We start from the raw sequence: 72,089 nt of genomic DNA, 5'->3' as shown, positions 1-72,089 counted from the left end.
GCTCTGAAAAGAACAAAGAAATCAAGGGAGAAGAATTATGCAGACACCTTGGATTATGAATGTCAGTGTAAACGAACACCCCGAACAAATGAATGAAAGAACGAGCGACTGAAAGAACGATGGAGCGAATGAGCAAACGAACGAATGAACGAACTAGCGTTTTCCTTGCCATTGACCACCGTTCACCGACCGCCAACGATCGACCAGCGACAAACCACGAAAACAGGGGGAGTGGGTGACCTTGCTTTCAATGGATAATGCAATGAAGCACGGCGACGCAGTTGATGGTCTTCGAAATGCTGTCAGTTGATTTGAGGTTAGAAAATATTGAGCTAAGTTATCGTAGTTTCCTCAGTTGTATCTTTGGAACACTTGCCGATTGAGTGCAAGGCAGGCCGACTGAGACGCGAGCTGATTGTCATCTGCAAGGGAACACGAGAATAGTGGCGGCCGCTTCGTCAGCCTCGTCTTCGCTTGCTCGCGCAAGCGGCGATATACAGTAACAATAATGAATGTTAACGTTGCTCTCCCACTATACCACCCAGTATTCTTCGGTAACGCATGATTATAACTTATGCAGTACGTAAAAGCTACATGCGTCTCTTGCTTCGATGTTGTTGGACGCTATTGTAAACTCAATAATCCAGCTCCTGAACCGTTTCACGCTTAAACGTGCTGGTTAAAAATGTCGAACTCTGCTTTTTTACGTCTATTTACTGAATCAATAAAATTAAATATCATCCCTAAATAATGTCATCCAAATTTAAGTTGGCAGTGTATAGGGCGAGATTGAAGAACAACAAGCGAGGTTCCACATAACGGCTTCCTTGTGTTTCAAGGTCTGCTAAATGCAAGTCTTGACACACGTGCATTGTGGTTATTACATATTCATCTCGAGAACTCATGGTTAAACAAGGTTTAAAGCATTTCGACATAATAATTCTCTTTATTTTGGGGAAAAGGATGTTCTTTTACTACGTTCATATCAGAGGGCACTCTCACTCTTTGACGGTTCATCGTTTATTCTGCAGACGTATGCGTCGCGCTGGACCATCGCTTTCATACAATTGGTGCCAAATGCAAGGCCGATAATAGAACACAGAGCACCGATCGTCGCCTAAGAGAACTCAGGCAGTTCCGAGAAAGGCCGTGGGCCATTCTCCATTCCGAGCAGCTCGCCCACTGCATGTTGCACACTTAGAGTCGATCGCGCGTGGTGCCTTGCATGTTGGTGCATTTCAGGTGCCGTCATTCGCACGATTCGCTAAAGAGAACACGCAGCTCGCTAATACGCGCGCACATTTAACAGCCCATGAATGTAACAGTTCCGGGGTGGACACGTGATGTGATGGAGACAAAAAAAAAAGGACGCACGCCAGCAAATAATAAAGCAGAAATGCGTACAAGGGAAGCAGAGCAAGAACGGCCCATTTAGTAGGAGGAGGCGGTCATTATTATAACGGCGTGTCTGTCGCCCCTCAAAGGACAGACTTTATGCACTTCGGCGGGACTCAATGGCTTCTCATTCGACTTTCATGAGCGCTCACAATTTGCGCGTTCTCGTATCAGGTTTATCGCGACACCCACCCTCGCAGGACCACCCCGTTCGTTATCGACGTGAAGGTTGCAGACCTTGGTTCCGGCACGACCACTCGCTGCTGTGCCGACCGTGTTGGATTGCGCGCGTTCCTTATCCGTTCATCGCAGCGCACATTTTCCTTCCCCGCTCAATGTACTTAATGTATGCGAAGTGGCGCTCATGTCGACGTAGTATATGCTTTCACGTTCACTCTCTTTGTGTTGTGTAGAGCTAGACCTGTAGGTGAAATATCGGTATTCACAGCACAGACTTTTTCTTGCCAGCAGCAGTGTTAGAAAACCGCCAGTGGAGGACTCGAAGGGTTGCAAGAGAAAAGAGAGGCCGTGCCGAGGTTATTCACATGCTTGAAGGAAACGACCAAAAAAAGCGAGAGGGAGTGCAAGATGCATGCGACATGCCAGTTTAATTTACCATTACGTATATCCGTATATCCGCAATGTGGACAAATTAAATCAAAATTGCGCAAGAAGGCATTGTGCGTTGCTGAATGTTGCCATCTTGTGTTCGTGACGTACAAATTTCTAGTGTCCCATGTATTCAGGATGAAGAGGCAGTATTTTTAAAGCAGTGATAGAATAAATACCATTATCCGATTCTCATATTTCTTAGACATTAGGGTGCGAAAAGCATAACTCAAGCGGTGCCCGTCGCTAATATCCAACCTTATAGCGGCCATTCACAATTCATGACGCAGTTCAAATGGATTTTTTTTATCACATAGCAAAATGAAGTTGTGAATACGGTGACTAAGTGTTGGACATTGATCCTGCTGTTTCGGCGTTGGAAGCATAAGTGCACAAAAGCAAGCAGGGCTTTGATGCGAACGACTCTGCTGCTTCTGAAACACTTCACAGATATCCGACAACATGTGTTGAAACAACAGAGATTAATGTGCGGTTTCCTCCTATGTCATTTCTGAAATGCATGTAATAAATTGAAGCCGTAAATATACAAAAATTGCTTAGCTTAGAGGTCTCATCTACTCTTCTATACAACAACTCTAAAAAAGCACCAATCAAGGGGTCATTGTTTGTGCGCGTGGCTCATCATGTGCCACAAGCCATACTGAGAGGCTGAACGATATGCAGAGTGGAGTGATATCATGTAAAATAAAGTGTGATGGGACCAGTCTTTCTCTTCAACTTGGCGCTTATTGCGGTTTGACTATATAGAGAGCATGCGCAGAGAAAAAGGCATCCGTAGATGCGTGTGGTTTTACTGCTATAATCTCGTAATCTAGCATGAGTGTGAAAACAGTTTTTCAAGGGGAATTATACACGAACGCTTTTACTGAATTCGACAGCGCGCAATGTTTCTGCGATGGTCAGCGTATAGAAACGGTGTGTTGGTTTTGTTACTATACAGAGCTTCCCTCTACTGAAATGTTTTCATGTCCTGTATGGGGATCGAAGATGGTGCGTAGTGCATTGCGCTCCTTTTTCCCACGTACTTGAGAAACTTTTACACCAATGTCAGAATGGCAAAATGTTCGCACCTCATGACGTTGAATAGTTTAAACATTCCGGTACAAACCATGGATACCGACTGTCCAACACAGCGTTGGCTGTCTTGTAAAACCACGTAAATGACGACGAAAGAACAAGCGTGTCACACAGACTGTAAGAAAGAGGCACGATGCGCAGTGGCCCCCACCACGTGACCTACGCACCCTCAGATTACACTGTATCCCGTATAGGCTCATTTTTCTCCTTGCACAATTTTCGGGATCGGCCCTAGCTATTTGCTATGGTTCTGCCTCCAGGATCAGTTGACCTTACTCGTCGAAAAATCGACCGAGAGGAAGCCCCGGGGAGCAAACCAAGTCAAGCTTTAATGTGCAAGTAAAGAAATCAAATTGACGAAAACGACCCAAGACCCCTTGGAACACACAGGCGAAAGGAAAGGACGTCACTCGCAACTAACTTGATTCCTAGAACAAATCGCAATATATAGCCAAGCCACACATGCGCGACAAGATTCCGTGCATCTTACCCAAATATGCGCTAGTTTAAAAAGCTTTGATGAAGCTTTGATGATGCGTGGTACTTTGCCGCGCATGTACGGCTTGCCTATATATTGCAATGTTTTCTAGGAATAAAGTTAGTTGCGAGTGACGAGCTTTCCTTTCGCCTGTTTCCCAAGGTGTGTTGGGTCGTTTTCGTCGTATGAAACACGTACCAACTAGCCCAACAAGAAGTTTTATTACAATGAAATTGAATTGAAAGAAAGTTGTTTAGTAAATGAATTGCGCGTTTGAGGGCGCCTATCTCTTGGAGTGAAGGTATTAATGCCAAAGCATTATATGGATGATGAGGTCGAAAATCCGGCGTAGTTGTCGGCGTGACCACTGTTTCCGAAAAGGCTACGAACCCTCGATATTTGGTGGGTGTGAAACGCTCGACCTTTGGTGGGAGACGAACCCACGACCTTTGGTGTTAATTAAGGCGTAGTTAATTAAGGTAGAGTTAATTGAGGTAGAGTTATTTAAGACACTCGAAGCCACGACCTTTTTCACGCTTACATTGGTCACTGTATATAAATGCGGGACTGGGTAAGTACCGCTGGTGGAAAAAACTCTTTGATGCCAACTTGGGCACTGGGCATGTGCCAGTGGTGAGCGTCGCTTTTCAATGAACGTATTTGACGCCATCTCGGGTAACTATGCATGCGCCACTAAGAATGTGCCGTTCTACAATGACGATCATAGGCATCGAAAGAGCATGGCTCCTGAAAGAGCTGTGCTGAAACATCATAGGCATCGCGCGGTGGACGCAATGTTTTTGCATTAATCCACGTAGGGATAATTAAGTGCCCCTTGGATTTTAGAGCCAGGTTGTATATGCCTATGCGAAACGCTCCTGGTCCGACCACAGAAACCCTCCAACGGAAATAAACCTGTCGAAAACCTATAAAAAATTTGCGTCTCGTTGCCTTGGTATATACCAAAACTGGTGTGGAAGGGTACAAATGTATGACTAGCATGAATGATAGGTCGTGACATCAATAACATTACATGCTCGTCAGTTACGTCGCGATTAACTATAATAAAATCACGTGTGGCGCATACCCATGGCGCATTGGAAATGCGAGTATGAGCCAGGGAGGACAAAGAAAGAAAGAAGGAAAGAAAGAAATCGCGTGTAGCTCATACCTGTGTTTGATAAGTGGGTATGAGCCGGCGAGAGCAGGAGCGGAAGAGACGTCGGCGTCACGCCGACACCTCGGCAGAAGATCGGGCTCGCGATGCGGAGCGCGAGCGGCAATGTGGGGCCGATCCGGAGGCTCCTGTGGCCGAGCTAGACAAATACGTAGCCAATAATTGAGAAAGACATTAATGAACTGTCGGGATTAACCGAGTGATAAACACCGGGGGCGGAATTCACTAAGCTGTGCTCTTTGTACGCAATTTCTTAGCCAGAAAGTCCTTACGCTGAGATAAGGGTGCAACTGAAGTGGCAGCGCATTTAACATACGGCGTCGTATGAGAGCGAGGAGGAAGCAATGCTTGGATTAAGTGACAAGAAAGGAAAGATGTGTGAAAGAAATGAAATACAAGAAATGAAAACTGATAGCATGATCGCACATGATGCATATGTAGTCGAACGAATGAATGAAAAGCTTTATTTCATGAGCTTTTCAGCGCATGCGCCGGACGGAAGTGGTTCCCACTTCACGGGAATCCATATGCTGTTCTCGCCGCCTGGCCCCTAGTTACGAGCCAAAGATGGTCTTCCAGGGCGGGGCTGGACAGCAAGATCTTCCATCGCTCTCTAAGGGGTTGGATGGGTAGGGGGATCATGTTGGGGTTAGGATTGGGGAGGAGTGGTGGGTGTTGTTGGCTAAATTTACATTCTGCTATCATGTGTTGGAGTGTACCTGGCTGGTGACACACGGGGCATTCTTGCCCGTACTGGCTCGGGTACATGCGGTTTAGTAATCGGGGGTCGGGAAACGACTCTGTCTCGATCTGCCTATATGCTGTCTGCTGCTCCCTCGTTAACTTGAGGTGTGGCTCGGGGAAGCTGTGTCTCCCGTTTCTGTAATATTCCACTATGTCTTTGTACGTGACCAGTGGTTGGCTCTTTGCGCTCTCCTCTTTCCTCTCCGCGGCTGCGGCTCGGTGTGATAGCGCTCGGGCCTGCTGGTGGCAAACTCATTGCCTTCACTGCGGAGTGGGCCGGAACCCAGATTAATTCTATCTCCAACCCTTTCGGGGGTTTCTTGCTTTTGAGCACCCGAAGCACCAACCGGGACAACCAGCCTGAATGGAAGCTCCTATACGCTTGTTGCAAGTCTGTGACCACTCTGGTCCTGCCTTATGTAGTGAGGGCCAGGGCAATTGCCAGCTCTTCTGCTTCGTCGACATCGTTTGTTTTTACCGTAGCGCACGTTAGCAGCTTTTCTGTGGTTGCCACCGTTACGGTCGCCCAGCTTTTGTAGCGTTAGCTACACTGGCCTAGCCAAGCCCGTTTCGCGCGGCACATCAAGAGCCGTGCTGCGCATGCGCAAGGATCAGTGATGTCACACGGCTTGCGCACCGGAGCCACCGGAGCCGGCACCTCTCGTGCACTCCGCCGCCGCCGCGCGCGACTCACCGCCGCCGGTCTGCGCATTCCAGAGGAGTGACGTCGTAGCCGTGGTAGACGCACTGGCGCCGGCGCGCACTCGCTGTGCAGTCGCCGTCTGACACTGCGCTGGAGCCGCTGCGCTTCTGACTGGCGTTTGCCAGTGCGGTATAGCCATGGAGAAGGAGAGAGCAAATGCTGCTCAACAGCGCAGAAGAACGGAGAAGCTTGACTCATCGGATCCCGAAGTAGTTGCCTGGCAATTAGCGGTTGAGCGTAGGAGACAACGAGGAAAGCTAAGAATAATCAGCTGAACCTTTGCTCACGCTACGTATATCCTGGCATAGCCGACCTAAGCCACTGCAACTTTTTTCCTCTGTCTTTGGAGGCGTCTGTGAAGATTAGCCCCTTCTTCCCAGCCAGCAGCCTGTTGTAAGCTTTTGCTCTGGCCTCCCGTCTGCCGCTGTGGTGTGGTGGGCTCATGTTCTTGGGGAGTGGTTTTACCTTGATTGCTTCTAGCCAGACGTCTGGTAGTTGTCCTCGCTCCGTCTGTCTCGTCTCCTCCCAGCCGATCTTCTTCAGGATTCTTCTGCCAGCCTTCGTATGACTTAGGCGATGCTTCTGGCTGGAGAGGTGGCCCTCGATCAGTTCGTCCACCGTGTTATGAAGGCACAACCTGATAAGTTTGTCCATGGAGGCACTTATCGGGACTCCGATGGCTTGCTTGATTGGTTTTCGGATTATCACGTCGATCTGGTTCCTTTCGACTGTGCTCAGCAAGAGATACGGTGCCACGTACGTAATTCCGGAAATCACGAAGGTCCTGTACGAGCCTCAGGGTGTCGTTCTCTTTCATTCCTCTGCGTCTCATCACCACTCTGCGGAGCATGTGCAGTATTTGCTCCGTCGTGTGCTTTAGCTTTCTCACAGACGCTTCCGCCTAGTTTGCTTGTATCACCAGTCCCAGGATCTTGACACTGGGGCCCGGCAAAATGTCTTCTCCGGCTAGCACCACCCTAATATATTCCTTTAGTCTTTTCGGCGCCCGCTGTCGTACTACCACCAGTTCCGACTTTTGTGGCGAGCATCTTAGGCTGCATTCCTTGGCATATTTGTCCAGCACTTCCGCCGCCGTCTGCAGCGCCTCTTGCATCCATCCGGGGGTGCACCCCTGTTTCCTTCGTCGTCCAGAGCGAGACGTCGTCGTCGTAGAGCGGGTGCCCCAAGCCTTCAATCGCTTCGAGCGCCTTGGGCAGGTGTAGGAGTGCCATGTCGAACAACAGGGGCGAAAGGACCGAGCCTTGAGGGGTCCTCCTACTGCCCAACACGATAAGCGGGGATACTTCCTCGCCCACTCTTATTCTTGCTTTCCGATCTGTTAGGAAACCTCGAACGTAGTTATACGCCTGTTCTCCACATCCAGTGCTCTGGAGGTTGGTCAGGATGCTAACGTGGGAGACGTCAAACGCTCCTTTGAAGTCAAGCGCCAATATGGCGCGTGGCAAATGCCTCGTGGCCTGTTTCATGACCTCTTCTTTGATCTGTATGAGTACGTTCTGCGTGCTCAGGTGCTTTCGGAAACCAAACATGGTGTCCGGAATTTGGTTGGTTCTGTCGAAGTGTCTCTGTAGGCTATTTAACACCATCCTTTCCATCACCTTGCCCACGCAGGATGTGAGGGAGATGGGTCTCAAATTGTCGATGTGCGGGGGTTTTCCCGGTTTTGGAATGAACCTAACCTCTGCCTCCTTCCAGCTTCTTGGCAGTTTGTCGCTTTCCCGGATCTCATTCATGTGCCTGAGGAGCTCTGCTCTCGCTCTGTCGCTCAAGTTGTTCAGTAGTCGGTACGTGATGGCGTCCGGACCCGCAGCGCTCTGCTATGGCAATTCTTAGTAATCGAGGCTGTATTCGTACGGCAAATCACTGCACACCCCTAATCAACAGCTTCCTTTTCCAGGCGTCTGCTATACAGCGTCGACAAGCGCAACCGCGTCCGTCCGTTCACCGCACCGCCGTCAAAATAATTGCAGTGGAAGTGTCACGCATCCTTCTCACAGTTCTTTGAGAGACAGCACTGATGGTCACACAATCTGGCGCAGAAAGAGACGCTCATTCGCAACCATTGCCGGCCAGGTGTGCCAGGCTCACCCCTCCTGTATACATCACCGTGACCGCCACCACCACCCTTATTACAAAGTTACTAAATGGTTTTATTTCGATGCTAATTACGGAAATGAAAAAAAATTCTCCATAATATACAGGGTGTCCCAACTATCATGCACCATGATTAAGAAACATGTAAATGCCACGTAGCTGAATCGAACCAATGTATTGTTGTTTGCCGTCGCTTGCAGATACTCAGATTATTTTTTTTGCATTCCGCCTAAGTACATAATTAGTCTTTATTATTCAACTTATCAAATATTAAAATTAGTTGAAAAGTGCCAATGAGAAAATTGTAGAGCAACATGAAAAACTCCCGGTACAGCTTTCTGCGGCTCAATACGTGCTATATAAAAGTCTTTTTCAGAGCATCAAAGAAGCCAGCGAATACACGCGAGATTACCGCGCGACTGGCCGCTCGAGGCACTTTGCGTGCTGACCTGCGCTAGCTGATTTCAAGATATGCCCGCAAGTTTACTGATTTTATTACCTCACCTAATTTTCCGCCGTCCTCGGCAGCGCTTCCTTTCCCCTAGCACCCACTCTATTTCTCATGGATCACCTAATGATTATCTGCCCTATAAGTTACGCGGCCTGCCTAGATCCTCGTTTTCCTTTTAATCTCAACTACCACAACCCCCGTCTGCTTTTGATCCTCACCTCGCTCTTAGCGTTCGGCTTAAATACTTTCGTTCTGTCGCTTGTTTGAGCGGTTCCTTAACTTATTCTCCCTCTTCATTGTTAACCTCGAAGTTTATGCCCCATATGGTAGTACTTGAAGAATGGAATGATTGTACACTTTTCTTCTCAACGACAGTGGTGAGCTCTCGGTCAAGATTTTGTAATGCCGGCCGTGTGCACTGCGACCCAGATTAATTCTTCTGTAACTTTCCGCCTTATGATAACGGTTCCCCGTGAGTAATTGACGAAGATAATCTTACTCCGGTACATAATCTAGAGCCTGACTGTCGATCATGAATTCTTGTTCGCTCGACAGATTATTCAACATTACCTTTGTTAACCTACTCTCACTCACCATGGCGGCATCCGCCATGATTTGTGAGTGGTGGCTGGGAGTGTGAGCTGCCGCAGAAAGGATGTTCCACATCCGCCGCTTTGGTTTGTGAGTGGTGGCGCTAGCTAACACTCCCAGGGTTAGTTCTAGTTGTAAAAGCATAAATACCCAAGTAAGTGGATGGGTAAACGGCTCCGCAGTAGATCAATGGTGAGAGCACGGCACGCGTAAAGAGAAGACGTGGGTTCGTTCCCCACCTGCAGACAGTTGTCTTTCATCCGTTTTCATTTCCATTAATTTATCTTGTCTTTAATTCAATTAGTAAGTAAAAGTAATTTCCCCTATGTTGTTCTTGGTGTCATTGTTTGTTGGGTTCTTATGATATTGCTACACGCGTGTGGTATTTGGTTGTTTGAACGAGGCGCGCGGGCGCCATCACTCGAAAAAAGAAGAGGAAGAAGGAGCTGGGCTCGGGCTGTGAATCTAACCGATGAGCGCTGCAACCACTGTTGTAAATACAACCTGTAAATAGTTGGTAGTCTTACTGACTCGTCCTTCGCGTAACATTCTGGTGGAGGTGGAACGTTCCCGTCCTCGCCACGGAGCTCCGAAGTGGCCGCACCGTCGTCTTCTCAGCCATGGCTTCCGATGGAAACACCTCGTCGCCACCTACACCTGCGGCGCCAACCACAACGTACGTTACGGTTCCTAGTCTCCGTGATCCTGGGACATTCTCCGCCCAGAATGGCGTTGACGTCGACGACTGGCTCAGCATGTATGAGCGTGTTAGCCGAAGCCACCACTGGGACCCTACCATCATGCTTGCCAATATGCTCTTTTATCTGGACGGGACACCGCTTGTCTGGTTTCGCACCCATGAGGTTGAGATATCCAGCTGGAACAGTTTCAAAGAGCGGCTTCGCGACCTGTTTGGCAACCCGTCAGGTCGCCAACAGGCTGCGCGAAACGAGCTTGCTTCCCGTGTCCAGTCGTCGACAGAATCGTATGTCTCCTACATACAGGAAGTGCTCGCGCTTTGCCGGAAAGTCGACGAGCACATGACCGAGGTTGACAAGGTGGGCCATATCCTAAAAGGCATCGCGGACGACGCCTTCAATTTGCTCGTCTATAACGACTTTTCTACTGTCGAAGCCATCATCAAAGAATGCCGCCGCTTCGAGGTAGCCAAAAGCCGCCGCGTCGTCCCACAGTTTTCCCGGCTCCCAAACACCCCTGCTACGTCCTCTTTCTCCGCTCTTCTTGCCACACGACCATTTCAAGAGAACGTCACACATATCGTTGGCCGTGAGATTGAAGCGGCGAGTGCGGCCCCCCTTCATCCTCGACCCCTCGACGGTACCTTTGACCCAGCGGCCCCTACTATTTCCGTTATACAAGCGGTTGTGCGGCAAGAAATCGCAAACCTTGGCATCCCTACCGCCTGCTCTGTCTCCCGACCTGATTCGGCCCCGATTACTATGTCCACCACCTTTAATGACCAGTATTTCGCTCCCAGACCATGCAAGCCTGCTGAATGGCGAATACCTGACGACACCGAGTTGGTCACGTATCCCGCCACTGCCGCACCACCTGGATGCCGCCGTACTGGAGCTCATTCCCTGCTCCTCGCCCATACGCCGACGCTCGCCATTACTCCCCTTGCCGTCCGCACCCTACTTCTGATGTCCCTGACAGCCGCTCCTCCGGGCGATCGCCGTCGCCTCAACGCCGTCGCTCCCCGTCACCCCAACCTCGCCGCTTTTCCTCGCCACACCACCGGACGGAAACCTAGGCCATGCAGCTCTTGGAGGTAGTGCTGCATCACGTTCGTCCTGTGCAAATCCTCCGTTGACGCTCCTCACGAACGCGAACCTAATTGAAGTAGATGTAGATGGTGTCCCGTTGACGGCATTGATTGATACTGGAGCCCAAGTGTCCATAATGAGCGCTAACCTATGTCGTCGCCTCAAAAAAGTTCTGACGCCTGCCGTCACTCGAGCCGTACGCGTCGCCAATGGCGCCACTGTTGCCGTCTGTGGTATGTGCACTGCTCGCGTAGGAATTGCTGGCCGCCAAGTTCCAGTCCTGTTCTCCGTGCTGACCAGTTGCCCTCATGACCCAATCTTCGGGCTCGACTTTCTGACGACGCATTCTGCCCTCATCGACTGTTCCACCGGTACGCTGTGCCTCGAGCTTCTTCTTGTTTCCGACGTTCGCCCCGAACAACCGAACACCCTATGCACTACAGCGTTTGTTCGGTTACCTCCAAAAGCCCTAACCTTCATCGAGTTGGCCTCAACGGCAACCGTGCCTGATGGCGACTATGTCGTCGCCCCTATTCGTGATGTCCTCCTGGCGCGTGACATCTCTGTTCCACACTCCGTCGTTACCCTTGCCGCTAATCGGATCTGTCTCCCCGTTGTCAATTTTGGCTTGACGAAGCAAGTGTTATCTGAAGGCATAGCGGTGGCCACGCTCCGGTCAGTAACAGACGACCACTTCACTGCTTTTGCAGCCGACGCGTCTCCAGATCCTCCTGATTACCCGCAGGATGCCTTGAACCTCGATGGCCCATTACGTCCCATGGTCGCTCCGGACCTCGCCCCTGGCCAAGCAGCTGCCCTATATCGCCTTTTGCTTTCCTATCGCGACATATTTGACACTGACAATCGCCCACTTGGTCAGACGTCCATTGTTAAGCATCGGATAAACACTGGTGATGCTGCTCCCATTCATCGCCGAACGTATCGCGTGTCCACTGCAGAGCGGCAACTTATTCAGCAGGAAGTCAACAAGATGCTCGCCAAAGGAATTGTTGAGCCCTCGTCGAGCCCTTGGGCGTCGCCGGTCGTGCTTGTCAAAAAGAAAGAAGGCACGTGGCGTTTCTGTGTTGATTACCGCCACCTAAACCGAATCACTAAAAAGGACGTTTACCCGTTACCACGAATTGACGACGCTCTTGATTGTCTTCACGGTGCCAAATACTTTTCGTCCATTGACCTTCGATCTGGTTATTGGCAGATTTCCGTCGATGATCAAGACCAAGAAAAGACCGCTTTCGTCACTCCAGATGGCCTCTACCAATTTAAGGTTATGCCGTTTGGTTTATGCAATGCCCCCGCCACGTTCGAACGGATGATCGACTCTCTGCTTCAAGGTTTCAAATGGTCAACTTGCCTTTGTTACCTCGACGACGTCCTTGTGTTTTCTCCTACGTTTGAGACGCACCTTGAGCATCGCTAAATTGCGATTAATAAAAATCGGGCCCCTCGGTTCCCTTTCTTCTCGTTCATATGTATATATATATATATATATATCTTGAATAATGTCAATGGCGTTTCTAATTTGGGTCAAATACTCCTTTATTATTAACTTCATTGCTAGTGTTATTGGACCCTTTACCCTTCACGCCTTCAATACCTCCTGCTACAGCATTAACTTTTTCATCGTGCTATGGTAAAACGTGTAGCCTGAAATTGGCATCCACAGTTAAATTCTAGTTCTCATAAAATATATAAACCTCAACTGATAAACAGGAGGTTGTTTTGAGCGGCCTAAGCAAAAAATATCCAATATTTAGGCAAATGTCGAAGGCTAGAAATGTATTTTGATCAGGCTTATTTTACAGAGGAATAGTTAGCCTTTCAAAGGAGCACTTGAGGATAAAACATGCATTTATGATGTGATTTTAAAATATATGATGTTTAAAATATCATCCCCTCATCAGTCTTGTACTGATATAACGTGTCGTGTGACAGGGAATACCGAACGATATTGCAACATTCTACATGCTGTACCTAAGTGACAAGCAGGAGAATTGTGACTGAATACTGCCGCCTAGTAGGTGTTTTTACCTGTTTCCTTGGTAATGCGGATAATCCGGGTAATTGTTGCGTAAACATTTGCAGTTTTACAATATTATTACGTCCTTTTACAAGAAGTTACTGTAATTACCGGGTTTTAAGGTCAATAATAACAAAAACCATCTAATGTACAGGAGTAAATCTTCGGTCTTAAGGTTTTCTGAGGTCAATACCAAAAATGTCCCTCCCATTAGGCGCACATTCATGCCAATTGAAGGATATGTTCCATAGTCAGCTAGTTAGAGCTAGCTATTCAGCATGTGATAAAACATATAATACATTCATATATCACATGCTAATACAGACGCACCAACTAACTTGTTCGGGTAATTGTCATATGTAAGAAGCCGCCTGCGGCGCGAAAAAGAAGAATAGCACGTGAAGCACAATGTTCGGAACGGCACGAGCTCTCGAGGTGCGTGAGCCGAGGCGTAATCAGGGGATGAACGGCGCTGTCCGTTGATTATAGACGTGGCTCCGGGCCAGGAAAGTCGCATCACCCGCTACGCTCTGGCGACGGGAGACTTGGGGGTCTGGCTGAGTCCGTGACGTTGGCCGTCCAAGGTGTGGCCGTCGACCTCGGCAAGTTCGAGTGAGGCTCCTGGACTGGCTGCAGCCTCTCACGGCAGGACCGGGTACCCCAGAGAGGATCCCTCTTCTGCAGCAGACCGGCACGTTCGATTCTCCTCGGGACGCCACGTCGGCACTCGTGAAGAAGTTGCGACGCATCCCGACGCCAGGCCTATCCAGGTGGACCTAAGCAACGCCGAGCGCCGTCACTGAAGAATTACTGACGAGCTCATCACCGACGAAGTACCGACGAGCTCACCACCGATAAAGAGACGACGTGACGACTACAAGGCGACTACATCATCAACGAGTGCACCAACCGCTGGGGAAAAAGAGCCGACAAGCCGGAACACACGTGCAACGACGGGTGCAGCAAGGTGACTCTTTGTAGCGTTTCAGGCGTGCGTTTCAGCGAGATAGGACAGGGTTGCCTGACTTTGAAGGATTAGCCGCCACAGACAAGCGTAGGCGCAAAGTAGAATTTGTATAGTGCATGAAGCTTTAAGTTGTACTTGTATTTGTTCGCTATGTTTCAGTATGCTTGATCTTTAGTTTGAGTCTTGAGTTTGCGTGCGATTAAAAATCTGTTTGCTGTGTCGACATGTTGTCTCCCTCTCCATCTCTTTTACCACCCGCACGCCCCCGAGATCGGCGACAAAAACATCACAATTGGCGAGCTTGCCAGGATTTGGTTCCGGATTCTATCTTAGCCCAGTCACCGATACTCGGGAGTAGCAAAGATGGAGTGGGAACGTTTGGCGGCGATAGGAAAGGATTTAAACCTGTCAAAGGAGGAGACAATAACATTTTTCGAGTACACTCGACAAGAGAAAGAGAAGGGGCACGAACGAGAGCGCGAACAGCACAAAAGCGAAAAGGAAATTTTAGAGCTAAAGATAAGACTAGCGGAGATGGGCGCACGGTTCTCGCGACGGAACGAGTTCACCCGGATCGGCGTCATCTGACTCAGCTTCTTCCAGGCCAAAACGAATTTGCCCTAGAAAATTAATGGCTCCTTTTGACGAGCGAAGAGATGACTTGGATGCATATTTGCATCGGTTCGAGAGAATAGCGGTCGGGCAAGGCTGGGAGAAGAGCGAGTGGGCTAACGCCTTAAGCCTATGTTTAGTGGGTGAAGCGTTGAGGGTATATGGGCGAATGGCAGCTGAAGAATCACTAGACTACGACAAGGTTAAGAAGACTTTATTGCAGAGATTTAGGTTGACGGCAGAAGGGTTTCGGGAGAAGTTTCGGTCGTGTAAGCCTGAAGACTCTGAGACAGTCAAACAGTTCGCATGTCGACTAATTACTTTGAGAGGTGGATAGAGTTGTCGGAGACTGACAAAACATATGAAGCAGTTCGTGACAAAGTCGTAGGTGAACAATTTCTGGCCAGGTGTAGTAAGAGTTTAGCAATATTCCTCAAAGAAAGAAAGTTACAAACGGTAAAGCATATCGCTGAACAAGCAGAACAGTTCGTGGAGGCACAAGGACTGAAGAATTTGGGAAAGAGTGATAAAGATACGCACGCAGCAGCGGTACAAGAGATGAGGAATCAAGGACAAATGAACAGACCAAGGGGACCGCAGAGGTGTTTCCTATGTAATCGGTTGGGTCATGTAGCGATGAACCGTCGAGTGAGAGGTAATCGTCACGAAGCACCGGTAGTTTGTCAGTTGTGCCAAAAGAAAGGTCACAGAGCAGATGAATGCAGGACTAGTTCCATGGATAAGACTTATGCATTATGAGCTCAAGAGAAGATGAACAGAGAGAGCAGGACATGCCTGTTGTGGAAGGCGAGGTAGAAGGGCACAAGGTTACAGTGTTGAGAGACACAGGAGCAAATACAATTCTAGTGAGAAAAAGTTTATTGCCACATGAAAGAATGATCGGATACATTAAACCAGTAATCTTGGTAGACAAATCTGTCAAATATCTGCCATAGGCACAGATACAAATATCGACACCCTTCTATACAGGACTAGTCACAGCTAGATGTGTAGATGATCTCCTCTATGATTGGATTGTGGGAAATGTACCGGGAGTGAGGAAGGCAGATGACCCTTATCTAAGTTGGAAGAGGACCGAGAAAGACGTGGGAGAGAAGGAACGCTCAGAAGCGCCAAAGAAGGAGATGCAAGACACAGACGTAGCAGCTGCAGTACTAACACAAGCAAGTAGGAAGGGCACCAAACCTTTGCCAGCATTGCAGGTTACAGTCGTTAAGGGGTTAAACATAACTTTAGCAGAATTTGGAGAAATGCAGAACAAGGATGAGTCGATAAGAAAGTGTGAACAGAAGATAGGGGAACGGGTGCAAAGGCAAAAGAGTCGGACAGTAGCAGAGTTTATAAAGAAGAATAATTTATTATACTGGAAATGTATATTCAGTTTAGGTAGGGAAGTATTACAGTTGATGATCTCGAAGGAACTGAGGGATAAAATATTGAAGTTAGGGCATGATAGTGCAATGGCAGGTCACCAAGGAATAAAATACACGTTAGGAAAAATAACAGAGGAGTTCTTTTGGATGGGAGTGCAGAGCGACGTGAAACGATATGTAAAATCATGTGACGTATGCCAAAAGACGATGGCTAAGGGGAAAAACGAGAAGACTGGTGTTTGTTTGGTGATTGCCGATGACAAGGACATCGGCTTGACGATAGAGCCAACCAAGTGTGAGATATGCTACAAGACTAGGGAATTTGTGGGGCACAAATTGGGAATGGGACGAGTCTCGCCCAAGGAGGATACACGAGACAAGAAACATGCAGTGGGCAGGCCCCAGGCAGAGAAACAAGGTCGAGGAAGGATTTTCAGACCTACCCGAGCGAATAGAAGTTGAGCGGAGCGAGATTCAGTGCTTAACAGAGGAGCCCGCGTACATAAAGGTAAGCCGACGTATAACAGATATAATGAAAGGGAGCTTGCTTTCCACATAGAGTACATTAAGGGACGACAGAATGTTGGGGCATATTACATGAGTAGGGCGATGGACTGACCAAGCAGTGATAACATAACGCGGACAAAATAAGTGTACATATGTGAAGTGGTGCGAACAATGAACTCGTGACTGCTGTGAACAGGGCAAATGGTGAAATGTGCGCGACAGTGCAGTGAAGTGTGGTGATAAGTGGTATGCGGCGACGAAGCACAGAGAAGCACCCAAGTCACAAAAGTCAAGTTCACCACCAATAAAGAAGGCGGACAGTAGGCAGTTTTTGAGAAAAAGCTCTTAAAAGGGGACCCATGTCAAATGTAACAGGCCGCCTGCGGCGCGAAAAAGAAGAGCACGTGAAGCACAATGTTCGGAACGGCACGAGCTCTTGAGGCGCGTGAGCCGAGGCGTAATCGGGGGATGAACGGCGCTGTCCGTTGATTATCGACGTGGCTCCGGGCCAGGAAGGTCGCATCACCAGCTACGCTCTGGCGACGGGAGGGGTCTGGCTGAGTCCGTGACGTTGGCCATCCAAGGTGTGGCCGTCGACCTCGGCAAGTTCGAGTGAGGCTCCTGGACTGGCTGCAGCCTCTCACGGCAGGACCGGGCCCTCCAGAGAGGATCCCTCTTCTGCGGCAGACCGGCACGTTCGATTCTCCTCGGGACGCCACGTCGGCACTCATGAAGAAGTTGCGACGCATCCCGACGCCAGGCCTATCCAGGTGGGCCTAAGCAACGCCGAGCGCCGTCACTGAAGAATTACTGACGAGCTCATCATCGACGAAGTACCGACGAGCTCACCACCGATAAAGAGACGACGTGACGACTACAAGGCGACTACATCATCAATGAGTGCACCAACCGCTGGGGAAAAAGAGCCGACAAGCCGGAACATACGTGCAACGACGGGTGCAGCAAGGTGACTCTTTGTAGCATTTCAGGCGTGTGTTTCAGTGAGATAGGACAGGGTTGCCTGACTTTGAAGGATTAGCCGCCACAGACAAGCGTAGGCGCAAAGTAGAATTTGTATAGTGCATGAAGCTTTAAGTTGTACTTGTATTTGTTCGCTATGTTTTAGTATGCTTGATATTTAGTTTGAGTCTTGAGGTTGCGTGCGATTAAAAATCTGTTTGCTGTGTCGACATGCGGTCTCCCTCACCATATCTTTTACCACCCGCACGCCCCCGAGATCGGTGACAAAAACATCACAGTAATGTGAGTTAAAATTACAGTCAACTCGACCATAAAGCTGATGTCATGATGGTCAGAATACTGATTTAAAAAGAAGGTGCCATACGACGCCAGTTTCCAAACATCACTTTTCATAATGAACACTAAGCCTTTAGACACGAAAGCAGACAACGATGGAGTTCATTGCAGCTCACGTGTCACTCAGCTGCAAAGTACACAGTCGGTTTCCTATATCAGGATCCTCTCAGGTGGTGTCGAGATCCGAAAGAAAGAAAAATGTAAGGGACGTATTCGCGCATTTCGCTTCATTAGTGGAACTCGAAGTGTCTAAATTTATTCCGAAACCCTGCACTCTTCCGTTTACACACCACCCGTTAGTAACGATAATATAAGCATCAAATTGGTTAATCAATATTCTGACCATCATCCCCACCAGCGTGACTAATTTTAACCCACATAACCCCAACAATTTCTTTAAGCAAAAGTTATTGGAAACCTGGGCATTTAGAATCAAGTGTGAACTTCTACGCCTTCTAAAACACTTTTCTGTTTGCCATAGGAATATAAAATGTAATCTTGAATGTGAAATAGTATATTTCCTCCTTAGTGACGGCTCAGTTATTATTCTGTGCCATGAAGGAAATAAACAGAACAGGAGAGGCCCTGACGTCACGTTTATGAAGCCGGAAGTGCAGCCTTGTTGCTGTGCTATCTCCCTTTGCGCCTCCAATCAGGGGTTCTCCAGCTCGCCGGAGCAGATGGGCGCGAGCTTTGAACTTGCACTGTTATGAGCCGTCGGAAGTGTTCGCTGCTGACGCGCGTCAAAACAATTAAAGCCTACAAAACTTCTGTAGCAGTTTTAGTGAAGCAGACGCGCTCCTGTGGTTTTCCGTGGCACGTTGAAGAAGACGACGAAGGCCCGCGCCGTGATTGCTTGAGTGTTGTTGCGTCCTGAATCGGCCGGGTGCATTCTTTGATTATTTCCCATCGAGACAGGCCCTTTCATCGGCGTCGCCCAGACGGCGACAGTCCCCGACACCGACGAGACAAGAAACAAGCGCCCCAACTCGGCAGTGCGCATTCTTTGGGTGCTTCCCCCGATTCGACCCCGTTCATCAGAAGTCGCCTACCTGGCGACGCGGCTCGACACCGGCAGTGACGTTCGGACAAAGAAGCTCACTTAGAAGCGACCGACCACAACCGCCACCCTTCGTTAGAAGCGGGGATTAGCACGAAGGCCATTCTCCCGACCCTGGCAAGATGACCGTCGGAAGGCAAGAAACCAAGTCACTGACTTTCGTGGAAGGAGTGTGAACCCCCTGTTTCCGGATTGCCTCGTTCTTGCTTCGAAGGTGCAACAGTAGAGGCGGAGTTCGGTGAACAATACGACCCCTCTGATTGGCCGCATCAAGGCCTTCTGATTCCCTAGTCGGGTCAACTAGGGAAGACGAATGTTTTATAAGGAGACACCTTGAGTGCAGTGGTGTGTCCTGACATGTTCTGAAATGTGCTCAGACATTCAAAGTGCTCTCCCATGAAGTGTGCTTCCATATTTAGAGCCACTATAAATATGTAAAATAAACCCTTTTTTCTCTCGCTCTTACTCCCGGACGTATTCATCCCTTTGGCTGGAGGATCACCGGCCTAAACGCTACCCGTTCCCAACAGTGTCTGTTTTGAGACAACAGCAACAATCTCTTCCTGGCTGACACACTCACAGATACAAAACACAACTTTGAAGCTTACATACCACACTCCAAAGTGAGCTTTTCTCGCGAACAAAATGTGCTGCGAGAAAAACATCGGCAGAATAATCTTATCTCACTTTTCAGATACCGATAGCAGCAGCGAAAGCTTCAGGAACGCGGTTGCTATAGCAACGTTGACATTTGGGTTACCCGTCCCAGTGCTCCTTTGTGAAAAACCGCGTCACTTCCGCCACACTTTCTCCAGCACTGCCGTGCGGGCCGGGGCCTCTCCTGCGCTTTCCTTTCTGCATGTTCAGCGCATTAGTAGTAACATAGAAACACGAAGTGGCATACCTTGCTGACATTTTCGCAGCGCTCTCTCCGGTAGATTAACTTCTCTGTAAAGCTCTGGACTGTGAGGGCGGCATTACCAAGGATACGGAATGCGCGTTTTAAGCACGCTGTGCTCTCTCCACTTTGTCCTTTTTTTAGTCTTTTCATTTATTTACCTCGTACGTGATATATCTGCATTGCCACGGTACCGGCTACCTGGAAGTGCGAGTGGCGCGCAACAGGCGTTTTTTTTTCAGTAAAGCTAGGCCTAATTACAGGCTGCCCGCCCCTACGGCTGGGGGAGGTGGAAGGCGTGTGGGGGTAAGTGTGATGGCGACTTATCTCACGCCGTTCTCCCAACTACCGGGCTGCACAGTCCGCACTCAAAGACCCTCTTTGGGGGATATTGTAATTTCATGCACACTTTGTGTGGCACTGATTACGAGTGTGTTCATATACGTTTAGTTCCCATAGATACGTTGAAACCAGGGTGCGCACTGCTGCTGCTTTCTTGAATCGTGTGCTTTGCTATTTTTAGTTGGTTACGTGAGGCCAATACGCAGCCGTTTATCACTTCAAGAGCTTGCATAAACAGCATGGCTTACTATTAGCACCTTTTGTGATTACTTGATTTCCTTCTTCACAAACATGACGCGATGTTCTAGGTGAAGCTTCAATGTTTCATATGGACGCCACTCTGGCGGCTCAACGACGAAATTTGCACGGCGGATCGCAGCGACGCATTTTAACAGAACTGGTGACGTGACGATGACAGAAACCGCGGCGCAGATGCTGTGGAAGTCGTTAAATCTATGTTTCTTTACGAGAAATAGACCTGTTGGCAAAACAAGCTTGGCTTTAAAATGGTACGCTATTTCTATAGGACTTTAATACCGCGTTAGACCAGCGAATCGCTCCACGCGCAAGCATATACGCGTCTCTCATATAGGCACAGTACGTTGGAGTAGACACCTCGCAAGACACGACTGACCGTTTGCACCAAGACCAATACAGCTGTCACTTGCTGCGACAGGAGATCAAAGTGCAACTGTGGTGGTCTACGGATGTAGATGGCGAAGGAGATTCAAAACTGAGCGTTGCTATATCGAGAAGCTTTTACGCCGTCCTAAAAATATAAACTAGAACAGCGAAACCAATGCATTCTATTTCACCTGTTAAACAATTCCTGTAGTCTTATTAAGGAAGATTTCAGTGTCTTGAATCATGCGCAGAGTCAGTGTAGAAAGCGGTTTTGATACAACAGCCGTAATATCGGTAATACCATCTAGCCCTGTCTCACACCTTGCTTCAGTAATAACGGCGATTGGAAATGCATTTTTTCCCACCTTATTTTATTCCAAGACTGATAACACGGTAACGCTATGTGATGCAGAACACTATACATATAGTCATGATGTTTAATAAATGCTCTTTTAAACAGGTGTAAGCCCCTATCTTCGATATGTTACATTTATGGTGTTGCTGAATTTGTTCTTGTGTGTAGCATCTTCCATTAGTATAATGCTAAAATTTTCATACGAGCGCTTGTGATGAAACGACTTATAAAAGGAATGCACTTATACGTGTAATAAAGACCTCCATTCTAATAGGTTTTCTTTTTTTGCCAAACGTACCATTTACTAGGAAGGCAGAAAATGGCTAATATTTGTCTTACAATATCGCATTTATCACGGTGCCGGCCTACGATTTAAAATCTGTATTACATTGTTACCTGTTCGAAAGGTACAAGTCTCAGGACCTGCACGTGGTGCGAAATACTGAAGTTTCTGGTTAATAACGAAACACTCAAAGAAAGAACCACTTACAAAACGTTGCTGTGCTTATTCGACGCAGGATTCACTGTCCTTATACAGTTCGGTTTATGCTAAAGCGTGCGGCGAAACGTAATTGAGTGTTTCTTCTTTTTCTTTTTTTGTTTTCACGTCAAGGTTTAAAACGTAAGCCAATGTTCACGTCAATATAACAAAGCTAAATCACTTCACGTGACCTAGAGTGACTGATCCGTGCTTATCCGCACTTCTGCGAGCGGAAATGACTCGAATGAAAGCTAAGAAAAAATTAAATACAGGCAAATATTAGTAGAAGGAGCAGCAAGCGAGGGGCCAAGAGCGTGCCGGCCCCAGCTTATCTACATACGCTGCTAGTGCGGCCCTCAATGTCACGGACCGACCGGCGCGTGGCCTGATCGCCCATCGAATGGCCATCGGGGTTGCACCTGGTCATGTAGTTACGTACAGCGGCTCCTTTCTGTAACCTTATCTCTCTTTCTCTCTCTCTACATTCTAGAATATTGTGACTAGTTTCTTCTTTTTCCTTCCTTCTTCTCAAGCGCTTCTTTAGGAAAGGGTGTGGGAATTGCCACGCTGAGCTGGCTGAGGAGGCGCGCGTGGCAGTCGTGAGCACATCGCGTGCCCGACGCGTGTCGCTGCAGTTTGCAGCGGCTGCGCACTTCGGGTCGGCTTTGCCGGCACTGCGCTGCCTGTTCCTAGTACCGCAGAGGCGCACTGTTCCGTTGCGGCGAGACAAGGACGTGCACGGAAGGTCATGCAGATGCCGTATTTAGCAACGTTACACTTAATTTCTCGTTCTTTATTGTTTATTGCCCGCTGCGCCTAGACAGTCTAAAGGTAGTGTAAAGATTTTGAGGCGTATCCTGTCCCCAAATTATAATCGTCATCTGTCTTGCTTGCTTTTCGTTTCTTTAAAACTCTGCGCTCGCTGCCGTCCTGTGAAGAGCGCTGTGTCATGTAGATACGCACTTGTCATTCGTGATCTGAAAGTACCGGAACCGCCACGTAAAAGAAATGAAAAGCACGGAACATATAGGTGATGATCATTGTTAGAGGACAACTTATAAGCCCTGAAGGGCGCACGCTGTTTTTAGAGCGTTGTTGAAAACTATGATATTACTGACAACATCATCATCATGAGCCTATATTTGTGTCCACAGCAGGACGAAGGCCTCTCCCTGCGATCTCCAATTACCCTTGTCTTGCGCTAGCTGATTACAACTTGCGCCTGCAAATTTCCTAACTTCATCACCCCACCTAGTTTTCTGCCGTCCTCGTCCTTCTCTTGGTATGCATTCTGTAACTCTAATGGTCCACCGATTGCCCATTCTACGCATTACATGGCCTGCCCAGCTCCATTTTCCCGCTTGATGTCAACTAGAATATCGGCTATCCCCGTTTGCTCTCTGATACACACCGCTCTCTTCCTGTCTCTTAACGTTAGGCCTAACATTTTTCGTTGCATCGCTCTTTGTGCGGTTCTTAACTTGTTCTCGAGCTTCTTTGTTAACCTCCACGTGTCTGAGCCATATGTTAGCACCGGTACAATGCAATGATTGTACACGTTTCTTTTCACGGACAGTGGTAATCTCCCAGTCAGGATTTGGTAATGCGTGCCGCATGCACTCCAACCCAATTTTACTCTTCTATAAATTTATTTCTCATGATCAGGGTCTCCTATGAGTAATTGACCTACGTAAACGTACTCCTTTACAGGCTCTAGAGGCTGACTGGCAATCCTGAATTAATCTTCCCTTGCCAGGCTATTGAACATTATCTTTGTCTTCTGCATATTAATATTAAACCCGACTCGTATACTTTCTCGGTTAAGGTCCTCAATCATTTGCTGTAATTCGTCCCCATTGTTGCTGAATACGACAATGTCATCTGCAAGCAGAAGGTTGCTGAAATATTCGGCGTTTATTCTCACTCCCAAGCCTTCCGAGTCTAAGAGCTTGAATACTTCTTCTAAGCATGCAGTGAATAACATTAGAGAGATTGTGTCTGCTTAACTGACCCCTTTCTTGATAGGTATCTTTCTACTGTTTCTGCGGAGAACCAAGGTTGCTGTGCAGTCCTTGTAGATATTTGCCAATATATCCGTGTCTGCCTCTTGTACTCCCTATTTGATTACGCAAAGCCTCTATGACTGGTGGTATCTCTACTGAATAAAATGATTTTTCACAATCTATGAAAGCCATATAGACAGGCTGATTGTAGTCCGCAGATTTCTCTATTACCTAGTTGATGACATACCCGCCGCGGTGGCACAGTCAGATAAGGCGTTGCGCTGCTGAGCGCGAGATGGCGGGGTCGAATCCCGGCCGCGGCGGCCGTATTTCGGTGGAGGCAAAATGCAAAAACGCCCGTGTTCTTGCGTTGTAGTGCACGTTAAAGAACCCCAGGTAGTGAAAAATTATTTCGGAGCCCTCCACTACGGCGTGCCTCATATTCAGAACTGGTTTTTGCACGTAAGACCCCAGAATCAATCATCAATCAATACTTGATGACATGAATATGATCCATCGTAGAATATCCCTTCTTGAAGCCAGCTTGTTATTTGGTTGCGTGAAGTGTTGCCCTGATTCTATTTGAAATTACCTTCGTGGATTTTTTATACAATACTAAAAGCAAGCTAATCGGTCTATAATTCTTCAATTCTTTAACGTCTCCCTTCTTATGGATTAGTATAATGTTGGCGTTCTTCCGGCTTTCTGGTACAGTTGAAGTCGTGAGGCATTGGGAATAAAGGGTCGCAAGCTTTTTAAGCATGATATCTTCTCCATCTTTGATCAAATTGACTGGTATTCCATCTCTTCCAGCAGCTTTTCTCATCGCCATGTCTTTCAAGGCCTCTCTAACTTCATCGCTAATTATAGAAGCAGCGTCTGTATCCTGTGCATCACTACTTGAATGAAAGTAGCTTGGCTGCTCTAGGAACTGTACAGGTCAGTATAGAATTCTGCCGCTGCTTTTACAATGTAATCGAAATTGCTGATGATATTACCCTGCTTATATCTCAGTGCATACATTTTGCCTTGCCTATGCCTAGTTTTCTTCTCACTGATTTCATGCTGCGTCCATATTTTACACATTCCTCAATCTTTTCCACGTTATAATTTCGGATATCCCTTAGTTTATTCTTGTTGATCTGTTTCGACAGTTCTGCGAATTCTATCTGATCTCTCGATTTCGGCACTTTCATGTTTTGTCGTTTGTTTATTAGGTCCTTTGTTCCTTGGGAGAGCTTACCTACTGGTTGCCTTGGTGCCTTACCTCCCACTTCAATTGCTGCTTCTGAGATCAGCCTAGACGCGGTTTCATTCATTACCTCTATATTGTCTTCGTCTGCCTATTCTAAAGCTGTATATTTGTTTGCAAGCGCCAGCCTGAATTGGTCTGCTTTTACCCTTAGTGCGTCTAGGCTGGCCCGTTCCTTCTTGACAAATTTTACTCTTTTTCTCTTCAAATTGAGAGAAATTCTAGACCTCACAAACCTATGGTCACTGCGCTTTACCTTACCTAACACTTCTACATCCTGCTTGGATCCGCGGAGAGTACAAAATCTATTTCATGCCTTGTTTTTTCCATTAGGGTTTCTCCAGGTCCACTTCGTGTTGCTGCGCTTCCCGAATAAGGTATTCATTATTCGGAGCCTATTCCTTTCCGCGAATTCTACCATCTCTCGTCTAGTGTTCCTAGAATGGATGCTGCAGTTGTCAATTGCTTGCTCACCAGCCTGCTTTTCCCCCACTTTTGCATTGAAGTTGCCCATCAATACAGTATACTAAGATTGCACCCTTTCTTATTGCTAATTCAACATCTTCATAAAACTGTTCTATTTCTTCATCATCGTGACTAGAGGTTGGGGCGTAGGCTTGTACTACCTTCATTTTGTACCTCCTCTTCAGCTTTATTACGATGACTGCTACCGTCTCATTTTTTGCTGTAGAATTCATCAATATTGCCCGCTATGTTGTTATGTACTAGAAATCCTACCCCGGATTCTCTCTTATCTGGAAGACCTCTGTAGCAGAGGACGTGGCTGTTAGTCAGCACTGTATAAGCCTCACCATTCTTCTAACCTCACTAAGGCCAATAATATCTAAGGCAATACCTGATAATTCTTCAAATCGCCCTGCTAAGCTAGCTTCACTCGATAGGGTGCGCGTGTTGAACGTTGCCAGGTTCAGTTTCTAGTGGCGCCCTGTCCGGACTCAGAGATTCTTAGCACCCTCTGCCGCGTCGCAGGTCTCACCACCGCCTTCGTCAGGTGCTCCGCAGCCGCTGGGGACTGAGGGCCATGGGTTAATTGTAGGGGTCATGAGGGAGATAGTGGCCGAATACTGCACCAGGGAGGCCAATTCCTGTTCTGGTGATGGAGTGACTTTGTTGAAGCTTAGTGGGCCTTCCTAATTTGATTGAATCTGGATTATTATAGCCTCACTAGCTCACGGCGATATTTTCTTTTGCCGGTGTCAGGTGCCACTCCATGCCTGAAAATGTAGTGGACTGCAGGAGGATTAGAACTTATGACCTTCAGATTATAACTGACAACATGGTGAGCGCTTAATTTCTTGACACGAATGTTCATCAGCGCCAGCCAATAAACTTTATTTAATGCTGTTTTCATGTAGTTTCTTGCAGCTATCATTACTCCTACCTGCTACAAAATGCCGCAAGAAAGAAAACTTTATTTGCTTTATCAATGGTTCGGTGTTACCCTTAAAGGTGAAAGTGTTAGCGGTGGGGAACATCGTGCATCCTTTATACACCAATGAGGGTGCTAAAATGCTTAGGGTGTCATAGCCCCCCATCCCGCGGTGAGGCCCAGGCCAATGATTGAAGGCGTAACAAAATCGAAAATGAAATGAATTACCGATTCAGTGTCCCATTCCTAAACAACACAGATGCTTCGACAAACGCTGTAGTAGAAGGCTTGAAATGCATTCTGACCACCTTTGGTTATTGAATTCGAACCCTAAGCACAACACACGACAATTTTTTTTGGACTTCGGTCTCATTTAAATTCTAAAAGGGAGCTGGCGGAAGCTGGCGAGCGCACGTGGTGCCAAGGATAAAGAGTTCTGTTTCACGAAAATTTACTGAGTCAGTGTGTAATCTCGTCATCTGCACTTGTCTCATGTTGCCGAAGTGTGCACCAACCAAAGGCTCTCGAAGGTTTCGAGATGACCAAGCGGGTTACCTTGAAAATTTGTCCGTTCATTAACTTATCTTTGTTCCCAAATAAGCCCAGCAACATTTAATTACACCTAAATAATGCGCGCTGATGCGCCATTAGAGTTACAGGGTGCCAAGGGAAGTGAAGCGCAGTCGAGGACGGCAGAAAATTAGGTTGGGTGATGAAATTAGGAAATGTGCAGGCTCAACTTGGGGAATCAGATAGTGCAGACCGGGGTAATCGGAGATCTATGGGAGAGGCCTGCGTTCTGCAGTGGACATAAAAATAATGATGATGAATGCGCACTAAATGTATAAGCCAGTGTGTGCAACCCGTTTGTGAAAACAAAGTGAAATGCCTGTTCGAGCTCGGGATATTGTACCATGTTTCAACCACCGAATCATCCTTTGTGCTATCATACACGAGATTTAGACGGCAGCTCTGTAAATATTGTGGCCCACAACGGCAATACTGCGGTCCTCACAAAGTGTACAGAAGTGCAGCGTCATTCGAGAGAGGCGCAAACACTCGAGCTCTTCCTGATCTTGAGCACGGTGACACCGTGAGCTACTTTTAAAACCCATTAAATTCCCCCGTTTCCGAAATGTATGCTACCTCTTTATTTGACGCAGACTTGCAAAGCGAACTGTGGGAGCTCCTCGCTTCTTCACCTTCCGCTTTTTTAGAGCATGAACGACGAAGACGAAGTAAATAAATAGAGCTGCTTTGACTGCATGCGAGGCCACTCTCGGGTGACCTGTGGCACCATCCGCAGGTGAGCATAATTCTGTCGCTACTATATATCTCCTTTCAAAATACTGCTATGAAGTGAAAGGCACGATCCCAGGGAAACCTATGGGTTCTGGAGAAGAGCCAACACACAACCGAACTCCTGGCAGACCTGTTCTATCCCCCGTGCGACGGGAAAAATAGTTGAGCAAGGGGAGTCACTCTACTCCCCTTTACGGGCCAGCGACAACCTTCGCGCGACCTCCTCAGGCAACCTTCGAGCGACCCGCTCAGGGGGGGGGACGCTGTGACCGCGCGGCCGGATCAGATGTGCAGTGTTTCGGCTCCGTCGTTGTTCGCACGGAACCGCTAGCCACCTCTTCGGACCCCTAGGAAAACCTTACCGCCGTCTCCGGAATGTGATCCGGTTCATCTGGACACCATGTTCTGGCAAGTGGACTCATCTTACGACCTTCGGGGGCATTTTACATCTCGACGCCGGTGGCGGCCCAGCTAGGCCTACTAGCTATGGCGCCTCCCGGCAGAACGGGGAATCGTCCCCAAACTACTCCCGCACCTGAGGCGGACACTTACACCGGATACGACCCCCACGGCATGCTGTGGACGACCATCCAGACCTCGGAAAGCAGACTGGTGCTGCCCCAAACCTTTAAGAGCACCGCGTTTGCTACCGCGGTGGCAAGACGAGAGCAGGCGAGTGGCGCAGCAATCGCAGCTGCTGACGCGGCAGCTCAAACCTGTTCCACAACACTCCAGCCGCCTGCGATGCGCTCCGCAGGCCCGCAGCAGGGGAAGAAGAAACCCACGTGGCAACCTCTACCTCTGCCAAAGCCGAAAACGACGGATTTCGTCGTCGTCCTCAAACCGCGGACTCGATTGTCCCTCACCGCCGTTTTCCCCGAGAATGGAGCCGGCAGCGCGCTCATCGCCCACCTTGGAGCAAACGCCAACCGGCTGGTCACAGTAGTGATGGCGCGGGACCAAAACCTCATCCTGGCCTACACCGCAGACTCGCTTATTGCGGACAAACTGATTGGCGAACTCACAGTTCTCTCCTCAGTCGGACTGGTGCCCCTTTTCGGGTACCTACGCGCGGATACTCAGGACTCTTGCTACGGAGTGGTGACAGTGCGTAGTACCGACTCCGAAGCCGAACTTCAAAAACGCCTCTACTGGCCGGAGGGCGAGATCCTCCACATCCGGCGATTAGGCACCACCAACAAGGTGAGGCTCACCTCTTCCGGCAAGGTCAAGCTCAGGTACGTCACTTACGACGCCCTGCTAATCCTGGTACATCCGTACAAAAAGACCATACCAGCATGTAGCCAGTGCGGATCTGTTGGGCACCGCCCCGACGCCTGCCCTGGCTCTAAGCCGGACCTCTGCGGCACCTATGGTAAACGGTGCCACTTATGGATGGCGCTCGCGCACCTCACGAGTGCACACCAAAGTGGGCTATTTGCGCCGGACCCCACGTCACCGGGGACCGGAGCTGTAAGGAGCGCTACAGGGCGCCACCACCCAAATCGCCCACCCCTCCACTGGAGAGCCAACCCGGCCCCACGAAAGGCAAACACCAGCGACCACGGAAGCCGAGGCCGCCCGACACCCGGGCTTCACAGCAGGTGACTCCATCTCCTGCCACCAAATCTCCTCCACCCCCGCATCCTGGAGCGGGGACCCCCGGGCCTTCCAAGCGAGGCCTCACTCCGCCGGGACCTCCCACCGAGAGGTCTCCATCGAGGCAGGGCCCACCTGCCTCCTCCACATCGCACCCGCCGCCACCCGGACTCCAGCTTGCTGCCCAAGGGGAACTCACATGGGCTTCCCGCATCCGACAAGGACCTCAGGTGAGCGGCACGGGTACGGCATCCTCCCCTACCCGACCCCCCCCCCCCCGAACCCACCCAAACCACCCACACCTCCCACTCCCTCGCGGGAACAAATCGAAATTCAGCAGCTTAAGGCCAGAGTGGCCTCGCTAACACAGGCAATGGAGGCGCTCGTGAACCGCTCGCCCCCACTTCCTACCTCGACACCTTCCGGGCCAGCACCGGAAGCGATGGACAGTGCCCCCTCTGAACAAAGGGACTGCACGGCACTCCTCGCTCCGATTGAAGCGCGTCTCAGCAACCTGGAGGGCCAAATAGCCTCCATAGTAACCACTATCGAGGATAGACTCGCTGCTGCCATTCAAACTGTATTCGACCGCATACCGGCCATAATAGCGGCCCAGCTGCCCCAAATCGTTTCCAGCACCCGTCGACCCACCACCAAGCTTAAACGATTGAATAAATCACAGATGCAACGGCCACTACCTCATATGGCCGAGGCTGATCGGCAGCCTGTCAGTTTGACTGCAACCCCGGATAATAGCCCCAGAACGAGCAGCGGAGCGCCTATGGACCTCTCTGCTGTACTGGAAGCCACCCAAAATTCTAATCCCCAAGATGGCGGGCCACGGTCTTAAATCACGCCGTACCCGCGCTAATTCGGGCCCTCTTACAATCGTTCAGTGGAATTGCCGGGGATTTCGAGCCCATACTAAGCGGGCTACTCTCCGGCTCCACCTAGAAACCTATCCCGATTTACCCGCGGCAGTGGCTCTTCAGGAGCCAGGCGAGCACGCCGCCCTTACAAATTATACCGTGTATCAAAGGGACGCACAAACTGCAGTATGCGTGCACCGAAATTACACCGCCAACTTGGTGGATCTAGAATGTGACCCGCCTTACTCGTGTGCTATGGTGACCCTCCTCCCACTTAGGAAGCAGGACCCATCCATACACATTCTTAACGTTTACAGTTCACCCAAACTGCCCAACCTAACTTACACCGAAATCTTTAGCAAAGCGCGCGCGGCTGCAGGCAGGGAACCACTAGTCATAGTAGGTGACTTTAATGCCCCCAGCACCCATTGGGGTTACCATCGTGAGGAACGATGCGGTATAAAATTGGCGGAACTGATTTCTACCATGGGCTTCATCCTCCTGAGGGACCCCACACACCCAACACGCATTGGCAACTCTATGACTCGCGACACATTTCCCGACCTCACACTGATCAAAAACATCAGACACGCAGATTGGCTCAACACCGAGGAAACCCTCGGCAGCGACCACTGCATTATCCTCGCCGCAATCTAAACACACCCCCTTACCCGTCCTTACCAGCAGGCAAAACTTCCCGACTGGACTAAATTCCGATTGGAGTACACCAATTCGATCCCCATACCCCACCAGGGCTACGCCACCTGGTCTCAACACCTCGTGTCGTCACTTCGTCACACCGAGCAGACGGTTCAACTCTCAGAGGCCACACCTGCAGTGGACAACGACCTCCTGCACATCTGGGAGGCTCGGCACAGCCTAGTCCGCCGCTGGCGCCGACAGAAACAGAACCGAAAACTCAAACTACGAATCGCAGCCCTCACTCAAGAAGCGGACGAGTACGCGGCCCAGCTCGCCGATTCTAACTGGGTGGAACGCTGCAACACTGCCGCTACGCAGATGTCAAGTCGTAACACCTGGCGTCTTTTCAGGGCTCTCATAGACCCTAGCCAAACACGCACAGAAACACAAAAATACTTACAGCGTGCACTTCACGCATACGCGGGAGACGCGGAGAAATTGGCACAAGCTCTAAGAGATAAATATCTCAGCGGTCGCCAACAGGACCCCCTCGGACCGGCGTTCTCCTATGTAGGCACGGAGAACGCTGACCTGGATCGTTGCTTCCAACTCCACGATCTGAAGGCGGCCCTGTCCAAAACGAAACGAGGAACGGCGCCAGGCAGGGATCGAGTGACGGTAAGGCTTTTAGCCAACCTCCCTGACACGGCGTACCTTCACCTTCTCGACTATTTCAATCAGATCTGGGAGGGGCGTGAGCCCCTATCGATTGATTGTAAAACGGCCTTGGTTACTTTCGTACTCAAGTCAGGCAAATCCATTAACATTGACAATCTCAGACCAATTTCTTTAACCTCCTTTGTGGGGAAACTTGTGGCAAGCATGGCCCGAGATAGGCTCTCTGAATATCTGGAAGCCCAACACACCTTTGCGGACACCATGTACGGTTTTCGCCCACATCGCTCTGCACAGGACATTCTCCTGCAACCACACCGAGACGTTATCGAACCAGCGGAACACCCCAGTGACGACAAGGTAGTCCTTGCCTTAGACCTCAAGGGAGCTTTCGATAACGTCACCCACGACATCATTCTTACCCACCTCTCACAGACAAACTGTGGGTATAATGCTTTCAGGTATGTTCGCCAATTCCATATGGAACGGCAGACATACCTCCGTATTCAAGACAAGGAGCATGGCCCGTACCCCCTCGGCACGCGGGGAACACCACAAGGAGCGGTCCTCTCTCCTCTCCTGTTCAACCTTGCCATGGCTCACCTCCCCCCATTGCTCAATGATGTCCCAGGCGCGCAGCACGCTTTGTAGGCTGTCGACATCACGCTATGGGCAACCCAGGGATCTCTTGGCAGCATCGAGGCGTGCCTGCAACAAGCAGCGTCGGTAGTAGACGACTACGCCCGTCGCTGCGGTCTCGAATGCTCAGCTACCAAATCGGAATACGTGCATCTTCACCCCAAACCAAAGGACACCACACAAATCGAACTTTCCCTGCGTACCGGGCCTATCCCGGAACGTGATGAAATCAGAGTCCTTGGGCTCTTCATCCACACACACACCGCAAGATCGACACCACCCTGCGTAAACTTCGTACGGTAGGGGATCAGGTGGGCCGTATGATCCGCAGGGTTTCGAATAAGCGGGGAGGCCTCCGGAGCAGGGTTGCTCTGCGCCTCGCCAACGCATTCGTGACCAGCCGGATCCTGTATTCGACCCCCTACCTGCGTCTGCGTAAATGCGACGAGAATACACTCGACTGTATACTCCGCAAAATCTACAAACGTGCCCTTGACCTCCCCATCTCGACATCTAACCAACGTCTCGCAGACCTGGGCATGACAAACACATACGGGGAACTTAAAGAGGCTCATCTCAACAACCAGTACCTGCGACTTGGCACGTCGCAGGCTGGGAGAGACCTCCTCCACCGTTTACACATCTCCTACACCTACCCGGTAGAAGAGCGGACCACGATACCTGAGGACTGGCGTGGTTCCCTGATCATTCCGCCTCTGCCCCAAAACATTACTAAGGGTACCCACGATGGTAGGCATATAGCGCGGGCTAACGCCCTACAGCAACGCTATGGCTCACGCACGGGGGTCCTCTACACGGACGCATCCGGCCCGCATCACGGCGGGTAGTACACGGCCGCTGTTGTTCACCAAAACGTACCTATTCAAGGGCTCACCTTACGAGCACCCGACATCACACACGCGGAAGAAGTCGCCATAGCATTCGCCGCAGCGGACCCCGCATCTCGGATCATCCTTACCGACTCACGGAGTGCGTGCCAAAATCTCATCCGGGGTTGCACCACTGAACACGCAGCCCAAATTCTTAAACGATGCTACTATCTAGATCGCCCCAACCCGCGTACAATCATCTGGACCCCTGGTCATACAGGGCTAGGGGAAACGAGGCTGCCGATGCCTCAGCCCGCGCACTAAATTATCGGGATCCGCCTCACCCTCCATTGCCTGATGTTCCAGCACCAAATCCGGCTACATCCTTCAAAGAAATCACGACCCTGTACAAATCGCACAGGCTCAGATTCCCACCACCGGCATCGGGCCTAAACAAGGCGGACGAGCGCTGGCTCCTCCGTCTCTACACCAACACGGTATTGTGCCCGGCCATACTCAGACACTTTAACCCGGCATTCTCCGGGGTCTGCCCACACTGTGACCATCCGTTCGCGGACCCATTCCACATGGTGTGGGCCTGCCCATCTAACCCGGCGGTCCCGCCACAGCCCTTCCCATTCCCCCCTACCCGAGAGAGCTGGGAGGCTGCCCTGCTCGGCTGCTCGACCCTGGAGGATCAACGCGCCCTAGTGGCCCGAGCGCGTGCTGCAGCAGAAGCCACAGGGGTTCTGGACTAGGGACCCCTCCTAGATTTTGTGAGAGGCCGGCCCTTAAGGCCGTCGCCAACTCTCTCCTGTCATCACTCAATAAAGTTTTTCACCACCACCACCTCCTCAGTCTTCTTTTTTTTTCTCTATCTTGTTTTGAGATTTGTTCTCTCTTTACACACTATTTCCACGGCCCGTGCGGCGAACAATCGCGCGCAATCGACAATGACCCGCACGCGTCTATAAAAGAAAGACCCTCCTGCCCTCTACCTAGTGCCTTTTTGCCTGCCTTTGGGATCGTAGCCCTTCGTCCCACTAGCTGCTACCTTTGCACCCCTCCGCTGGGTGCCATTGCGGGCGCGTCTCCCACCCGACAAGAACTCATCGTTTTCCCCTAAAAAGTATACGCCCCCTACGATTTCCTTGCTGGCTACATTATGCACAAACAAAAAGCGTTAAAATTATAGCAGAATGCTCACCCATGCGGCAGTTACGAAAATGTAAAGGTTAAGCGAGACCGAACGAGACTAGGACGTAGGCAATTCCCATTGCCACACTCAAAACTAAAAGGGCTCAGGCAGTCTCGCTGCGCTTATTGCAAACGGGTACATACCCCACGCCGTACCACATTAACAAAATATATCCGGAGAGGGATATTAGGATGGAATGTAATGATTGCAATGGCATCATTGAAATCAAACATATGCTCGCGGGGTGCCCCGCAACTCTTCCCAGCCTCCAGGAAGAATAGACTCGATGGGAAAAAAGAATACAAAGCCCATTGCTTCAAGACCAACTAAGGGCTGTCCAGAGAGCCCATGATGTGTTTGAAGGGCTTGGCCTGACAGTGCCAACGTGGGAGCGGCCCGCCTCGGCTTAAGTCGAGCCTCCGGACCTCATCAAATAAAGTTTTCACACACACACACACCGAACAAGACGGGGCAAGAGGCGTCTGTTTCTTTCCATTTTGTTAATTTTGTTTTCATTCTTTACGGGTCTCCGTATCTCAGTAACTGCACTTCACCGCCTCCGAAGACGCGAGGAAGTGAGCTCAACTCGGCGGGGGGTCAGAGTCTGGAACGCGCTTCCGTTACGCAATATCTGGTTTTTCTTACGTCACTCATTCCCTTCACATACGCGTAGAGCCGTGAAGGAGGGCTGCTCGACTCGCCGTACTTCGTCCTTCGTCGACTCGCGCGTGGGATGGCTGTTAGGATGTAATTTATGCCGCTGTTTGTAGAAGCCCAGCCCAGAAGCCCAGCTGTTTGCCAGCATTTCTACCATAAAAACACCGGCTCACTCGGGTAGCCTACTTGCCAAAATCTTATCCAGATGGCGCTGCCATCCTGGGCAGGTCAAATTGGCAAAATGCGTTTTGGCGACACGCGCGCGTCGGGGCAGTAGCAAACAATTAATAAAGTTATGAAAAAATGTCCTAGGGCCTTCACATTTTAGTGTAAGACGACTTGTATGGCCCCTGGAAAAACGTCTTCCCAGCAATGCATTTCTGTTTAAGAGTGAATCCGACTTTAAGGGGATCGGTGTAAGCTTGGTCTTTGTATAAGCTGGTTTTCCCATCTTCTGTCTGGCAGTGAATGAAGCCTACTTGCCGGATGCGAACGATGCGATGCGAACGGGTCCCGATAACGCTGTCACATTCCACTCTTAAAGGTGAAGCTTAAGCGTCCTCCAAATTTTTCCACATGTCATGGGGGCCACTCGACCATCCGTTTACGGGCTCTCGAGTTAATATTCTAGAAGGCGGTGTCATCCGTCACCCCGTGCGGTGACTTCCAGGTCCCCGAGTTTGAACCACCTTTCTAGCTTCTTTATGTTCTAAGACCGCATCATGCAACAATTGAAACGGTCTTCAATTTCAATGTCTGCATTCAGTTTAAATGGCAGAAAGTACAGTGACTTGGCTTAGTATAACTTAAAATTAGAAATATTCAAGGCATGCAAACCTATACACCCAAAAAAAGCCTCTAACAATTCCCACGAACGACCGATTAGTTGCATTTCGAATGATGAGGGTGCTAAGGCGTCAGAAATGTGCAGACATGTTCAATATCTCGAGACAGCACTTCGAGAATGACCGTTCTTTTGTGCTGGTAATCGAAGGCTGCGTTACTCAAGTGCTCGCAAGAATCGCTGATATGCCCCGCCGCAACTGTTACATGCTTATTTTCATTTTTGTGCTTTATAAGAACCTCAATACATTCAATGTTGACAGCGTAATCGTACTTTCGAGAGTGCATTCACATTACGCACCAGATCTTATACCTGAAATGGGCAGGACCTTATTGGGATCAGGGACTAACAGCGCGTTTGATTGTTTATTTGTTCCTTGTTGAAACAACACTTTCGAAGTGCTGTTTTAACAAGATATATTTATTTACATCACGCAGTGTCGATGGTGTGCACGTATGCTAGTATGTCCATTATTTATGATTAAAATATTCCACAGTGAAGAAATAAGTTCTAAGGCATCCGCAACGTGCCTTCAAAAATACGTAGCGTTTGTGGTAGATTTAAACCTTGAATGTTGCTCTTGCGAAACACATTATACTTTTGAACGTTTTTCCTTACCTGTATCCTGTCTACATAACTGTGGCCCACAGGGGTGAACAAGCACCCAAGTTCGGGCCTGGAGTTCTGTGTAGCTCAACTGAAACCTTTACCCCCTAGAGATCATGCAAGAGCATGGCAGCATGCGTGCCTGTTATCTGCTTCCTTTAAAGCTTCAAAAATGAAGATTTGTTAATAATCGCAACAAATGGCTTTCGCGGTACCATCTGATGCATTTGTTTTGCGGATCACTTAGAAAAATATCATAAAAATATAGAAGTGCAATGCGAAATAAGTTGCTGCAAGGTATACGCTGAAAACTAATAAAGGGAAGATTTCGTGCCTACAATCACATGGTTTCGCCTACAGGTCAGTTGGTCGTTCACAAGTCGGGTTGTCACAGAGTAAAGTCCACCGCACTATTAAAGGGACACTAAAGAGAAACCGGAAGTTGAGCTTAAATGGTAGATTATCCTTTCACGATCACAGCCATACCATTCTTACTGCAAACAGATGTTTATAGGCGAGAAAATAGCGAAAAACTAAAGGATAGGTGCTGATGCCCCTTCGAATTTCCCGCACTACACGTTCTGACGTCGGAGATTACAAATGCAGGCCGGTCGCGATTGGTCGAGAGCGATTTATCGCTGTTAATAAAACGCAAAATGAAATACACCTTAAACGTACATAAACAGCATTTGCCAACTTTTTAAACCGTTTCAAGCGAGGAAGTACAAGTTTAGCACAAAATTAAATAAATAAGAAAAAATGGCATGGCGATACATCCGGTCGTGATAGTTTCGTAGTTTCGTTTTTGGTCAATGCATCGTCGCGCGCGCCTGTTCCGCTCTACGGTGTTTGGTTGCGTGTTGCGTGGCTCAAACAACGTTGATTTCGCGGGAAACAGCCAGAAAATGCCTCGTGTGTGTAGTGTTGAGGGCTGTGTAAATTGCCCAAGGCGCTTGCTCAGGGGCAGCGGCAGTGTTGACTCGATTGTGTTCTTTCATGTGGTGTCGCGCGGTGAGCCCCGGCTACCCGGCGTTCGCAATGGCTCAGTGCTCTGCCGATGATAAAACGGCAAAAGAGCCAGAGAAACCGATGGTGCGCTCTCTGCATTTCTCGCCCTCGGATTATGTGTATAATCCTGCCATCGGAAAGTATCTTGGCGTGCCCCAGAGGCCAGTCCTTTCTCGAGCAGCTGTTCCCTCAATGCGGCCTTCATCAAAGCCCCTTCCGGTGCCCCTGCAGCAGCAAACTGGCGGCTCGGTGAGTGCTGAATGTTAGTAAATAAAGCCACGAAATAACCACACCGAGTACGTGCGCAACTTTCTACGCTTGTTCTGTCGGGAACATCGTCGCCTGGCGGACCGGACGCTTCGCCTTCCGTCGACGAAAACGAAGCTCTCCGCCGGCGCGGCCGGCTGCTCACCGCCATCGCACGCGGAAACACCTACCGCTCGAGCACGGAGGATCATTTCGCGCTCCGTTTCACTGAATATCGCTGAAATGCAGTCCTGCTTCCCTGGCGAGCTCTTCGGTGCAAGGTTCAGCTGCAGCAACGGTATCCATCGCGGCGAACGCAAACGCAGCGACCATGCATGCTGCCATGATGCATCCAGTGCCTCGGCCGTTTACGCAAGCGGTGACGTATCATGGCTCATTCTGATTCGCCGAGAGCAATGAAATCTGTGACGACACTGCTTCAGCGCCAGATCTGGGGTGAGAGAAATTGAGGAAGAGATATTTGGTCTTTGTTTACGAATTTCTCCTCTAATAACTCATATTTTGCACCCAACAAAAACTGCATGCATTCCTGAAGGTCCCTCGTTTATTCCAGCTGAACTTCCTGTTTCTCTTTAGTGTCCCTTTAATAAAAAAGAAGCACGTTCATTAAGAAACACAAGGGTACGGTGTGCTTAGCACTTCATCAGATTTCGTGTTAGAGTAGAACTGCTTTATATCATTGTAAAGCAGTGCAAAGCACAACGTGTGACAACAAGATGCGTACCCTTGAATGAAAAGAATTACAGGTACAATTAACCGGTAAACCGCCGTGGTGGCGTATTGGTTAAGGCGTTGCGCAACTACGCCCGAGGGTGCGGGATCGAATCCCGGCCGCGGCGGCCGCATTTCGATGGGGTGAAATGCAAAAACGCCCGTGTACTTAGGTTTAGGTGCACATTAAAGAACCCCAGGTGGTCAAAATGAATCCGGAGTCCCTGACTACGGCGTGCCTCATAATTAAACCGTGGTTTTGGCACGTAAAACCCCAGACTTTAAGGGGGTATATTAGGGTAAATAGGTCATCTTCGTTTCAGCTTATTATCTCAACAGCTGTTCTTTATTTTATTGTGAAATTTCGCGTGAAGAGTAAGAATGCTGTTGGCTTTGACTTGGTTAATTTTTTCACTGCAGCCATTTATTTTCTTTTTTTGTATTTTTTGTATTTCAGAGCGAAGCTTCAGGCTGGGTGTAAAATTAAATGTATCTTTTTAGAAAACAAAAAATGGTATGCCGGTCAAATTTTGGACAATAATTTCACATGATTGTGGCTTTAATCCGAACCTTTCAAAAATTGGGTTCCTACATTCATCTCTCAAGAAAAAAAAATAATTCCGTCACTTGTCACGTGCCGTAAGGAAGACTTTCAAGCAAATTGTAGTTTTTTTTTTTTTTCAGAATTAGAACTCAAGCAGTTCGTCACAGTTCTATGTTCAGACTATATGCAAAAAATTGTTGTATAATGTGAGAAAATTCTAGCGTAATCGGTCGGATAGGTTTCTAGAAAAGGTACGTCAAGGTTGGAAAAAATTTAAAAAAGTGATTTTGTGAAAAACGCAATTTTATGATTATTTTAAATACCAGGAAGCGTGGTTTTTGGCGCCATTTTTAAATGGCTTTGAGCGCTCATGCGCCTTCACCACTGCACGATTTTGCTCCGCACAACGTGCATTATTCTTTAGTAATCAAATAAAAAAATCGGGGTTTTGGCCGATTTACCGGTATAATTTCCCGAGCTCGAGCTCGCGGGTTCGTTCCCGGCCGCATTTCGATGGAAGCAGAATAAAAGACCCCTCCGGTACCCTGTGTTCGGTAGACGTCAAATGCGATTGGTCCAGCCAAAGTAATTAATCTCAAACACGCTTAAACACGCATCTTAAACACGCTTTAATTATGATCATAATTAAAGCGTGTTTAAGATGCGTAAAGTCCCAGATTCTTGTTTTGTAATCATACGCATTCCAATGCAGCCGCATAGCTCATATATAAAGTTAATACTTCTCCGAGAATCGTATTCTGTGCTAAGGACAGAAGTCAAAAATAGCCTGCCAGACTGAATTGCCTATCAGAAGTTGTACTCCCATCCTGACGTCATGCAATCACTAGTTCGTACTCGTACGCTAAGCGTTTTTCCATAAACGATAATGATTTGCTTAGGTTGGCTCGATTACCCGACTCGTAGTGGAATATGAAGAAAGGCTCGTTCGCGGCACCCGACAGGCGGCCGACTCGCACGTTCTGCGCAGCCGCAGTAGGCAAATGTTCGCGTGCTACGCGCCGTTCCTAGCGGCGGAAGCTCGGGCGTCGAACAGGGGAAACAAACGCGAGGCTGCAAGTGCGGCACAAACGACGACCGTGAAAAGGCAAGGCCACTGCGAAGAGGCTCGCAAACGAGTCTCCGCGCAAGTTGAAACACCAAAACCTTACACATAAAAGGAGGAGCTCGGGCTACCGTATAAGCACGGAAAAGTATGGAAAAGCCACGGTCGTCACTGATAAAGCAGCGTCGTCTCGCAAAAGCCAAACGGCTAAAAGTAAAAGGTTCGAAGGAAACAGGACTGACCTCCGCCTCACCTGGCCCAGGTGAGCTAGAGTGGAAGGCCGAGAGGGTGGCGGAATGGACGGGGAGAGAAAAAAAATGAAAAAGAAAGAAAGGAATAACATCCACGACACCAATTGAAAGTAAGCTGAGTGTGCCCATTTTTTGAAAAAGACAAAACGAGAGGTGAAAAAAAAAGCAGGAAGAAAGCAAGACGCCACCTTATAAGTTCCGCCCTTATGCATCGTTCTTTTTTGTTTTTGTTTTTTTTTCACGCCCCTGGCGTCTCTCCTCTTTCCGCGTGTGCCCGGCAGTGGCGTAGGTAGGGAGTGCTGTTGGGTTGGCTTTGCCTTCTTCTTTTTTTTTTTCTTCTGTCCAAGAAGCTTTGCAACCGATTCGGTCCCTTCCTGGCATCGGGTTATCTCTGGTCGTGTGCTCTTCTCTTGCAGGACGTTTCCGAGAAGTGAGAACATTGCTCTTATTTATGTGCTCGCGAGAAACCCGTGCTAGGACGCGGGAAGGAAATTCCGCCGACCGAATTATGTGGTCGGCGGAAAACTAAGGAAAATGTACAGAAAGAAAAAAGCAACCTCGAACACTGGACTCAGTACTACTTTTGCAGTGGTCTCGCTAGCGTCGCTAAGTTGTTAATATTCTGACTTTTCGTATCACGATAGCACCCTTATATACAGGCTATAAACAAGGAGGAAACAGATTCACTCCGTATTTCCTTTCTTTATTATTTTCTTTTCTAGGATTTCAACAATGACGAAGGGCTTCCGTTCAAAGACTTAATAATCGGGCATCGAAGGACGCGGATGTTGAGCAAAAGTTTGGGCGGGCGATTCAAAAATCGATCAGCCCTTACTGTTTGCGTCTTCCTTCGTAATTTCTTTGCATTTATTTCCTTCTGTGCTTGTCTCTTTGTCTGTTTTTTTTTTTTGCTTATCGAAGCCCCACTAGTTTCCGCGCAATACGTAATTCGGCAGTGTTGCTTTTCGGTGTGCTGGTGAACCTCTTTTGCTTCTCGCTCCCGTGCTTAAGTCCTTCGCAAAGTGCACTTTTTGTGACATCAGCGCGCAATCTCTTTCGTCTCTGACGTTGATTCTAATCGTTGCGCTTGCACGGAGGACGGACGCTGGTAAACAGAAATAGCTGTGCGAGAGAGAATATACCGGTGCTGCAGAGATTAAGCAAAGCAGGGAGGCTGACCAGGCGCACGTTTCCAATTACCCAACCCGCACGGGACCTTAATTAGAAAGAACGGAGGAGGAGGAGAGAGGCATCAAGCTAAAATTAAGAAGTACCATCGGCATTCATTGAGGCCGGTGGATCACAAAAAGCGCAATATTGCTTTCGCAATATTTGAATGACGTCTCCAGTGAGCTCTATGGTCTAAGGCTATCTAAGGTATCGTCTATGCAGCAAATCATTATTTAATATATATCGTTGGAATCTATGATGAATAATTGCGCTGCGTTTAACCACGGCACATGACGAGCACTGTTGGTGTTTTACACTCGGGCCCCTTCACTCGGGGCACCTTACCAGGCTAATATGGTATGACCAAGACGGTATCACTACAATGCTCACAGACCCAGTCGCCCTAGCTGGAGGAAAACTGGGCTGCTGTGTTGGCGTAAGAAGATATATAGATAGATGGATAGATGGATAGATAGATAGATGGATAGATAGATAATATACAGAGAGATAGACAGACAGACTCAAAATGCCCGAACTAAGCAAAGTGTGCTAATCGCATTAACATATGCATTTTATGAACACAATTTGAAGTCAGTTTTCCGTGGCGCGAATACGTGCAGCGTATGGCCACCGTTATTGCTGGTCATCGTTCCTTCATCGTGGGCATAGCGACCACCCGTCTTAAACAGCCCATTTCGGCAGCGTTTCAATCGCTTTTGAATATTGCCTAAACGTTGGCTCTAGACTGAGACATCCCTTGTGCGACTATTGTTTAATAGTTCAACGGACTGCTGTATCATGTAGCAGTAAAAGCTTCGCACCGCAGTTAGATGTGAAGCGTCGCGTAAGACACCATCACAATTTGCTCATATACAGTATTTTTAACAGCGAAGCTGTTTAAGCCAGCAGTAACTTGTGGTTCGTATCAAGAAACTATCGTTAGCAATGAATGAAGAAATGAAAGGAAAAAAATTGCCGCGTATCTGCGTGCTTCGCTGCAAATGTCGTCGAAAGACGATAGTCTTCTGCCGGCCGTACTACATGAGTGCTGGTCTGATCCGCGGCCACCCGTGATGCTGTTCTCGTACCATTTCCGTCCTGGCATGATAAATGCAATGGAGGTTTGTTTGAACAGATTTCATTTTAGCGCATTATTTCATCAAGCGGCCATTTATGTTTTGCCCTGCCTCAGACAGCGCTTCCTTTATGTTGAATCGGCCGCATCTGGCTGGCATTGATAAAATTGAGGAGGCGCTGCGTGAGACATGGACGCCATCTGGCAATACATCGGGAAACATGAGCTTGTGCAGAGGGTTTCCTTCCTCTATGGCAGAGGGCGCTCGTCGGCGCGCAGTCGGGGAACGTCGTTCGTCGGCGCGCATATCATGGCATTTTCAGCGCAGCTTAAGAAACTAGGGTCTTTAGAGTTACGTATCTATGTATTTTCTATTAAAGGAACACACCTCCTAATACTTGCCTAGTGATGTTGCGCCTCAGATATGCGTAATATTTACTTTGTGATCGATAACGTTCACAAGTATGAACAGCCGTACCAGTTTAAGTAGTGTGGGCGGTAAGCAAGTGGTCCAACTTTGGCCGGGTGGCTGAATCGGGTGACAGACAGACAAACAGACAGACAGACAGACAGACAGACAGACAGACAGACCAAATTTTCAGCGTTTAAGTTCCCCAAGAAAGACTATCGTCTTTAATAAACTTTCTTGCCGAGGCGGCGATTCAAACCGCGTGCCCACGGTCCCAAGGCGAGCATCGTAACCGCTAGGCTATACAGCCACGCTTGCAGAACATGCATTTATGGGAACCATATGATTGCATTCGAGCGTCGTCGTCTTCTTCCACAGCTTGTGAGTTCGCACGCACTCGTGCCAATGCTCTGCGAGAAGAGGTGAAGAAGAGGTTTTCGCGCGCTATGCTCGGGAGAGAGATAAAGAAAATGAGAGCGAGAGAGAAAGAGGGGCGTATTCACGGAGCAGGTCTGCTGGAACGCGTTGTCGGCATTGCAACGCGGTGGAACGCGGTGTCGGTGTTGCAAGCTGCGCTATGCAGCGCGCAGTGACGGCCGTAAGTCCGAGATGCGCGAAAATATGGTAGACAGTTTTAGCAGAGCGTCCACGGTCCGCTCCACTCAGACCAGCGTATCCTAACGATATGTTTCACACTTAGGGGAAAACTCGGAGCGCCTTGCTAGGCGCTCCGAGTTTTCTCCTAAGTGTGTGCCCACAGCCGCTCAGCGGAACGCCAGCTAGAACGCTAATGCCCGCGCGCACAACGCTCATATCGGCAGCGGAATGATGAACGCTGCCCACGCTTCGCTACGAAGCCGTTTGGGCAAAACGTTAGGGGGCGTCTACTCGTTCCTTTGTCGTTTTAGAACCACGATGAGAGCGCGTCGCCGGCGTCTCTGGACGACGCGCTTGTCAAAAGACGAGGCAACCTAAAGTTTGCCCGCGCGGCACCAGCGCAGAATGATCCCATAGCGGATGGATGGAAGTGTCGAAGGTCGTCGCTGTGCCAGCGCCCGCACGTGTTCTGTACGGCGCGAGCGCTTGTGCGCGTTGTTTTCTCGATGATGAGCGCGACCTCGTCAACCAGGAAATGTGGCGCTCAACACTACTGTGTTGATGATTGCCACAACAGCCTGGAAAACAGGAAAAGTTGAAAGCCGCCCGTGAAGTTCTACAGATTTCCGGGGAGGCGGTACGAGAAGGACAGACGACAAGCATGGATAACTGCAGTGCGCCGAGTCAAGTAAGCCACAAACTTTCGCATTCGCATGTAATATCATGGCCGTTCTATAAAAACGTAATAGCAATATGCCTGTATGTAGCGCACGCCGTTTGTTTTAGTCGTGTCGCGTAGTTGAATCGTTCAGTGTCATCCACCGGGTTAGCTTAGCGGTAAATGCATACGTGTTGCGCCGCTACGCTCGACGACGCGCACCTAGATGGCGCCACCATACTGGCGGAGGCTCGGGTCGTCTGCGCCGGCGCGCCTGCCTAGGAAGCGTTTATAGAGAATTTTTCCGCTGCCTGATAGCAAGCGCTTGCGTTGCTCAGTGGTAGAGTATCTGGCTCCCATGCAGCGGGCGCGGGTTTGATCCCGGAGGAAACCGGGTACTTTTTTCACAAGGAGAAGGTAGGTGGACAAGAAAAGATCAGAACAGCATGTATTGCTTTCTTGGCCATGCTTTCGTATCGCACTGCAGTTACTACACAAATACATAACTCACTCATCGATAGTCCGTTTTGCTAAAATCTTCGCTTCGTTTTCGTGACACACGTACCATACTTTAGTTGCGTCTACTTGCGGTATACACATATGCATGTTGTCCAATAGACGAGCCAGAATGAAATAGCTTCACCGTATTCGTAAGAGAGCGGTCATAGAATTACATTCTTCCTTACTACACATTGTGTACCATGGGAAATATTGAAAACCCACGTGACCCGGGACGTACCCCGAGCGGAAAGCCTGCAATTACAGGGCGCCATTCGAGCCGATCTCCTCTCTCCCTTGGGTGGTCCCACACCCGAAGCATGAGTCCGTTGGCGCGGCGCCTATCCTTGAGGTCATGTATACCCAACTCGGGTCGACAAAAGCACAGCCAGATATGGAGCTTCGATATATATCTATCCCGGACGTAAAGACAACCGCTTAGTCGCAGTGGCAGTGGAGATACCCTCGTCGGTGTACATATCAGTTCCGCCGATGTATCACCAACCCTGGAAGCCGCATTGATATCTGAACTACGCGCTGTTCAGCAATGACAACCGTTTAGCGCGAATCGGCTAGGTTGTTCCTTACAGCTGAAGGGAGGAGATGCTTTGGGCGATAAGTTACGTATCGTTCTTCAATTGCGGAGTAGGCTTTGGGAGGAGGCTTGCTCGTGGGTTTGCGTAACGCCCAACGCTTGTTTATGTTTTCGCTTTCCTAACTAATATTAATCTCAGATTACTGCTGACCGAAAATTGATATCTTGTTTCTTTGAAGTCACCGGGGGTCTGGCTGGAACACGCTTATCGCGATCGAGATAGGTCATACGCATTCTGTAGCACATTCGAATGAAGGATTTTTGAAGGATACCATGAGGGCTGAATAATCTGTCGGGTATAGGAGGGTAAATACATTCTGAAAAGTCGGGTAGCTTATCATTGGATTCGAGGGTGAATACAGAAGAAAATGTGTCATTGAGTACATTAGTAACATCTGCTTCAGCAAGCGCGTTATTGTGATCGTCGCACAAAGACACACTTTTATGGTGTGCTGGTTTAATTGTTTTCCAGAATTACTTTGGATTATCCCGCAATGTTTAAGGTAATGTCGTAGAAAGGAATCGTTGGTTAGCTTCCGCTGCAAAAAATTGAAATGTTCTTCTGCCGCGTTGTATCTTGCCCAAGCACATTTTTGCCCAAGCACATCTTTCCCAAGCACACTTTTTGGCAGCTAGAAAATGTCTGTTCTTTTTGTTCTTCAGGCGTTTTAATCTTTTATTGAAACAAGTGGTGCCCTGGAGTCAGCTGCAGTCACACTGCGGTGGCTTGATTTCTTCCAACAAACGCTCTATAGGGCGACCACAATAATTTAAAATAAAAAATGCCATCTGAAATAGCTCCTCATAAAAAGCTTATAGCTCCTAATATCAACTATCTCATCTCCTCTGCGTTAATGCACGGTAAATATAGACTCACCGGCTTGTAGTAAAAGTGGCACTTTCCCCCGAAAGGAGAAGCATTGATTAGAACAGCAAGATATTCGACCGCTATAAGAAAAAAAGTTACACCATCTTCCCGTAGGGGAACCCTGAGTAGTATGCGAAGCAGCCATGGGGTCGACTCAAGTTCCCATTACGCGAGCCCTCGTTGCATCAGTAGCAGCTTCTCGGCGGCGTTGACGTTTCCTTTCGGCTTCGCGAGCCCGAAGTTCGGGATCGGCCTGTCACCGCTGCCGTTTCGTGGCAGCGGCTCGAACCCTCTCCTCAACACCGCATATCCACGAAGTGAATAATGATGAGTGGGCGAAGCACCGGGTGATCATTCGGGCAAAACGCCGAAAGCGTTATCCAGAAGCTGGCTTCCGGAACCGGAAGCAGAACCGGAAGTGGAACCGGAAGAGGAATCGGAAGTGGAAGCGGAAGCGGAAGTGGAAGCGGAACCCCAAGCTGAACCCGGCTTCCGGTTCCGGAAGCCGGAGCTTGGCGTACATGCGCAGTAGGGGTGTGGACGCCGCACGGCGGAGGGAGGGAGGAACATAGCCCCGACCATAAGCTGCTTCGCATCTAAAAAGGATAGTAGTTTTGTCGGCCATATAAACTGCTGTAAACATTCGCTCACTGACTAAACTAACAAGCACATTCTCACGCATGCACAAGCAAACATGAACACATATCCCTCGACGAACCACAGACACTCGCTGTCCGAACGCTGACCTGCCGAAGAGCGACTGCAGCGACAAGCGAATTGTCCTTCGTGGAGCCTCTCCCTTCAACGCGAACGAGACGCTCGAGCACACCGTGCACATAAAGCTTGAACTATCTCGGGTTGCCTGGGCTTACCCACCGTCAATTACATACGCGGCCGGAGTATACGAGGAGAAGCGCCGCAGTAACCTGCCCACTTCGTACTCCTACCTCCTAGCGTGAGCTTACCTCCCCGATCCTCACCGCCGCCCTTCCTCGCGCGTACGTGATCAAGCCGCCATCCTTGTCGGATCAGCCTCGCATACTTTTCCTAGCACCTAGAGCATTCGGCGCGCCGCCACCATCTTATCGTATAGCCTTTATACGGAATCTCACGGTGACGCCGACGGCGGAAATTCGCCTAGAGTGTCCACCTAATTGCTTTCACACTCAAATCATGGAACTCGCGTAGTTGGCGTCTGGCAACTGGCGCATCACATCTTTTGGACAACTGTGCGTGTTGCCGGTACAGACCGATCTGCCTATAGCACCCAGCTTTGAGGACCTTGGAGGCGCGAGTTCCGTGTCCGAGCAATAGGGCGAAACCACCATAAAGGAGCCTTACATCGTCTGGAGACAGTTTGTTTCGTATGTCAAACGACAAGGTGCGTGCTCGGCACGTAGTCACAACGATGAGTGTTACCGTGGCCTATAACTTGTGCATGCCTTGAACGACGACGGGCTTCTAATTCCGCAATTGCAATGTGTTCTCTAAACTGCAGAGTTAAATATGTTTAGAAGAGTCATACTTTTAGTTAGATTATCCTATTTACATGTGGTAACACACTGAAGCATGTTGGCTACAAATACGGGACCATATAATCACACTAGGCCATTTTAGAAAGAAGATGGCTTCCACCCATTTGAACCGCGTGGTGTATCACCGTACATCTATCTAGATGACCCTTGCCAAAGCGGGCGCCGTGAAATATTGCTGTATTGGCCTTGAAAACTTCACGCTTCGCCTTCACGCTTCTCCAAAATCAATGAAGGAGACTTACACCAAGCGTTATAATTAAGTGTCCGTGCCACACCGGCCTAGCGGAATCTTGGTGGGGCGTCACCTATCATCGGCGCCATTAGTCACGCTAAAGGTGCCGACACGCGGGCGACGCCTCGACGATTACAGGAGCAAAGCAAATACGGCGGTGCTTCATAGAAGGTGCCGCTTACGCGTAAGGTGCTTGTTAGGCGGTCTTCCCAAGTCCACGGCTTCGCAGCTTATAATTAAGAGTGGATGCCTTACTGCGCACAGGCACCCAAGTCTGCGCCGCCCAGTAGTTGCTCAGTGTGCGCCTAATGCCTGTTCAGCACCGAGCCTTTGTTTTCGATTCTCTGATGATAATTTTTTATTGAAACGAGAGAAAGGGGTGGTACCGCGTAGGACGCCACCTCTGTTCGCTTTTTTAGAGCAGTTTGGGTTTACAGAAGTCGCAGACGGTTGATGGAATTGCATAAACAAGAGCTTGATGAGCAGTAATAAAGCTACGTTTATTTCCCTGGTGTTAAATAGTGGGTTCTAGCGCACTGATAGTTCTATAATTGCTCTCAAAAGTTTAATCTTTTTGCTATCTTCTGTCATGTTCAGTGCCAATTAGAGTACTGTCTATGAGTGCAGTAAGTTTATCCCAGTATGTATAAGCAGCATGTTCATCAATGTTACATCACTAATGTCACGAGCTTATGATTTAGACGGTGGCACTTTTTTGCCTAAAAATGTGATCCTGATTGAACAACATCCGCATAGAAAAGACGTATTTGTTGACGGTGCAAATTCAGTTATTTGTAATCAAAATGAAGGCACTAATTATGCATGCGCTGAAAAAAATCTAAGATGCTTACGTCTCTAACTCATGACCCATGTGTGACCTTACATGGCAATTGTTTATAGGAACTATCACGCATTTCGTATCTGCACAACTCATGCCTGTAATGCCACAGATCGCCAAGGCATCAGGTCAGAACCAAGTGACCCACCCAAGGGAGAACTCGCATGCCCTGGTTGACTTAGAATTTGTCAATTAGTTTTGAGAGAGAGAGAAATGAAGAAGGAAAGGTAGGGAGGTTAACTCCAGACTTGCCCGGCTGGCTGCCCTATGCATTGTGAGAGGGAAGGGTAAATAATGTATAAGAAGGAACGATAAGCAAAATAATAAATAGGCTAGGAGCCTTCTGAAAGAGCTCATCATTTTCCTGTGCAAAGAAATTTTTAGGGTTTGATGAGGAGTATGTGCATTATACAGTTATTTCGTGTGTATAGAAGCATATTCACGGTATGCGAATTTTCTTAGGGATCCTTCTGCGCCGTGGGCACAGCAACCCCGCAACACGCGCAGTTCGAGCGGCAACCGCAGTTGAGCTTCATACGCGCTGGCGCGTTTTCATGAATCAACGACCCCAATATTTCAAGACGCAGCACACACATACTCGAGGCACCGAAGCGAGCAGCGTGCACGCTGAAGGAAGTCGACACTGTTCGACCGGTGAATGTGCTCAGAAAAGGAGGAGCCCCGGTGGGCTATGTCCCCACGTCGCCTCGTAAATCTCTGCACGATGCGACGAAAGGTGTGAGTGTGTGTGTGTGTGTGTGTGTATTCGAGACCGCAGGAACGAGTCATATTGCGGGCTGATGATTTATCGGAGGGGAGCGAGCGCGTGGAGGCAGTGTCGTCGAGCTCGTTCGGCAAACAGAAACCGATCTGTGTATGAGGAACACTGTTTGTGCAAGCAAAGAAACATGGCCAGCCTGTTTAAGAAACTGTGGGCGCTTCTCGGTGGAGTTTCCGCAGTCAAAGTGCTCCCCAACTGCGCAGCAAGCACGGAAGTTGTTGCCGAAACCACATAAATCGATTGCGCCTCGGCTCAAGTGTTGAAAAGATGTAGCAGGGGAATAGGTGTGAAAAGAAGGACCCGCTGTGCCGGCAGTGACGCGAGGTGTACCGGCCCTCGATGGGAGTACCGCAACAAAATGTGAGAAGAGCAAACGGGGCGGGGGGGGGGGGGGGGGACAACTGCTTGAACGGATTCGTAACAGATAGCGACGAAATGCGCCAGCAGCGTGGCCTGAAAGTACTTCGAACGCGCAACAGCGTATAGTTTGTGCCACCGTTGCAATAGTTAAAATATCAATTTGTATCCTAGTTGGGTGACAGCACGCGTGTTTTAATTCTACCGGAATAATTAAAACGATACTTTGGGAACATCATCATGATCATCAACAGCCTATTTTTGTGTCCACGGCAGGACGATGGCCTCTCCCAGCGGTCTCCCTCTTGCGCTAGCTGATCCGAACTTGCGCCCGCAAATTTCCTAACTTCATCGCTTCATATAGTTTTCCTGCCGTCCTCGACGGCGCTTCCCTTCTCTTGGTATCCATTCTGTAACTCTGATGGTCCACCGGTTGTCCATCCTACGCATTACATGGCCTGCCCAGATACATTTTATTCTCTTAATATCAACTTGAATACAGACTATCCACGTTTACTCTCTAATTCACACCACTCTCTCCCTGTCTCTTAACGTGAAGCCTAATATTTTTCCTTCCATCGCTCTTTGTGCGGTCCTTAACTTGTTCTCGAGCTTCTTTGTTAACCTCCAAGTTTCTGCCCCATATGTTAGCGCCGGTAGAATACAACGATTGCATGCTTTTCTTTTCAGTTACAGTGGTAAGCTTCCAGTCAGGATTTCATGATGCCTGCCATATTCACGCCAATCCACTTTTAGTCTTCTCTAAATTTTCTCCTCATGGTCAGGGTCCCCTGTGAGTAATTGACCTAGATAAACGTAGTCCTTTACAGACTGCAGAGGCTGACTGGCGGTCCTGAATTCTTGTTCCCTTGCCAGGCTATTGAACGTTATCTTTGTCTTCTGCATATTAATCTTCAACCCAATTCTTACACTTTCTCGAATAAGGCCCTCAATCATTTGCTGTAATTCGTCCCCATTGTTGCTGAATACGACAATGTCATCTGCAAACCGAAGGTTGCTGAGATATTCGCCGTTGATGCTCACCCCTAAGCTTTCCCAGTCTAAGAGCTTGAACAATTCTTCTAAACATGCAGTGAATAGCATTGAAAGATTGTGTCTCCTTGCCTGACCCCTTTCTTGATAGGTAACTTTCTACTTTTCTTGTGGAGAACCAAGGTTGCTGTGCAATCCTTGTACATATTTGCCAATATATTCACGTGTGCATCCTGTACTCCTTGGTTACATAATGCCTCTATGACTGCTGGTATGTCTACTGAATCAGATGCTTTTTCATAATCTATGAAAGCCATATAGAGAGGTTGATTGTACTCCGCATATTTCTCTATTACCTGGTTGATGACATTTGTATAATCCATCGTAGAATAACCCTTCTTGAAGCCCGCCTGCGCTCTTGGGTGGCTGAAGTCAAGTGTTGCCCTGATTATATTTAAATGTACCTTGGTGAACATTTTATGCAATACTTAGAGCAAGCTAGTGGGTCGATAATTTTTCAATTCTTTAACGTCTCCCTTCTTATGGATGATTATAATGTTGGCGTTCTTACAGCTTTCTGGTACATTTGAAGTCGTGAGGCATTGCGTATTGCATATTGCGTATTGCGTATTGCGTATTGCATATTACATTGCGTATTGCGTATTGCGAAGTCGTGAGGCCGCAAGCTTTTCAAGTATATCTCGTCCATCCTTGATTATATCGAATGTTATTCCTTCTGCTTTTCCTCTGGTCATGTCTTTCAAGGCCATTCTAACTTCATCGCTAGTTTTATAAGGGGCTTCTGTATCCTGTTCTTCACTACTTAGTATGAAAGTAGTTTGGCTGCTCTGGGTACTGTATATGTCAGTATAGAAATCTTCGGCTGCTTTCACAATGTAATCGAAATTACTGATGATATTACCCTGCTTATCTTTCAGGTCATACATTTTGCCTTGTCCTGTGCCTACTTTTCTTCTCACTGATTTCATGCTGCGTCCATATTTTACTGCTTGCTCAAACTTTTCAACGTTATAATTTCGGATATCCCTTACTTTCTTCTTGTTGATCAGTTTCGACAGTTCAGTGAATTCTATCTGATCTCTGGAGTTTGACATTTTGATATTCTGCCGTTTATTTATTAGGTCCTTTGTTACTTGGGAGAGCTTACCTACTTACTGGTTGCCTTAGTGACTTAACTACCACTTCAATTGCTGCTTCTGAGATCAACCTAGTTACGGTTTCATTCATTACCTCTATGTTGTCTTATGTTGACCTATCGCGCAATCACGAAAACAGCGCTAGTCACGTCAAGAGTTCCAGGTGATATTACCCCAGGCCCTTGGTCAATGCCCTCATAATCCAAAACACGGCTGGACTGGCCATTCTCCGGGATGGTATCCGGCCGTGCGGTATGGACAGCGTGTACCGTGGAATACGAAGTGGCGTCCGTGACCCATAAACAGTCAGCGGAGCGTAAGCTAAAGAGATTGCGTGCTGCTCACTTCGGAACTGAATCAATGCGGCCGGCTTTGCGCATTTGTACAAAGCCATTCACAGTGGCTGGGGACTAAAGTAAGTAATTCAGAACCCGCCAGAATTGATCTAAAAAAGACCAGAACGAAACCATTCTTTAGGCGCTCTATTTCACGAAATTCCCCTCTTCTTCCGCACTACCAAGCGAACTTCCTTTGGGAGAAGGGAAGATGCTGATTGTCTGGGAAATTCGGTAAAGCAAGGCAGCGAAGAGTTTTTCAGACGACAACTCTCCGGTATAGATTTTTTTAGCTGTTTACAGGACTGGATGGTGACTAAGCCTGAGAGCTTCAATAACTGAACGAACCGCGCAAGGCTGTTGCTAGCTTTCCACCCTTTTTGTGTGTATGTAAGCCAAGCGTGCGTTCATCCTTTAATATATATATTCGGCAAGTTGGTGGAACTGCGAGGTAAAAGTGGGGGAGGAGAGAGGGAAGGAAGCCACCTTGTTTACGGGCGTCGGAAGCGACTGCTCTTTCTTGCACCCACACAGCAGCGCCTGGGCCGGACGCGGCGCACCGATGCCCCACGATGACCTTGCACTACTTCAAAAACGCGTGCTCTGCTGGCGTACGCTTGTTGGCACCAGCGACCGGTGATCGCCATTCATGTGACTACTACCCGCGGTGCCGCTTTGAAGCAGGGGAACGTGGACCAGGGTTTCATTGTTGTCGCTTGCCCACTCGCATTCTGTGAGAGCAAGCACGGCGTTGGGGTGAAAAGAGCCGAAAGGCTTCGTTCGAAGGTTCGCCCGCCGCTTTTTAGTATATTTCTGTCTCCCCGTCTAGACCTTACTAGCGGTTTACGAAACATCGCTTACTATTTGTTTTATTTCATTTCTACCCCAAGAGAGGGCGATGTGCTTTCCTTCCTTTAAGTGAGCTTTCCCGGAAAGTAACCTTTGCGCCATTCAATTCGTTGTCCATAGGAACCAAGCGTCCTGCCATATAAGGAAGTCTTAAACCCGGAAGAAATTATGAACTTCCGGCACCGACGCAGAGAAGGCAGGCGGGTTGAAGAGGGTGCCGTAACAGCACAGTTGGCTTGAATCCCCGTGCAGATTGGCTGTTACGCAACGGAAGGGCCCGTTCCTGTATAGAGATGTCACGCTCTTTCGCTTCTAGAGGTGCGGAACGGCAAACCATGATGCACATGACAATTCAGAGAAGTTGGAACTTGTAATTCAGGTTCTTAGACTAGAAAAATTGGCAAAATTGTGAAAGATTTTCGTGCGTAGACTTCGCAGAATTCACAAGCTCACTTTTTTAATGTTACCGTGCTTATCTGTCAAACGTAGTTCTATCACGTGTCATAAAGAAGGTTGCAGTTTCGCCCGAAAGGAGAAGCATCGATTGCGATAGCAAATTAGTAGACAGGCTGTACGAAGTAAAGATAGTAGTGTTATAGGCCGTATAAAGTTGTAAGTATTCGCTTACTTGCTAAATAAACAAGCACGGTGTCACGCGCGCACAGGTAAACATGAAGACATCTCGCTCGATGACCGCGGCAACTCGTCAAAACGCTGGAGTGAGAAAGCGCGCCAGAGGCATCGAGCAAATTGACCTTCGCGCTGGCTCTCGCTTCAACGCGCACTCAATGTCGAAAGCACAGCGCATACGAAGCTACCAGCACTCGGCGCATGCACTTTGTACCCATCGCAGAACGCTTTGAAGATGAGGCTCCCGCGGGCGCACACTTCAGCAACATCGCAGATAGCTTTTAAGATAGGCGCCCGTGCGGCAGCTCCGTGAGCAGCAGCCGCAAGCCCAGAACGCACCCTCCCCCCCCCCCCCCCTACCACTGTCTCCGTCGCCTCCTTCCCGTGCATTCGTTCGCGCGCGCATCCGGCCGGCTTCCTCTTTGGCGTGCGCGAGATTAAGCTGCGGTTGCCGGCTAACCCTCGCACGCTGTCACTCGCACACACAGCCTACGGCGCGCGGCGACAGTTTTATCGTGATTGGACTTCATGCGGAACCTCACGGCGACGACGACGGCGACGGCAAAAATGTGCTTGGAGTGTCCATATAATGGCTATCGCAATAAAACGGCTTTGCGCCTGGTCGAAGCGCTTGATGCAACACATTCTCTTTGCATGACGAAGAGCGTCAAACCGCTTTTCCTGACGGCCGTAGTCGTACCACGTATCATCTGCTTTCGCATAAAAAATGACAGGCCTTTAGATAATATTGAAATAGATGAATGACGTCATCAGACATGGCTTCTAGAACAAAGTATAACAGTTCGTCTAGACTACTGTGTAACCTTGTCGCAGAAATATTCCTTTTTATCATAATGATTGGGAGGTGAATGCAACCATTTATACTCATCTTCATTTTGTGATCAACAAGCAACGATACATCTTACAGAAAGCACAGGGTCACATAGCTGTTTTGCGACCATACCAAAAACTTAAATCAGGGTTTGTAGCGGTTACATTTATTATACGTAAATATAATGACAATTTAGGCATTTTAAAGATAACCTGGGACTTTGCGTAAAATAAAGGGGCCGAAGCAAGAAGCAGGAATACAAGGATGAATACACCCTACTCTTGAACCCCCCCCCCTCCCCCCTTTCCTATTTCTAATGAGGTTTGTTGTAGGATGGCTGCAGAGTGAAAATGTCCTTAGTCCAATGTCGAGTTGAAAGTTCCAGTTGTGGCGAGGACGGAATGTCAACATATCTGCAAGGGCGAGGAATCGGTGCAACGCTCGAGGAAATAAAAGAAAAATAATGGTGGCATTTCGCAAGGTAGCCAAGGTTCAATATTACTTAAGATAAACGATATCTTAGCTTTCAATATGTCCAATCAGACAATGTTTTGGAAGCCACACATTTGTTTCAAATTGAATATATTGTTCTTCCAGCATATATAGCTTCTGCTTGTAGCCAATAAAGCATACCGTATTATAATACAGCCCTGTGTTAATCGCACACGCTAGATACTTCTATTCCAGGCTGCATATCTAGACTGCGTAAATGTTCAGCTTCTCCTCAGGTATCATGCTCCGTTAGCTTTTGATGCGAACTGTAGGTTACGCATAGTACAGAAACGCATCCTGGCTCTAAATAGGTATTGTGGGCTAAAAAAATAGCTTCGTATATAGAACTCGATATACACGAGAACGTCTGACAACCTGAACAGACGCAGCCCTGCGCCTAATCAAGCTAGCCCGTGATCTGACATTGTAGCAAACACCTGACTTTGCCTCCGTCTATTGCAGTCACTCGACCCTTCTATAAGATGTTACTTGATGTTCCTCGAAGTGGAGACAAGTACTCTGTCACTGGCGCCTGGGCATTGCATTCACCAACGCATACTCATTATTGATTTGAGTGATCGATAGTGGCGAATGCAGTGCCTGTAGTAGCGAAGAAACTGTAGACCATCTTCGGTGCTACGGCCCGTCCTTTTAAAATGAAGTTCGCCCACCACACCACTCTAAATAAGCTAAAGATAAGGCCTTTCTCGTTGGACAAAATCTTGGCACAAAGATCTCGCGTATCACAGCTGCAGAACCGCTACAAAAGCGCTCCTTCGGTTCCTGAACGCAGTTGTACGGAGCGGCCGTCTGTATTACATCGCTTGTAATTTTCACTCCTTTGCAACATGAACTCTCCTCCTAATATATTCCTCCCATTTCCCCTTCTCCCAGTTCAGGGTAGCGAACCAGGCTAAGTCTTGTTCAATCTCCCTGTCTTTCATGTATCCTCAGCTGCGCCAGTCTTCTACATAGACTAAGGTGGCGTTTACGCGCGGGTACGTGCACCTCAGGCGACGCACCGAGTCTGCAGACTGTGAGTTGTGCAGTGTGAATGAAAGTATAGGTCATGTGCTATGTGGCTGCCATCAATACGTGGAAGAGCGTCAAAAGCTGATCAATGACCTTACGCACCTCGACAGCCAACCGTTGTCGGAGGACGTAATTTTAGGCCCTTGGCCAGATGTTAAATCGAGCTTTAAGGCTATCCAGGCATTACTTGACCTGTTTTTGTAAGTATGGGCCTGGACTTTGAGCTTTGAGTAGACCAAATTGCTTGCTATATGTTTTACATCCTCCTTTTCCCGCCATCGCCACCCATCATGCGCCTCTCTCTTTCTTCTTTTTTTCCCCTCTTACCTTTCCCCGAACGCAGAGTGGCTGGCTAGAGGAATATACCTCAGGCCGACATCTCTGTATTTCATACCATTAAACTTTTCTAGCTCTCTCTCATAGCAAGGTATGCGGCTGCTTCAGGTAGTCAGATATTGGTAATGTCTTAAAGGCGATGAAGCGTGAAGACCGACAGTCGAGACAGACTGAACTGAAGCACTGAAGGAGGTGAGCGGGCTTCTGAATCGCACAACGCGTGGCTCATTTACGCTCGAGTTTTGTGCTGACGCTGCTAGTTTCCTACGATGACAGCATGCACTCTTATTACACTGTGCTTTGTGATGACGAAAATAATTGGGTAATTGCGTTTCCCCGTGCCGTGAACCAGCCGCATGATAATGCAAGCTATAAACACCGGGGCGTCTCTCCTTAATCGTTGCGCAGTCGCCGTTGACCGTGACCCGTATCTGCACCTTCAATTCGATGCCCATCGTGTCAATGCAGGGGAAGTCCCGTGCGTAAACGGCGATTACCGAAACAGGCTGCTGCCGACAGCGCCCCCTTTCCCGTTCTGCAATACGCATGCATATAGAGAGCATCCTTACGTCAAAATTATGTCTTGCTCGACTAAGGGTAGGGACATCACTGGAAGTAATTACTTCCAGTGTTCCAACCTTACGACTTTATACATCAAAAAATATTGATCGGTGTGAGAGAATTCACATTGTCGAAGACGTCTGAAATACTTTTGATTTTAATCCTAGTGTCCGATTCAAGACTGTGTTAATGCATTTTCTTGGAATATTTGATTGCGGTCTATTACACGAGGTTCCTTCGTGTATTGCAGACTTCGTGTTACGCAATGCAGCCCACCATGCTACTCTGTGTGGATGTTTTTACACTTAAGCCAGAGCTGTGACCCGCATTAGAAAAGCTATTGCGTGTGCGTTTATTCATCACCACTTATTTGGACAATGTGCAGTGGGTTCTGAAACAATAACTGCCCGGGATATTACATGCGATGGATATGGCATATACACCATGAGACCTATTTCAGTGGAAACAGATTGTTAAAAAATACGATTTAACCAGTGCGGTGACTCTTAATCCACTATTCGTTCTTTCGGCCCGGCGGGCACAAGATGGTCCACTAGCCATCGCAGTCCGTTTCCTAATTAACTAAAGTAGGCAAATTACTTTTATTGCTCTAACATTAAGAGTTTCAAAGGGATTCACGTGTATTTATATGTACGTAGTGCAACAGACGGTGGTTTGCTCCGAACCACCATCAGTTGTACTTCGCTGCTCGAGGAGGCAGGAAGGTTGTCGAGTGAGCTCCTAAACTACACTTTGCAATGTGGTGACCACGGTTTGGATCGTGGATCTGACGCGTGATCTGACGCATTTCTCTCGCATTTCTCTCGCATTTACCTCTACATAGCCACTGAATTTCTAATTGCCGGTTTTAACGACAATGTTACAATGACAGTATTGAAGGAGGATGCCCCAGGAGGCAAGGCCAACTTACGGCGGTTTTGAAAACTGCATCCGTTGCTAAGATATTCACTGCCAAAATTTCGCCTTTTGTCGCTCCGATAGAGAAACTCTATGCGCGCACACAGCGCTGAAAGCACCGACCACGTTAGTCTCGTCTCTCTCATGACGAAGAGCAGCTCGCTGCGATGACCTGCTGTACGTTTGTACAGATGACGTTTGTACTGCAAGCGTCGGTGGTTCCCCGAGACATGATTTTCGCTAGATAAGATGATAAGTGGCGCGCACAGGTGGCCAGCCTGTTGGCGCAGAGAAACAAAACGAGGCGGGAAGTTTCACGTGAGGAATTATTTCAGGCCCCATTGGTCTGAGTGGCAAAAGGCAATTTTTGTTAGCGAATATCTTAACATATGACATTTTCTAAAGCGCGTAAATTGATCTCGCCTTCTGCGGCATCCTCCTTCAAAGCGGCCGTTGTAACATTGACGTTAAAACCCTTAATAAGGAAGGTAATTAACCTTTGTTGTTTTATTAGCAAACTAACTGCGACGGTTACTTCACCATGCAGTGTCCACCGTGCTGAAAGAACGAATAGCGAAGAAAGCATCCTCGCATTGGTTAAGCATGCTTACGTGAGTGGCCGTTTTCAGCAGTGACGTAGGCCCCACCGACCGCGGCTACCATGTTGGTGGTGCGCGGTAGCAGCTTTGAGGCGTAGAAGAACGCAACACACGAGAAGCCAACACAAATGACTCGAAGTAATCTAAACGGAACCAGTGCTTTAGATCTCGATATCCGGTAAAACGTTACAAGCAGGAACCTATCAGCGACGTTCTAGTGTAATTTACCAGTGACCATAACTATGCAGAATTCATGCGGATGCCGCTAGATAATCGTCGAGCGATAAAACCTCATAATGCAATCACGTTATTCCCCGACAAATAAAACAGTAGTTTTTTGTTCATGCTTTTCTGCCACCGAGATGGGCAGATCATTCTTGCGTGTTCAATGCGTACTCAGCTGAAGGCGCGTTTTGTGTACCATCGACACCGTAGAGTACAAGCACCTTTCAAAAGAAATTGGCGTATATACAACTGCGATGGCTTGCCGCCAGTATTGCGACATACCAAGCTTCGTCATACAGTCGTAACATAATAGAATAGAGCATAAATTGGTACTAGAGCGGAACGCGCGAAACCTGCAATGCCGTTCCTTCTATACAGCGAATAATTTACTGTTGTCTGCCAAGTCACAGCTTGTTGACGGTGCACCGTTTTCACGTAGGAGTGGCTCCTGCTACTTATTAGCGCGGCACGTGGATCGTGATGGGATTCGTCCGAATCGAATCGCAAAGTAAGACTACCGCTGAACCAAGGGGCGTCGAGAAGCCGTTCGACTTGCAGCCGCGATACACCGCTCCCATTCGGCCGTGAAAGGGTGCGTCCTCCAGTGCCTTCCACTACGTGCGTGATATGCCGCTTCTTTTCTTTCCGCCACCCCGATTTTAGCGTAGCGAGGGTTACTATGCGCTGTCGGTGCTTTGAATTGGCAGTAACAACAGTCCGGCGACCTCCCACCGTTCGTGCGTTTGCACGGCGATTATCGATTGGCCGGCTATTGAGATACACGTACTCAGAGCATGCTATGGCAGACAAAAGGCGTTGATCATTGCACATTTTTTGTATCTGCGCCATAATAAATTTGTTGCTTTAATTGTCCACGAGAACAAAATAAAAATATGTACAAGAACGTAGTTTTATGTATAACAGAAAATAGGCGCCCTTAGATGATGGCGTAATCAACTATTACACTTGCTAGAGTGAATAATTATTAGGTGACATTTGCTTCCTATAATCAAGAGTATTGTAGTTCAGTGGACGCTCCCGCGAGGAAGGTAAGGAGGCTAAATTTCTGTAGGTATTAAAATGGGCATATGCAGGGTGTCCCAACTATCACGCAGCAAAATTCAAAAATATGCGAATTCCACGTGGATGGACAGAACCAAGGTAATGTTTTTGCCGTCACTTGGTGATACTCAGATTATTTTTGCATTCCGTCTAATTACATGTTTGCCTTAATTATTTCTTTAACTTCTCAAACATTATACTTAGGTGAAAAGTGTCAATGAGAAAATTATAGAGCAACATAAAGAACTCCCGATACAACTTTCTGTTGCTCAATACGTGCCGCATAAAAGTTTTTCCGATCGTGAAACAAAGCCGCTAATACACGCGCAAAGTACATCGAGCGGCCAGTCGCGCGGCAACGGAAAAAAAGAAGAAATATGCAGATTCCACTCACTGTGGGAAAATTGGCAATCGACGTTATGCGGGGAATTTTGCAGGTAGCTGGCTAATCAGCATCGTTAGCATTTTTTCGAGGGGCTACAGAATGGACCAACGAGTGAGTGTAAACCAAGCAGTTATGTGTTTCTCGTGAAACTGTTCGTGACAATAGAAGCAATCCGATGGCGACGACCATAGTATTACGGGGACGGTTCTACGACAGAACGGCGGCGTCGGTATTGTCCCTAGGCGTAACCCAGCGAACCAGCACAGCGAAGAATGAAAGAGCGAACGCGGAGTGCAGTGGGCGATGAAAGACGGCGATAGCGAAGAGAACGCGAGGAGGACAGTGGAGGAGGAGGGCATGATGAAAGCGTGAGATGGAAATGCGTAGTGACGTCTGTTCAGCGATGGCATGTGGCGAGCGCGTGCAACAATACCATATATGAAAACAAAGCACTGTATGAGCGGAGGTCTGTCTGCGGCGGCTGCTGTACATGAGTCACGCCCACGCGTCACCCACGCGCTGCCTCTCGCGATCTCCTGATTAGAGGCAGTCGCACCGCACTTCGCTCCATTTGCAACGTGCCGCATGAGACAGATTGTGTGCGACAAATGATGTGGTTTCGCTCGCAATATAAAAAAATGAATGACGCTGCATTATCAGGGCAACGTGTTTCAAACTGTGTAGGAATACGTGGTTTGACCATAATTCTAAGATCTCTGATGTGTACCATATCGATCCGCTTATTGAATTGAAATTTCCAATGTCATTAGACAGAAATATGGAAACTCTTATTCATCGATAAAGGCTGCGCACTGACTACACAACACATTTCTTACGTAGAATTCGCCGTGCGGAAACCCCCGAATGTGATAGTGCATATCTAGATGAAGATAGTGACCCTTTTCGCAGCGATCCCGTGGGCGCTGCCATGTTTGATCACGTGGTGACGCATCCATTCCTTGCCTCAGCTGCCTCAGTTGCCTCCGTGTTTACAATGGATGTACATGACGCACGGTGCGTCTCAGGTAACCTCTGTTTCGCGAGATATCCTAAACGCTGACTGGGTGGACGACACGAAGCTTTGGCCACAGCTTAAGAGAACATGTAAAAGTGCTTTCGGAGCTCATTAAGCATTTTTGAAAGACGCGAGCAGTGTATATGGTGGTTATTCTAGAAGCAAGGCTAAAAATGTATTCCAAGCTATCCAAACTTTCCATTTATGAATTTACTCAGGATCAGTATGTTTTGTTCTTTGTTCTTTATTTGACAAATACTTGGACGATGCCGCATGTCATGTTTCCCACTCAGTGAAGTTTGTCGGTGTGATCACTCTCTGCTTATTTCATGCCTAAACGCTGGCGGGTGTGCTCAGTTGCAGTAGATTTGTGCTTGCTGCACACAAGACTTAGAACGCAGCTGTTCTTTGTACTTTGTACTTTGTAATAGCTTGTAGCAAGGATGTACTATCACTAGGAGCTCGCTTACTGCTGTGGACCGTCACAAAACATTCAGTTTCGAGGGCTGCGGATTGATTTTGACCAGGTAGTCAAAATTATTCCAGAGCCCTCCACTATACGGCGTGTCTCATAAAATCATAACTGGTTTTGGCATGTAAAACCCGAGAAAGAAGAAGACCATTCATGTGCTGTCGGTGTAATCACTGTCACCCATGCTTTGGCGCCTTGATTGAAGTGTGCGCCCATTCATACATACTTAATAAATTGGCGATAGAGGGGGCGTAAGTTTGCGTGCTAGTTGGGGTACATGTGTGTAGATTACGTGCGCAAAACTTGCTATGCCAAGAAGCGGTGCTACTCTTTGTCATTGTTTAAGGTGCGACTTTTTGTCATTGTACTCACTTTTGCCGACGTTCTGGGGTTGAAGTCTTTTCTGTTGAGGTTAGCGGTACAACGCTGGCGGATGAGGGAAATTTGTTTTATGCACGAAGACAGTAATGCATCAAGAAGGGCCGATAACACAGGCTGTACATATGTAGCAACGGTCCGTGAACTTGGTAACACATATTCATTCCATGCCTTAATACGCCAGTCACTGTTTTTGCAGCCAACTACTGCACATGTCTTCAATCAATCGCTCCAAATTTTGCAGCATGTATGGAGCACAGTGCGTGAGCGAAAACTCAGTTGCATTTCCGACAGTTTGTCGCACACAAACAGGGCAGAAGTGGTAATGGTTTCGTATTCTTGCGCTTTCGCTGAGGCAACGGGCGGCGCACCGCCGAAAGCGCCATCTCGTTTCTCCAGAACAAACTGCTCCGCGAAAAGGGTCAATACATTACCTCCTTCTAAATTGCCCACATCACAACACACCAAGACGCCGACTTAAATCAACTCTAAGGACATTACACCGCAGACCTTTTAGCTTAAGGAAACTTGTGCCCTTGGTCAGCAACGCCCTTGTAGGAGAGCGCATTAAAAGCGTTAGAAACGTTTCTCGAAGACAGCGGCATTGTTGGCCGTTATTAACGCTTATAACATGTGTAATGAAGAAGACAAGACAACGACGAAGCAGTCAGCAAGCAAGCCACAGTGCTGGTGGTAACCACGCTCCCCGAGCTTGCGCTTGCCTGGATTTTGGCTGCTTGTCGCCCCGCCGCTTCTTGACGTTCACCTGATGTTCCTCGCCGTTCCTTGACGTTTACACGTCAGTAAATCACGTGACATATGTTCCTTTTGTTTAAACGTCGCTGCATAAGTCTATGTGTTTGTGGATTTTGTTATGTTCACTGTTTGGTTCTGACTACATGTGATGATGCCTTTACAGGATATATGCACCACCCGCTGACTAGAGACTGTATTGTTAGGTGACAGTATTATTTATATTTTGAGACTTTCTTCTGCAGTGCCGTGGAATTATAAACTTCTTTACTGTATGTGCCCCGTATTTTTTACGTTGTAGTGTTACTGTGAAAACGTTGCTTCACAAGCATTTGTGTTCTAGTGCTTGTATGAGAAGGTTGTTAAATGCGATGCATTTCTTGGCGAACATTTGCTTCCTTGACAGTATCTATCTCTCTAGCCGCCTACGTCTTTGTGATCTCATGGTTGTTTCGTTAACTTGGTATGTACCAAAATTGGCATACTATGCAAGAGTGTTTGACGAACATAAGTTATAGGTCATGACATAAATGTCATGACATGCGTGTCATGTAAGTCATGACAATGACCCAGCGAAAAAGATTCCCACTCAAAAACCACTGAAATGGGTTCGGACGTGGGTACTAAGCGAAGGAAACACTAAAAGATGCTGGTAGAAGTCAGTCATGAGCCTCACTCAGCAAAAATTACAATGACTCAGCGAAAGAAGATTAATAACACTCCGAAACCAGTGAAATGGGTTCGGACGTTGGTACTGATTGAAGGAAACACCTAACGGGTGGTGGTAGAAGCCATAGTCATCAGCATGACTCGGAAAAAGTGACAATGGTACAGCGAAAAAGTATAAACACTCAAAAACCACTGAAATGGGTTCTGACGTGGGTACTAAGTGAAGGAAACACTAAAGGTTGATGGCAGAAGTCAATCATTGACATGACTCCGCAAAAATGACAATGACTCAGCGAAAAAGATTAATACTCAAAAACCACTGAAATGTGTTTGGACGTAGGCGCTAAGCGAATGAAACACTAAAGGATTGTGGTAGACGTCATAGTCATCAGCATGACTCAGCAAAAATGACAATTACTCAGCCAAAAAAGATTACCACACAAAATCCAATAGAAAGTGTTCGCATGTGGTGCTAAGTGAAGGAAAAGAGTTGATGGTCGAAGTCATAGTCATGAGCATGACTAAGGATTTCGCCTTAAGGTCTCTTCCTGAGGACTCATGACATGAATGTCATGACACGCGTGTTATATGTACATCATGAAAGAGCCTTGGTGCTCTCATGGTCGCTTGGTTAACTTGGTAGGCTCCCCGATCACTGCTTCGCATAACATCTACTCCCACAGGGATCCGCGGGCTATTTTGACACGTAATCTTGAATCGTGTATGTTGTAGGTTAGAGCCATTCAAGAGCTAAGGAGTAGCCGGCACCTTATTTGTGCGTCAACATCTCCTTATATCATATCAATAAAAAAATACCGGCCAAGCACTCCACACAGATAGTTAACCAGCGAAGCTGAAACGTGCGGGCCCGGTGTTTAGCAATGGGTTTATCCCGACACTGTATTAAAGCGATTCTCAATTATTGGTTACATTTATGTGTTTCTAGTGGAACGCAAGCGCCAATGGCGGGCGGATGCTGCTAACCACGACGCCGAGCTAACTCGAGATATCGAACGCATGCGACAACGGCGAGCCGAGGAGGAGGCGTTGCGGGCAAAGCAGCGTCAACGTGGCAGTGGCGGGAACGCGTTCGCCGGGGCCAACGCCTGCTTTCGACGGGAGTTTCTCGAGCGACACTTTGGCTTCAGCTGCAACGAAACGTCCACGTTGAAATCGTGAAGTGGAACGCAAGCGCCAATGGCGGGCGAATGCTGCTAACCACGACGCAGAGCTAACTCGAGATATAGAACGCATGCGACAACGGCGAGCCGAGGAGGAGGCGTTGCGGGCAAAGCAGCGTCAACGTGGCAGTGGCGGGAACGCGTTCGCCGGGGCCAACGCCTGCTTTCGACGGGAGTTTCTCGAGCGACACTTTGGCTTCGGCTGCAACGAAACGTCCACGTTGAAATCGTGAAGTGGAACGCAAGCGCCAATGGCGGGCGAATGCTGCTAACCACGACGCAGAGCTAACTCGAGATATCGAACGCATGCGACAACGGCGAGCCGAGGAGGAGGCGTTGCGGGCAAAGCAGCGTCAACGTGGCAGTGGCGGGAACGCGTTCGCCGGGGCCAACGCCTGCTTTCGACGGGAGTTTCTCGAGCGACACTTTGGCTTCGGCTGCAACGAAACGTCCACGTTGAAATCGTGAAGTGGAACGCAAGCGCCAATGGCGGGCGAATGCTGCTAACCACGACGCAGAGCTAACTCGAGATATCGAACGCATGCGACAACGGCGAGCCGAGGAGGAGGCGTTGCGGGCAAAGCAGCGTCAACGTGGCAGTGGCGGGAACGCGTTCGCCGGGGCCAACGCCTGCTTTCGACGGGAGTTTCTCGAGCGACACTTTGGCTTCGGCTGCAACGAAACGTCCACGTTGAAATCGTGAAGTGGAACGCAAGCGCCAATGGCGGGCGAATGCTGCTAACCACGACGCAGAGCTAACTCGAGATATCGAACGCATGCGACAACGGCGAGCCGAGGAGGAGGCGTTGCGGGCAAAGCAGCGTCAACGTGGCAGTGGCGGGAACGCGTTCGCCGGGGCCAACGCCTGCTTTCGACGGGAGTTTCTCGAGCGACACTTTGGCTTCGGCTGCAACGAAACGTCCACGTTGAAATCGCGAAGTGGAACGCAAGCGCCAATGGCGGGCGAATGCTGCTAACCACGACGCAGAGCTAACTCGAGATATCGAACGCATGCGACAACGGCGAGCCGAGGAGCCGGCGTTGCGGGTAGAGCAGGTATGACGCAGAGAACGACGTCACTAACAGCGTTGCCAATGACGCGCGCGCTTGGGTGAGACTTATAGAGAACGACGTAACTGACGGCGCAGCCAATGGAGACGTTTATTGAAACATGGGACGAACGGTCTTTCGTTTCGCCTAGCCACATACAGTTTTCGCTGTAAAAAAATGAAAACACTTATAGAGCTGAATTTAAATTTCTCGTTAGGGAATATCGTTAATTGTCGTTGAATTTTTTTACTCCTCGGAACAAACATTACCACCAACTTCCGTTACGACCTGGGTAAGTCCCGAAAACGGTAAAATGTCGCACAGCGCCTTCGTAGCCTACCAGCTACGACGAAAGGACGTTCGTGCGATCGTGGCGTGAGATTTAAAGCATCAAGTTGCTGTGCTCAGAATCAGAGCTTGGATTGCGCCGTCAGACAATTGAATTTCATTAAAATGCCTGGGATGAGCCAATGAATGCTCCACATTCCAAACTACCAACGCCTACGAGGGCTTTGGAACGACTGATGCATGTGTAAAGCTGCATTGAAAAACGTGCTGAGAATGCGAGAGCACGTCCGTGTGTGCCATAGACGCAGGAACGGAACCTACTAATGAGCGCGTCACGTCAATTATAGGAAATGAGTTGCTTATGCTAGCACAGAGCGCCGATTTGTCCCATATCGAACCGCCTTCGTGGTGGGCCCATGTCGACGGCTTATCAGAACATCATTATCTATCTGGGAATATTTTAGGGGCGAAGCTCCTTATAGCGGCACCCGTTCCGTCCCCGTCGTCGTAGTAGTAGTGTGTAACCAGTCTGAGAAAAATGAGAAAAAAAATTCCGAAGTTGTGTCCGTAGCGCGGAATCGAACCAGGTACCCCTCGCTTCCGAGCGCGCGGCGTTAGCCCACTACGCCACGAAGCGGACATGGACACACGCACCACGATGGCAATAAATACCCAACATTAACGAAAGGCCGCGTTTCTAGCGCGTTTCTAACGCGTTTGTGCTAGCGCGTTACGGCCCGTGTAGGAAGCTGGTGTAAGACGCTGTGGCCTCTCCGCCTTACCTTCAACGAGTTTCGAACGCGCTGCCCAAAGCGGTGGCAAGTCAAGTTCAAGTCGAGGCGCGTTTATGAATACGGGGGGTATACTCTCTCGGCAGTCATGTGATGGCGTCGGCAAACGCGGTGCACGTTCCGGCATGTGTAAATCGCTGCGTAAGACGCTGTGGCCGCTCCCCCTTACTAGAGAGTACTGCACGTTTCTAACGCGTTTGTGCTAGCGTCCCCTTAAGCGGGAGATCCGATGATTCCCTTCGGAGCTTCGCCCACTCATCATCATTCACCCCGTGGATATGCTGTGAATTTTTTTTCAGGTCCCCAAACACGGTTATAGTTGAAAGAAAGGTATGGTTTGTAATTCTTTAATAGGAATCGGTAGAACACGAAAGTGAAACGTGCCTCACAGAATCTGTTGCATGTGTGCAGCGAAAGGCGCACGATTTGCGGGTTGGCGACCATGTTGTAGGTTTGCTTAACGCGCGTCGTCCTGTTGGCGAGAGGCGTTCTGCTGCCGAGTCGCTTCGGCGAAGGTACGAGCATTTCCGTCCTGCTTCGTAGTGTCTTAAGCAGCCAGTTGAGTTGCGACACGCTCAGCTTCAGGAATGCGAGTGGCAGAGTTAGCAGTGTGCGCCGCGAACGCGCGAAGGCGTTCTGCTTCACGCTGGCGTGTCTCTCGCCCGACCAAAGCGAGATTCGTCCGTCAACGTCATTTCCTTTCTACGCCGCTTAGCGCAGCAGTTTTTAAGGCGAAAACCTTATATGTGTCATCGTTCAGTTGACCTTCAGCGTCCTTGAGCGAAAACAGTGTCATCGACTCGAAATCGTACACGATGACGACTCGGTGTATTTCAAAGGTTTTCAAAGGTTTTCGATGAGGCATAGGTGCATCCGCACACGTCAAGGTCATGTAATGCTCAGAGGGAAGGAGCCCCAAACAAATGCTTTTTCACCCCGAAAGCTGTAAATGGCTAGGCGAAACGAAAAACCATTCGTCCCATATGTTTCGCTAAATGTCTCCATTGGCTGCCCCTTCAGTTACGTCGTTCTCTACGTAGCACCCAAGCGCGCGCGCCATTGGCAGCGCCGTTAGTGACGTCATTAGAGAACGCGTTCCCGCCATTGCCACGTTGACGCTGCTTTGCCCGCAACGCCTCCTCCTCGCCTCGCCGTTGTCGCATGCGTTCGATATCTCGAGTTAGCTCGGCGTCGTGGTTAGCAGCATCCACCCGCCATTGGCCCTTGCGTTCCACTAGAAACACAAACATGCAACCAATAATTGAGAAACGCTTCAATACAGCGTCGGGATTAACCCACTGATAAACACCGGGGTCGCACGCTTCACCTTCGCAGGTTAACCATCTGTATGGAGTGCTTGGGTGGTGTTTTTGTTTGTTGCATGTGCTTAGTGTATGCAATATTGCGGAACTTTATATCCCCATCGGTATCTCTTGGATGACTTTACATTCTCGTGTAGTACAACTCCGTGCAACATACACTATAGCGCAGACAAGGCGCAAGTATTGCGCGCCAATATGCTGTAGTCGGATGGATTTACGGCAAATTTCTTCCATTTCGAAGGTAAGTGCCTATAATGAAAATGGAAGTGTATGTATTTGCAATAAGTTCAACCTTTCGATTTAAGATCTGTTCTGAAAGCGGACGCATACCCACCATGGACTATTTTGGCGGGCGCCGCATGACTCTTTGTACGCACGAAATAAATGCGGTACCTTCATGGCTACGATAGACAGCTTACAGCAGAAGTAATTCGGATGCCGTGATCAAACCGGCCGAGGAAACTAATAGTGCGTCCAGGCAAGGCTAACATATTACTCGCAGTTCAAGTGCAAAGTGAGTACAAATGCGTCTATTAAGCTACTGGAGACAATACAGCAAACCTGGACAACCGGGACAATCCGTAATTTTTCGGTACACCCAATGTAAGCTCGGAACGTTTCGGGACAATAAAACTATCGAAAACCGGGTTCAAGCAGCTTAGTAGATGCGTGTGTGCAGCTGACCCCAACATCGGGACATTTTTCGAAACTAGCACATGTCCCCGAAGTGCCAATTATCGTCATGCTGAAAGAACTGAAATGTGTTCAAGTTCCAAGAGCTGAGTTTTGTGTACCTAACCTTCAGTGCTTGAGCCGCTTTAATTTTGGAGATCTCTTGTCTCAGATATGAGGCAAGAGATCACTTATTTGCATGCAACGCGATTATTATACGAGACATAGTTGAGCGAGAGCGAATCAATCGACATCCAGAAGCGCAGCTACGCTGACGTATCGAATCATAGGTACGAAAGAAAAGAGACCCTCTACGTGAAAAAACCTGAGTTGCGCATGGGTCTCAACGATAGGGTCAATAAAAAGTGTCCTTCCTGTGCGTTGTATTTAGTACTATAAAGCACATGCTGCCGAGTCAAATAACACAAGTCGAGGAGGGGATGTTTGAGTGGCTTCTTTTCTGTTTCGCATCGTGGCATCGAATATTCATAAACCTTTCACCGAAGGCCTGGAAAGACGCGATAATTCTACCCTCAGTGCCAAAACAAGTTCAATAGTGAGCGGCTCGCGAAACGGACACACATAGATCGCGAAAGTGTGTCTTTCGACTGCAGTCTATCGCCTTAATTGCGTCGTTTGTTTCAAGGCGATGCGAGGGGTAAAAAAGACACCTGCTTCGTTTGGGGACCTTGATGGCCTCTGAGCTGAGCTGAAGGTCGGGAACTCCCTCCAATCGGTGGCTTCCTAGGCATCAGTGAAGTTGTAGAGAAAACCAACAAAAAGAAAATGATCTCTTACCAAGCACACAACGAAAAGGCGTACAGATGGGTTGCACCAGGACTACATAAATTTCAAATTATGCAGTCCAGAAGGACTGGAGTCCAACAGAATGCTGAAAGTTTCTTCTCTGTAAGGCCATTTCGTCCTAAGCGTAGCACGCTCAGTTGTTGAGCATCGATAATAAGGATAGGCCGTCGGTCGCAGTATGAACAAGCATGCGTGTTGGCACGAGCCATGGCACGCGAGGGCGCGTGCCCCGCGAAACTTGGCTCCTCTGCGAAAAGGCAACTGTAACATCAAAATGCGCGATCGCGCGCCTCTTATCTGATTTCGTTTGGCCTTATGCTGAGTGCACGGCTTTTTAGTGCAGGTGCAGAATTCAGTGACGCTGATGGGATAACTTATGAAATTTCTGCCAGTTAATCAGCTTTCGTTCGCATAAAATAACTATTACTACCGCAGGATGCGCATTATCTATATTTATCCTCGTCTCACTAACATGGTACTTTTTTGACGCTCACTTTTTCGTCAGACTCATATAGGACAAAAGACAATTTTCGCAGTGCCTAAGAGCTATATGGGGAGAACGCCTGCACTGAGATGTTACGCAGCTATACTTGAGGAGGAAGGATGCGCCACCAAGTGTGGACGATGTGTTAGCGGCTGTCATTATCGCGAGACGTTGCGTGATAGACGTGCAACGTGCACGTTGCAAGCGCAATGTACAACACATAAAGCCTCCCAAATAAAAAGAAAGCAAGCGCTGAAGAAGAAGCTTTATCTAGGAACGAAGTATACGATTGTTATACTGAAACACACGTAGGAAACACAAATGGTCTGGTCAGACAATTCTGAAGCTATCCGAACAAAATTATTGCGTTTAAGAAAGAAAATCTATGATAAATTCTATACCATGCATGGCAGGATCCACAAGGTCGATTTGAAAACTTGGCGCAAGAATAGCTTAACAAAAATATTATACAGAACCCACTGACATGTTGGATGCTGTATGAAACGAACTTTAAGTTAAGCGGTTCATTATACCCTTTACAACTGGCGGCGATGCGTATAAATTTCTTTACATTAATGTGAAACGAGTAATCTCGTGAAATGTTAATTTTACCACAACAAAGATCACAAAATTATTGTCATGGTGTGTTTTTCATCGTGCACAAGCTGCGGCAAAATGAACTTCAAATCACGTGGACGCTCAGTGCGAGTATACAGAGTGATGCCACAAGGATGAAAGTAAGAGAGTTAGAAATGGGGTGCGAAAGGCAGGGAGGTTAACCAGACAAAAGTAGTGCATGTAGCTTGCTTAAAGAAGAATTGTGATGGCCAGTGCGTGCACAGAAAAGTACGACATGTGTCAAGCCACATTAAGGGATTCAGTAACTTCTGTGCAACTGTGGGACATACTCATTCTGGAAGATTAGCCAAGAAACAGCACCGAACGGCTAAATCAAAGATAGAAATTCAATGTAAGAATCTCTGAAATATCTTTTACCAACAGATGACCGTTCTAAAGAAATGCTTGTGATTCGAGATTATACCTTTATGCTCAGTTTTTATATAGAAACTAATCTTTGTATTACGCAGAATGAACTCCAGGTCTAATTATACTCCTAGCACCTAGTGTTTTACCAACGTTACCTTAGATTTCGTCATATCCTAAAGATATCTTAGTGTATACATTCAAAATAACTTAAATTGGACAATTCATATAAAGTACGTCATTAACAATGCTAATCGCGTACTCGGGTGCTCACGGCGCAACTTTTCCAAAGCACTGCCTACTTTAAAACTACAGCTTTACAAGATTATAATACACTCTAAACTTGAATATGCATCTGCATTGCGGGATCCCAGCCACGTTAATCTTATTACTTCACTTGAAGCAGCACAAAAACCTTTACCCGTTTCATTCTTTCAAATTATAGCCGTTCCGCGGGTATAACCTCAATGGAAACTAACCTAGCACTTATTCCATTATCGAACCACCGTGAAAGCGCCCGTCTTTCGCTATTTGATAAAACTTTCCATTACACCACACTTCACGGCGACTTCATACTGCGGCCTCAGTACATTTCAAACCACGTCAATCATCGCAATAAGGTAGGAATTGATTCCAGTCACACGAAGTCTTTCTTTCAGTCTTTCATCCCCCGTATATCTCAGGAATTGTACCCATTTCCCTTAAGTGTCGTAGCCATCACCGATAACAAACGTTTTCGGTAAAAAATTACCTTACATTGTATAATCAGGAGAATCATTGTGTTACCAGAACTCACTGCTCTTGTTCGTTTGATTTGCTTTACTATACTCTGTAACCCTGCCCCATTTAATGCAATATAGCCCTGAGGGTATTTTAAATAAATAAATAAATACCAAATAAATGAACAGAAGTGCGAATACTTATAATAAAAGTTAATATATGAATATTTCTTGTTAGAAAACTATTTAACAGAGTAGGAAAACGGAATTGTAGAGACTGCGTGGCTAAATTAGTACGATATTGGAGCAATCTGCAATATTCCAGCATTCTTGTGTTTTATTGTGTAGGCTGTTTTCGAGTTAACTGACTGAGTCGATCAAGAAAATGAGTT

This window comes from Dermacentor silvarum, chromosome 9 (assembly GCF_013339745.2).
Source record: "Dermacentor silvarum isolate Dsil-2018 chromosome 9, BIME_Dsil_1.4, whole genome shotgun sequence".
Lineage (NCBI taxonomy): Eukaryota > Metazoa > Arthropoda > Arachnida > Ixodida > Ixodidae > Dermacentor > Dermacentor silvarum.
Note: the sequence above shows the minus strand (reverse complement) of the source record.